Below are 72089 nucleotides of genomic sequence, written 5' to 3'. Positions count from 1 at the left end.
TTATATTAAAGTAAGGAGTACTACATGAAATAAAATAGTGAGGTGAAATAGTGAGGTCCATCTTAGCCACTGTATGGAAGCTGGCAGGTCAACAGCCTCCTGTCTGTTTCTTTTTAATGGATTCATTTTAGGTTTATGAGAATATATCAGTTTCTTGGAAGACATATGTAAACATCATATTTAAACAGATCGATGTATATTTATATCGCAAAAAAACGTATTTAGTTTTTTACTAAATAATGTAACAATTACTTACTGTATCTTTAATGCATTGCAGTGTTTGAATGAAACTATATTTAAGTGTCATTCTTACGTCATTATGACATCTATTAGATGAAATAAGGACATCAAAAAAAGAGATTTGTTATCTGATTTTCATCTTTCACACTTTTCCCAAGTCACACTCCCTTCTGGCCTCACTCGCCTGTCTTTTTAATCATAGCCCTTTTGTCCTGATTGAATATTTATTGGCTTATTTATTCTTAATCACAGACAGCCGCTTGTCTGTCCTATGAAACTCAAAGCCCCCTCCACCAGAAGGGAGTGCACACACACACATACACACACACACACATACATTTATACACACATACACATACATGCACTCTCACATAGTCATGCACACACACATTATGTCTACACATGCTCACATACACAATGTTAAATGCACAGCTGAACCTTTCTTCTTGGGTGCCCCTGGCGATCTCTCAGAGGGCCAGTCAGTAGCTCAGTAAGGGGCAGTCAGTCAGCGAATGAGTCAGTCTGTTAGTTAATCAGTCGGTCAGTTAGTATCGTGCCTGTCAGTAGTTTTTTTTTGCTTTGTTTTATTTTAATGTATTGATATAGGGGTATGTAGGGAACAATTAAACTCCGTTGGTCATGAAATTATCCAGCAAGCACATTTTAATATTTCTAGGTTTTTTCATTTTATTTTAAGTTAATTTCCAAAGTTGTTTTGTTATAATTTGTTCTGGTTTTTGTTGTTTTATGGTACTGTGGTTGTTTCCTTTGCTGTAAATATTTGCCAGTGGAGAGGGATCCTTTTGCGTGAACCTCAAAAAACCCAATAACACATTTAATGTAGATTATGCCATGCAAATATCAAATATCTTATTGGTTGTGGGACAGAACATGGAAAAAGTGACAGAGGAGTTCAGCAGGAAAATTGGGTAATTTTTTTCTGCAATTACATGGGAGTTCAGTGCTCATATGGTTTGCCAGCATAGTGAGAACCATGGCCAGTCCATTAAGTTGGAAGTACCTGCAAAAAAATAAAATAACTTTAACAAAACCTTTGAAATTGTAAAGATGAACATAGTTCCCACTTTGAAGGTGACAATTGCAAAGTCCTATTACGCTGCTTAATTACTTTATTCCTAGAACAGATATGGTATAAATTTCAACTGCTATGAGCGGTGTGCGTCCATTCATTTAATTTTCATTCACACATTTTATCCTCCGTCAGCACTCTTTGATATATGTCTGCAAGCCTGGAGAATATTATCCCACAAGAAACAAAATGTGTCTGTCTGGCCTCTGTTTTCTTCCAACTAGAATAACACCAGGTAAATGACACTCCATTTACACTCTCATTGTGTACCCTCTCTATCAGCCTGTCTTTTCCTCATGCTGTCCTGCTCTAATTAAATCACCATAGTCTCAGTGTATCAATTCTAACTTTGCTATTGAGATTTAATCGGGTGTGCAGGAGACCGGCTTGGCGGGCCGAGCAGTCCTTTTGTGATAGTCCCATCTGTTAGTGACACAAGGGCCTTAGTTTCGGCCTGGCCCAGAAACAGAGAGGGGGGTGTAAGTTGGATGACAGGATGGAAAGATCGACTGCTTCTCTTGCTGCAAATAAATTAATTCATTAATTAATACTCCCACCTTTCCATTCTCATCTATAAATCTAGGCTTCTGCTCTCAAAAGGTACGTATAAAATGCTATGATTCTAAATGACTTTATGGGTTTTTTGCCTTTTTGCTTGAGCTTTTCCACATTTGTAGGCAAACAAATAAAACCAAACAAATAAAAAATATGCTTACAAGAAAACGCCAAAATGGTATAAACGCTATGCAGCTAAGATGATACACGCAGACATTCATAATACAATAAATAAAGGCCACAAAAAGGGTGGGAGGACTGAGGAGATCAGTTTTTCTTACTTTCGAGCTCCTGTGCTTCCAATCACATTCAACTCACCTGCAGTTTTATCTCCCTGATGCTGGTCACCTGCTACAACTCACCTGTCTACATACTCATTCCATCCAGAACTACAACAGCTCAGATGCACTCACCTGCCTGTCATCCTGCTCACCTCTCATTTGTGGATCATTGGAAACAAAGATCACCAATCCCACTCATCTTGCCACTCGCAAACTTGTTCAATCACCCTCCATGGAGCCCTCCGTTTCCTTGTCTTTACAAAAAGCTCTCTCCCACGACTGATTCACTTCTTGCCAACCATATTCTACTTGGAGTATATCTCCCTTGTTTCCAGTTGCCTCCAGGCTTGAGACTCATGCTTCAGCTTCATGTTCCACTTCATGCCGGTGAATAAATATTTGTTTTATTAATTTCTGTTTTGTTAATTTCCTGTGTTGTGGATCCCTTGAGTCTGCTTTTTAGTTCCAACCCATGTACCGGCCTTATGGCCCCTTGACAGTAAAAACTGGCCCAAAAAATGGACCCAGCAGACCTGGACAGTGAACTTAAATCAGGGAGCAAGCACGAGCAGGCCTTCTAGTTTCTAGGAAAACAGTGTAAGACAGTCTATGACAAGATCCTCACTGCTGTGCAGGAGCTGGCTCCGCCCCCAATTGTTGCACCAGAGGCAGCTGCCCAACTTTTCTCCTCAGCTGCTCCTTCACCGCCCATGCCTGTGTTTCGCGATGCAATATCCCGACGCCTGAACTTTTTTCAACACCTTCTAAAGAACCAGCTATGCATAAAAGCAGAAAAACTACCATCACTTTATTCATAACTACAGCCAAGTGACAGCACCACTTACTTGCCTTACTTCCCCTTTTCCTGTTTGACCAATAACTTCTCCATCTCTTATGACCAGGTTCTAAGTACACAAAGCTAGATGCAATTTTCCACCAATACTGACTAACCAGAAGCAGAACTTGGCCAAATTCACCTGTCACTCCCAAATAAGTAGAACCATTTCATTCATTAAGTGCTGCTTCTGGTGGGGAACCCTGGAGAGATGTTAAGGACTTTGTGACTGCTTGTTCCACCTGTGCAAAAAGGAAGAACAATACCTGGTGGCCCCCTGGCTTACTTTAGCCACTAGCCACCCCCACAGACCTTGGTCCCATACTGCCCTTAATTTTGGTACCAGCTAACCTGTTCCTGCCAGGAAGACAGTCATCCTCTCCATAATTGATAGATTCTCAAACTCTGCCCATTTTGTTGCCCTTAATAAACTCCCAACAGCTTCCAAAACTGGACTGGTAGGCTTTCCTTCGGCCCATCAACCGACAGCGTCACTATGCGGACAGCCACCAAACTCCTGCTTCCCATGTACAAACTTGGGGAGAAGGTATGGCTTCGAAACATTCCCCTAAAGCTCTCATTTTATTGGACATGGTGAGACTGAGTCTGTCATCATTCTGTAAAGTTCAAGTTACCCTCATCCATGTGCATACACCCAACGTTTCATGTCTCTCAGGTCAACCACGTTCCCTCCAGTCCATTGTGCTGCTGCCTTTTGAGTCTAACTCACGTAGTGGCCTTTTTGCCCCTTGACATTTTTCTTTAATTACATTTGTGAAATGCTGCTGTTATCATGCAGCAACAAAATTTGCACAATATTTGTGTTTTTATTATTGTGTGTCCTATAGCTACTTGTAGCATAGAGTGCTATGAGAACTGATTAGACCTGTTGAATGGAGCTTTGTTATTAGTGTTCTGATCTGTGTGACACCGCCAGCTGCTTTTTTAACCTGCAGAGGTGCTGATTGGTGGAAATGTTTTTCAGGAAGTGAGCGTTAAAGCAAAATCACCTGTTTCCTTACATCAACAGTAGGTTGGTAGTTCAGAAGTCTGGAACTTGACAGTGCAAGAACAAGGGGACGATGATAGTGGTTACAGCAGTGATGGAATATGGTTATATTTAGGTCTGTGGTATGATTATGATGGTGAGATTAGTAACTGTGAATGTGATAGAGACGACTGGTAATGAAAATGCTATTTATGTTCAAGTTATAAACTAATTCCAACTGGGGTAACTGAGTTGTTATTTCTAATTGTTTATTTCTGTACAAAGATCTTCGATGGTCTGAAACAATTTCTTACATCACTAAAATAGTTTCCCATTAATAACAACATTCAGACACTACAACAAACACAATGCACAGGCAGGGCACCTCAGCTGGCCTCCACACGCCAGTTGACACAGGCCTGACCTCTGTTTTGTGTGTGTCCAGCCAGTTGGCCATGCTCAGGGTGGGCTGTCACTCTACTCACCTCTTGCTGCCAACAACAGAGAAGGAGGAGTTGTAAGGGTGAGGTGGTGGTGGGGGCAGTCTGGCAAGGCTTAAAGACAGAAAGGGAGGATGTCTGGAAGGCCATATGAGAGTGTGTGTGTGTGTGTGTGTGTGTGTGTGTGTGTGTGTGTGTGTGTGTGTGTGTGTGTGTGTGTGTGTGTGTGCTTGGTGCTTGTCCCTGCCTCCTGGAGTCACTTGGTCAATTAAATTTGCATTGAGGATAAATGATTTGCAAATGATATACAAACAAGTGAATTTCCCATCCTTAAGTGGCTGTCAGAGGTTCAGGGTTAAAGTGTACGGAACAGATATTGCCATTTTGAAAATGACATGAAAAAATCAAGAAACTTAACAGAAATTTAGAAATGTAATAAAAAAAAACACCAACTGATACAAAATAAAACAAACACAAAGAAACGCATGTAAAACAGCTGTTATACAACAATCATATATTACTCTTTATGTTGTTGGTTTTAAATCTCATACTTTTAAAATAATCATCATTAAAATCTGTTATTATATAATGTTTTGTTATTACTTATCAGCACTTTATGGAATCATTGAAAATGTTTACCACTGTTGTTATTCTTATGCAGGTGGGAGAATCATAGAGCTGGTAGTGGGATGCTTCAGTGTTCTGGCATTGACGAGCTGTTTTGCTCTATTACAACATAAACCCAAGACTATAGCACAAAGAGATGTTGTGGAAACGTAAATGTTAATCTGGCAGCTGATGATGAACTATCCTTCTAGCACCAGTGATATGAATGCATATTCTCTTCTATTCACAGAGTATATGCATTTAGATTTATTTGAATGTAAATGCTGTGCATTCACATTATCTGCTGCATTTTGCATTTACCAGACCATCTGATCCTTTGGCACTACTGGTCCAATGCATTTCCACAGTATTCCTGTGTTCTACAGTAATCTATATTTACAATATAACAAACTATAGAGCCTGCTACACGTTCATTGCTATTATCTCTTACACCGTTCATGTTCATAAATATTTCTTCGTAGCAAATTAGTGTCAGCTTAAAAATAACTAGAAGTTAATGTGCAGCACTTTCTTGCACAACCATCTTTTCAGAGTCAAAAGGGGAGAACATATCCAGTGAGCAGCAGACCTGACTGCTTTGAGCTGACATGGAGGTAATAGTAACTCAAATAAACACTTTTTAAAACCAGGATATGCAGAAGAGTATCTCTGAATACAAATATTTCAAATATAATATGTCTGCTGTGTAAAGGTATGGTTCTAATAAACTTTTATAATTATTTACATTTCTTTATCTTTTGCTTCCAGAGTGGTCAGGAACAATCATTTTCAATCATTCTTCTTTATCATTTTTGTTGTTGTTGTTAAGCTATGCAACATTGACCTCTGAATCATCCAAGCATAAAATGTGCAACAAAGTTATAATGAACAAACCAGTGTTGAGGCTACAAATAACAGACAACTTAGAAAAAAATCCAAACAATTTCATATTGTATCTTTAGGCACTGTTAGTAGGAGCCTGTAACCTAAACACATTTTTTTAGTTGTATCTATGAAACATGGCAAAGACCAGTTAGCCAAAAATGTGGCCTAATTCAGCATGGTGTCCAGTGTTTCCTTAAAAAATGAAAGACAAGTTCAAGACAAAAGAAGCGCAGGCTTGAAATCTATTTAGCAGATGAACAGTATGTGGAAGTCATGTCCTCAATAAATAAAAAAACATCCAGAAAAGACCAGTGTGTGTGTGTGTGTGTGTGTGTGTGTGTGTGTGTGTGTGTGTGTGTGTGTGTGTGTGTGTGTGTGTGACAGAGAAAGACAGAGAGAGAGGGAGAGAAAATAAGAGATAGAGCATCAGGCATAGAGGAGATCCCCTTCTGGCTATCCTCTAAGGGGTTGATGATACTAAAGACACTGGAGAGCGCCCCGGCTGTGACCCACCCACACACATGCACGCGCGTACACACACACACACACAAAAACACACACGCACCAACCCTCCAACCATTCTGTTCTCTTTACAACTTTACAAAATAGGCTTTTAATTTAGCTGGGCGGCCGGGGCGTGTGGGGCCCGCCAGCATCAATCATCATGAGGAGGTTGAGGAGGCTAGGCCATCCCCTGGGCCCTCTCACTGACGAGGACATCCCTGCAAGCGCACACACACACACACACACACACACACACACACACACACTAAAGCTCAAGCATACAACCATCTTCCTTCTGCCGTTCTATACAGACACACCTTCTTGAGACCCCAAAACCTTATCATTCTCTCAAACACACATGCACATGCTCGTGGACAGACACACACACAGACAAACCCTCTGTCCCCTCCAGGCTTTAAATGATTAAACCAGATGGGGAAATGGAGGGAATATGTGGAAACAAACCATTGCTTTTTCTAATCTTTTATTTTATTTAATCATTGGCAAAACCAGACTAAACCATATGACAGTACATGTATGTGTGTGCTCATTTTGTATGCACCCAACCCAAGTCTGCCTTCTAGATTATATTTTATTTTTCTTTCTCTTTTTGTCATCTTTTTGGAATCCTTTGTACAATCATGTTCTCCTCTAAGCCAATTTGTATTTGCATTGCAAACATTCATTTCCATTTTGGGTTCATGTGCCTACCTTCTTTGTTAATTGGATTTGGATCGTTTCCAAATGTTCAATGTGTACCCAGTAATAATTATATTCCAGAAGAGATCTGTATGAATTTTGTCACATCCTTGACGGCTTGTCACCAGATCACCACGTGACATTGATATTTTATTGCATTTGAAGGATGCCTAACATGCAACAAAATATGACCAGGATATTATCTTTTATTTCTAAATCTGACGACACTGAGGTATTCTATTAGTGTTCTATTTGTTTCACTCTAGACTGTAAAGTCTGCATTTACTAAAGTACTGCAGCTAAATTATATTTTTAGATGTTTTATTTACTGTTGTGCGACTGACATTTTTCAAAGCTATACTTAAACAAGCTACGTGTCACATTAAAGGAATACCCCCAATAGGCAATATTAAATTCCAATAAAAGATTACAGAGGTCAGTAAAAGGCCAAAAACTGTGTATTAAACACCAATTTATCATGACTTTCGCTGCCTTCTCCCACCTAATTACCTTATGTAGGGTAATTAGTTTCTGTTGCAGGGCAACTGCAGAAACATATATGTTTTCACAAATGACTAACATTTGAACTATATCTTTGTGAGATGTTTATGTATTGTAGCACCTTTCTAAGTGTTCAAATTTGCAAGAAAACTTACATTATTGACTTTTTAGTACTCATGTCAGAGTTGGTGTCATCAACAGTGACTGAATTAAAAATATTGAAAGCAAAGGTTTCCTACATCAGCTGATGGGGTCTTTCATTTGATAAAGCTTGTAGGTTTTTGCTGAGAAAAGAACAATGGAGGCATTCTGGACTTTTCAGTTTCAGTCAAGTGTTACTTAAATGCATATTTTGTTTACATGAAATAGGCTAAACTTGCTAAATCCCATTTTCATTGATCACAGAACATTTAGCAAACATTTTCTTTTTAAAAGGCCAAATCCATATTCACTGACCAACATGTTTTTACAATTACCATGTGCAAAAACATGACTATGTAACACTTACTAATGGTCTAAAAGTCCACATAGTACCTTTCATGATTTTTCATAATGTATTTGTTTTTTTTACCAACCCCGGACTATCTGCAATACAACCATTATCTTTCACATGTCAAAAATGTGCCCCTCAAGAGAAGGAATAGGGCCTAAACACTCCTGGCTAATCATGGAATGTCATCCCATGTCCACTTGTGCACAACTTACTGACTTGACAGTTGGTTAAGGTCTATTAGTTTTTCTTCAAAACCTTTCACCATTATTGTGGTGATCAAAAGCTGCTGGACAACTTACACTCTTCCATGTGCCTCACTGCATCTTATGGATGGGTAGAAAGAAAGGATTCAATGTAGCAAGGACAAGTTGGCATAAATAATGCTTAAACACCGGTCTGGTGTGGCATACTAGGATTTGTGGCTTTGGTGCATAACATCTGTTTTCCTACTGGGAAAGTCTGCATTCTTGACATTATTTTCACTTAATGAGAGTTTCGTCAGCTCTTGATTACAAAGATAAGAAAGCAAAGGTAGTTTTGCACATTACCACTATTAAAGGCTCAAACAGAAAAGCAAATAAAAATTCAGTGTGTTAAAACATGTCAACAAAGCCTATATCATTACCCATTTTTCCCTCAAAATCTTTCATCTTAGTGATTGAAGAAAAGAAGGAAGCAAAATTTGACCAAGTTAAAAACCTGACTGCCCAGCAGTCTCCTATATAGTATATGTGCGACATCTCTCAACCTTTCTTTCTCCCTCTCATCTCTGTCTCTCACTACCTCCGTCTTCCAGGTCGTGTGTAATCAGATAAACTGAGCCGAGAAGTGCGATAAGAAAGGGGCTCCCTGGGGTGCTATGTCGCTCCCTCCTACACCCCTCCTTTTCCCCCACCCCTCATCCCTCCTCCACCACTACACCCCACCCATACACCCCCCCTAGCTCTATCTTTGCTGCCAGTGGCAATGGTGGTTTTAGTATGCATAGAGCTGAGCTATCTGCTCCCCTGCACCTTGACTTCCCCCCTATACACACACACACACAAGCGGCAACACACACATGCGCACACGCACACACAGACACGCACGCACACACAGACACACACACATCACAATATTCACCCATGCATACATATAGACTCACCCATATTTTACCACAATACAACATGTCACATACACTGCTAATGATATGTAGAGAACGCTGTTCATAGCAATTATAACAAAGTGTCAAAAACATACACAGACAATAGGTCTACTTCAAAAACTTGTATTTTAAGTCACAGTTCGATTTATCGCTAAAATAGATCGGGTTGGCAGTAAAGTAGCAGTCTCTTTCAAATATCAGGAGGGCTGACCTCTGATGTGGGAAAGAACAGCAGCTTCTCTGCAGTTTTTTCTATTTTCATCTTTCTTCATTTCTCTCCATCTCTCTTTTTCTCTATTATTTTTCAAATAAAAACAATGTTAAGAATCTCGTGCTAAACCTAATCGAGTACTTTTGGAGCATAAACCTAATAAAACAGTGTTTGAAAATAAAGCTTGAAATAAAGAAAGTAAAAAAGTAACACCAAACTAACTGAAAGAAGGTCCTACCCAAGAGCTGAACCAAAGTCTGCTGAAGTCTCGTGAATTAAAATTCCAAAGACACTCCTAAATAGTCTTAATATCTTTGAAACTGTGAAACATTTTGTTGGAAAAAGTAACTGACATGTAACTGAGAATGCACTTTAATTGTCAGTTGAATAACTGGAAGTAATGACTTGAACTTTCCAAGCCACGCATTCAGTTTTAGATCAATGGGAAACTGGAGCCCATCGTAGTTTACTTTGAAAAAACGGATCATGGTGTAAAGACCCTTGTAAATCTTAAACTAATACATCTGGGACAGTATATTTATATCTTTCAAGTGTTCAACCTGCCTGTTTTTTACAATACATTACATTTTATCTTTTTTGGGGGTCTTTTCATTTTACACCTTATTTTAACGTCTTTTTGATTTGGCTTTGTATGCCTAAGAGTTCTGTATAATCTACTACATAAATATGTTTCCCTGGCTTGAATAGGTTCATATAGTAATCTCTAGTTCTATGTAAATCTGTTTATGTACTAGCTTCCATTTTGCAGTATTCATATACCAAACCTCCTTATTGAGTGAATGTTACATATAGTACAACTTGAAAGTAATGTTAACACATAAACACAGGCACATTAGTTTATACCTGAAACGGACAATGACTCAAACACTTTGACAGGATGATCACATTTTATTTATTCTGGGAATAGAATAAGTCTTATCCAAATCTGGCCACTAACAAGTAAACTGGAACTGTCAGGTGGACTTTGTCTGTGTCTATTGGGGGACATTGGGGAAGTAGTTGTTAGACTCTGCAGCTAGCAGCTGGTGATAAGACAAAGGCAGGTTGTTTGCTGTCTCCTGTCCTGCCCGGCCATTAATGGTAACCTGCTATCTGATGGAGGCTAGGCTGGACACAGTCTTTCTGACTGACCTACTGGACAAGCTTAGGCTGTGTGTGTGTGTGTGTGTGTGTGTGTGTGTGTGTGTGTGTGTGTGTGTGTGTGTGTGTGTGTGTGTGTGTGTCCTCCTGTCTGAAATCAGTCTGCTATTACCTCCAAGCCTTTGAACCTATAAATTCATAGTATGTGAGTGTGTCAGTGGGTACATTCAGACCTTATAATTGTCTTTATACATGCTCAGCCAACGGAGTGGAGCTGTAGCAATCATCCTGCAGAATTGCTTTGTCATTGTTCCTTGTGATTAGAAGTGGGCATGTGTGTTATTTTGCCACTGGCTTGTCAAATGGCTCTTCCTGTGTCTGCTGCACCCGCTGAGGGGAGACTTTTCGTTTGTCAAACCAGAGTTTGTTGATCAAAAGAAAAAAAAATCTCTTTCACCTTTTTCATGTCAACATCTCCATCATTTTGTATAATTTAATCAGTTTAAGGACAAGCTTAAACCTCAAGTCTGCAATACACATCAAAATTTGGTTTATTAACACAGCACATAGTAACCCAGCGGTCCTCAACCTTTTTTGCGCCACGGACCGGTTTAATGTCCGACAGTATTTTCACAGACCGGCCTTTAAGGTGTTGCGGATAAATACAACAAAATAAAACCAGTACCGGTATCAAAACAAAAGAAGATTTATTCATAACACACGGGAAAAGACCCAGGAAAACTGAGTTAGCAATAAAAATAATACAAAAATAACGATAAAAACCCCGAGAACCATAAATTTCACACCCGAGCCTCCACTCTCGCGGCCCGGTACCAAATGACTCACGGACTGATACTAGTCCGTGGCCCGGGGGTTGGGGACCGCTGTAGTAAACCACTATGAATTACTCTTCCTCGCTCTTGTGTTGAAGAGGCCATGTTTTCCTGCGTTTAGACAGCTCTACTGTCAGAGACAAGTGATCAATATATTTGGGGTTGAGTGATCTGCTGTCCCTCAGTGTCTCAAAGACAGCCAACAATTTTCACTTCAGTTCCATTCAAGTCCATCTTCAACTTCTCTGTATAAAAAACATGACTGGCAGATCACTTCACAAACCTCTAGAATACCTGACGGGATAAAAACACCAACATTCAGATAAAAAATTAGATGGATATTTTTTTCAAATATCTCTAAAACCATTGCTTTGGTAAGCACCTGTGCAGTATGAGCAATACAACTTATATAATTCACTTTATATAATTACTCTAATAAACATTCCAGTTTAGTGGGTAGTTTGCTAATGCCAGTGTTTATTAATGCATTTGAGCTTGTTCTTCGACAGCTGATGCTGGATAACGATGTTAAGAAGTGTTTTGTTTTGTTTTTTTATAACATTTTATAAGGTGACACATCAGTGTGCTTGGTTTGACGGAAGGCCTCTGTAAACAACAGAAAACTCTTTTTACTTTACTTTTCAGTAACCTTGAATGCCCACCTGAAGTAGCATGGCATGGCATGTCAGTGTGCTTCATTTGACCCGAGGCCTCAACAAACACACAAATATTTTTTCTTTAAAGGGTATAATGTACATGAGAAATATACTGTAAACATTAAAGAACATGAATATTACTGGAAAAAAGTAGGGTCTGCATTTGACTACATCAAAAGAGGCTCGATTTTAGCAAGTATGAAGTAAAGAAGTATTAAAAATCTCTACGTGTGTACCATTCCAAGCATCACTTTGAACCAAAGCTGAGCCTGCAGCAAAGTGAAGTATACAGTTCCTGCAGACAGCAAAATCCAGGCTGCACTGACCAGAACTAAATTCTAAACCAAACACACACACACACACACACGTACATAGGCACTACAGAAACTTGGACAATGGCAGCAGCTTCTTTGTACCCCGTGTGACTGCAGCAGCTACTGGCTGGGGCTGATGCAAAGCTGATTAACAGGACTCATCTGGAATCAGTGACAGATGGATAACCTGTCCTGCAGGCCTGGGCACAACCAGAGCTCCAGGAAACAGGTAAACCTGGTCAGAGCTCCGTTTAGTGACCACAATGTAATCAGAAGATTTACCAGTCAAGGTGCACTTGCATACATACTGAATAGAAACGCACAGCTGCAAACAACTGTTTCTGACAATATTATTCACAAATGCCTCAGCTAATAAATCCGTTTCTTTGGATGGTCCAGGTGCCATGAAGCTAGCTAGGTTTCTGAAATGGCTGAAGTAAAACTGGGTTTAATTTAATCTTAATGTAATTCACTGGGATGATTCACTGGGATGAAAGAATAGAAGTATAGTTTAAGGTTTACATCGATCACATTTGTAACCTGTGCAAAAAATGGCTTTTCCAATACATACAGAATAGGCGTTAGTATGTTAGCAGAACAACAGATTTACATGAGATGTGGGTGTAGATCACACATGTTTTTACAGTGTACCAAGTCTATTTTTCAGTCACATTATGCTCGTACAATCCAAGAAAAACAGACTTGGAGTGTACAATTAAGCCCTGTTGCCAGATTAAACAGGGAATATTTATGTGTATATTTATATACAGATGAGCTACAATATTTTTCATACATATTGTTTCTTAAATCCAGTACTCATTTAAAGTTCAGAATTACAGAAATATCTCACCTGCACTACATAAGTTCTCCCATTTTCTAAATAACAACAGTCACCACGATCATCTAAATCCAAATCACAGAAAGAAAGAAAAAACAGGAGGTGGAGAGATTTTAGCAAAGTCTAACATATTAGCTTTTGGGTAATAAACCTTAATCCTGCTGTGTGGCTGGGGCCTCTGCCAGTGGTGAATGCAACTGCCATAAAGTGATGTACATGGAATTGTTTATAGGTAGGTTATATGTTTCCAGTCATCCATGAATATACACAACCCAAAGTTTTCTAGGAGAATATTACCCAAAAGATTCAATTCAGTTTTATTTATATAGCGCTAAATCACAACAACAGTTGTCTCAAGGTGTTTTATATTGTAAGGTGTCTCTGTTCTTTGTTTTCTCTGTGTAATAATACAGAGAAAACCCTGAAAATGCTAATGTTCAAATGACCCTTTATGAGCAAGCACTTTGGCAACAGTGGGAAGGAAAAACTCCCTTTTAACAGGAAGAAACCTCCAGCAGAACCAGGCTCAACATCACACAGCGTCTCCTAGCTTGCCTTCTTCCTTGATGGAAATTAATTAACTGAAAAAGATGGCTGAAATGTTTTATCACCAGTGAAGCTGACTTGGCATATATAAAAATGACATAACATCGGCCCTACAGATGTATGGTAATTGGAGTTATTCCACAACATTTTTAAAGTGTATATGCTCACAGCTGCGACTTTAAATCACACAATATCAGTATGGCAACTTTTGTAAAAAAAATAAAAAATAAAATATTTTTTTCTCTGGCAAAACCAGAGAAAAAATATTAGTGATCAATGCAAAAAAAAAAGAAGGTTGTCTGTCAAAGCTGGCATGTCTCCGATCACCCCACTGTAAGGACCATGCTGTCTTTCTCAGCATTGTATCCCACATCATATTTCACACTTGTTTTGCACCCAGTAGTTGATTCCTCTAAAGAATGGAATTAACTTAATTTCTGTCATCTTTGGCCTCTTGTCAAAGGCTCTCCACTCATTTGTTCTTATTTTGCTATTGTTTTACATGAACATGTTTGGCAATGTCAGGGTGGGGTTGGAATAGTACATAGGTGGGGGGAGGGGGGTGCAATAATTAGTGTTGGTATTGAAAAGTAATAACAGTATGGATTAATGTGGGAGAAGTGGAGTGTAGCGCATCATCGAGTGAGACAAATCCAATGCTGGGAATTAGCAGACAAAGCAAGAGGCAGTCAATAGGGATTATGCGGGGGCTAAGCTGCCCCACTTTGGCTTGGGGAGGAGGAGAGGTGTGGGATGCCATGATGGCAGTGGTGAAAGCTTTAGGACTGATACTGATATACACTTGTGCCGGTTGGCTTGCCATCGCCACCTCTTCAGCAGATGATGCGCTGATGCAGGGTTGAGGAACAGTGGAGATGGCACAGAAGGAAGGACAGCAAAAGAATGAAGATAGGCGTCTTACACTTTCTTTTTAAGTTCTCATAACTCCACCCACTATCTATGCAATTGTGCCCCTCTGTATATAAACTAGAACCCTCCTGCATTTAGGAGAGGTGGTGCTGCAAGCAAAGTCTGTGCCAGCTGGGCAAACACTCAGGTTGACAGAATAAACACCTTGCAAATAAAAGTAGAGATTATAAAACCCCTAGACACAGGAGCAGCACAAGTGTCAATGCATAAGCACGTCCACACTCACTCCTTCTCTGCATGGAGAAAGAGACTGGAGGTTAGACTGATATATCTCCTCTGGTTGTAAATGGCATTGCATATGTGAAGATGTTTTTACTGTGTTGCATTTTCTGGTTTCTGCAGTTGCTTTCATGCTTGTCATACTTAACTGGAGACTGTAGTCCTTGTCCTGTGAAAACTTTGATTTTGCACTCAGTCTCACTTTATTTGCACTTGCTGTTTTACTTTCTATTCACTGTTTTGTTTGCTTTCTCACATTGTTTTGTTAGGTTTAGTTCATTTCATAAAAAAATGTATAAAAATATCATGGTTTCTGGCAAAACACGCTTGTTCACAACAATTGGCCTGGATATAGATTAAAACACTCTTTTTGGCCTTTATCATGATAAAAAGACTGTATTGGAAACTGTTGGTTTGCTGAGTTCAAGGAGGAAAAGCCTACTCTGGAATTAGGAGGTAACTCCGCATCTTTTCTGAAAATTTTTTTCAGTAGCTTTGAATTTGGCTTGGCTTGATGTCACTACTGGTAGCATGAGGCAAACGCTGGAGGAGCCTGGCCCCTAAAGAGGTTGCACAGATAGTACAAGTCCAAAATGGCACATTAATATGTGCCATTGCCAGGAGGTTTGCTGTTTCTCACAGTATAGGACCAAGAGTATGGAGGAATCCAGGAAACAGGGAGTTACTATTGGAGAGCTGGACAGGGCCCTGAAAGGTCCTTAACTCATTTGCAGGATCGGTCTTTACTCCAGAAATAAGGAACAAGATGACTGCACTCTGAGACACGAGATTTCTAAATTTACTGATGGTGCGTAAATGAAGCCAATCCTAGATGTTTCGATAATGTGCACGGTGATAGTCATTTTTTATTAGGATATAAGATTCCTCAAAGTGTTAATGCAAACCAAGGTAATTCCAGCTCAAGTAACTATTTGGTTAGACCATGGTTTTTAAGGTTTTTGGGTCCTTGTACAATCATCACGGCAACCAGCCTCAGTTTTATCTGAATTTAGAAGCACAAAATTGGAAGACATCTATGCTTGTGCTTTTTTAAGACATATCTGTAGTTCAACTAGTATATGTATGTGTATATATATATATATATATATATATATATATATATATATATATATATATATATATATATACACGTGTGTGTGTGTGTGTGTATGTGTATTTATTTTAGTCCTTGTCCTGTGAAATCGAAGGTGATGCACTACCTTCACTGCTGCTCTGCATGAGCCTCAACACTCTAAGCCAGCTCATCACAAGGGGCAGATTTGGATATAGTCAAAAGTGACGAAGAAGCTAGAGGTGGGTGCTCTCTTCCACAGCATGTATTGTATCCTGTCTTCCTTCTTTGCCCAACCAGTCATTGCAGATGGCCCCGTCCCTCTCTGAGCCTGGTTCTGCTGGAGGTTTCTTCCTGTTTGAAGGCAGTTTTTCCTTCCCACTGTCACCAAAGTGCTTGCTTATAGGGGATCATATGGTTGTTGGGTTTTTTTCTGTAGGTATCATTTTAGGGTCTATCTTACAATATACAGTGGCTTGTAAAAGTATTCGGCCCCCTTGAACTTTTCTACATTTTGTCACATTACAGCCACAAACATGAATCAGTTTTATTGGAATTCCACGTGAAAGACCAACACAAAGTGGTGCACACGTGAGAAGTGGTATGACAATCATACATGATTGCAAACATTTTTTACAAATAAATAACTGCAAAGTGGGGTGTGCGTAATTATTCAGCCCCCTGAGTCAATACTTTGTAGAACCACCTTTTGCTGCAATTACAGCTGCCAGTCTTTTAGGGTCTGTCTCTACCAGCTTTGCACATCTACAGACTGAAATCTTTGCACATTCTTCTTTGCAAAACAGCTCCAGCTCAGTCAGATTAGATGGACAGCGTTTGTGAACAGCAGTTTTCAGATCTTGCCACAGATTCTGGATTGGATTTAGATCTGGACTTTGACTGGGCCATTCTAACACATGGATATGTTTTGTTTTAAAAGGAGATAAGATATAAGCCATCAATGCATATGCCCTACCAGTCCTGAGACACCCAACTAGAATAATAAACTGTCCAAAGAGGAATATAGATGCCGCTGATGTCAAAATATATCAATAACTCTAGCATATTTGGGCTAGAGTTCTGATATGGTAAATGGACTGGTTCTTATATAGCGCTTTTCTACTCTCCTGGAGTACTCAAAGCACTCTATACAACACGCCGCATTCACACAAGCACTATTATCTATACGTGCTTTCTAACTATCATTCATATGCACTCATACTCCAATGGATGCATCGGAGAGCAAGGCGGGGTTAATCTTGCCCAAGGATATTTGGCATGCAAACTGGGGGAGCCAGGGATTGAACCACCAACCTTCCGATCAGCAACTGATTAATGAAAATCACATCCACAATCCAGAATGAAACACAGAGCATTCATAAATACACCAGGAAGATGGCCCCCAAAGATGAACTTCTTCTTGCATCCTTCGGGGAGTGAAATGCATCTGAGAGAGAATGGTGTCACAGAACGCACCTTCTGTGGTGTATAATGTACAGAGAAGCTTCACACAACACAGTTATGAGGATTGTCATTGAAATCCAAGCCTTTGCATGGGATGTACCGTCATCAGATGTTGGAAGTGGCAGACATGAAGAAATCCTAAGAGTGGCTAGAAAGGGCAGCTTAAAGGGCAGCACAGAGGCGCTGAGCATGGCAGGACAAGAACAGGCCGTAACCACCAGAGCCATGCCAGCAGGAGTCTACCGTCAAGAGACAGAAGAAGACTGCAACCCCGGCAAACAGCAATAGAAAGAAGGAGCACAAGAGTATAGGATCTGAGACAGATGGACCAGGTGGTAACACAGCATTGGGAGCTGTAAACCTAAAACTGTAATAGTGGCTCCAGCAGACTCCAGCCCAGATACAATCAGAGGTCTCTGCCTAGAGAAGTGCAGTTCCAGGATAAGTTAACATACTGTGCACAACTGTCAAAGTCACAGCCCTAGGTAGAGGATGTGAGTTTGGGAAACACACACACCGTGGTTTTTTTTGTGTGTGTTTTTTTAAATATAACTTTTGAGTATATTTGAGATTTAGATATTCAAGGAAATGTACGTAGATGTAGAAGACATTGCTAAGCCATGGTTAAACTGCCATCTTCCACCTAAATGTTTCCCTTTCTGAAACATCCAAAGCTGCTTTTGATCTACTCTGCTGGTCTTTTGTCTGCTTTGTATTTGAAAGCCTGTTTCTTGCTACTGTCACCCTGTTGCTTCCTGCTGCAGTACATGTGGTCAGCATTTCCTCTAAGCTTTAAAATCGATCACGTTTTACACTCGATATACACAAAAAGGAAAAAGAAACATGCAAAAAGGTTATTGTAACACCTAAAAGCCTCTTCAGTTAGGACCACACACATCCCCCCCGCCCGCCCCCCCCACCCTACACATGGTGCTCACTTTTCTTCCACGTCATTTTATTATTTTTTTTAAGCAGTGAAAGAAAGAATAGCTTGCTGGCTGAGAGGAGCTTGTGCTATTTTCATTTATTTATGTATTCATTAATTCATTAATTCATTCCTTTTTTCTCTGTATATAATTCTTTAATTTTTATGTTAATGGCCACATTGGGTGGTGGCCGGGTTTTGATGACATATCTCCAGTGGAGCTCCTGCGATGGCTTAGCCCATCCAAAAATAGCTGTGAAATCCAACGAAATAATAGAAGGGTGGCGGTAGTGATGGAAAGAGTGGGGGATGGATTTGAAGCAGATGAGGCTTTGCATTCGAATAGCATGGTCTGTCTGGAGTGAAGGGACACCCCCCCAGCCCCCACCCCAAGCACTTCATCACCACCACCACAACACCCAGGAGAGAGATGGAGAGAGGAGGTGTTATCGGGTCCTTGCAGCCACAGTCCTGACTTGTTACTGAATATGGAACGTGGCAGAGGACCAGAAAAGTGAGTTGTCTTTGTTTTGTCAAGTGTGCCATGACAAAATGCTGGGGAGCCCCCACCATGACCCCTCCAAACATACACATATACAAAGACACACATGCAGGTGACATAGCTTGGAGCCTGCTTGTTTGACCTACTAATCATATTTGCATAAATATAGACACACATACAGACACGCAGACAGAGAGATTACAGGGTTTGGAGGGCGGTATGTTGTGTGCATGCATTATGTGTGTATGTATGTTTGACGAGTGACCAAATAACGCGCACAAAATGTCTTTTATAATACAAATATACACACACACACACACAGATGAAGAATATGCAGACACACACACGGACATTCCTGGAAAATATATTTGAACATGTAGTCACACAAACACACAACAAGACTCCGTCTTCACTGCAACAAGTCCTGCTAAATATTCATGAAGCTCGACAACAATAGTGTCCGTCCATCTACCTCGAGCTGGCCCTTACTTCCCCTTTGCTGGTGTTTTAGTCTCTTGTCTATTAGACTGCTGTGTGTGAGTTTCCCAGCTGATGACTTGATTCAGGCCTACACCACCAGTATTTCACAAATTCTACACATGTTCCAAAACATGTAAGAACATATGTTCACACAAGTTGAAATGAATCTGATGCTCCAACAAAACATCAGTATCATAATATGGAGAGCTGAAGATTTGGACAGCTTTGTCATCACTGAGTACTTCATGAAGTAGAAATGCCTGTCAGATTATTGGAGACATGGAAATAGCCATAGGTGATGTGGGATAGGAATTACATCAGGGATGTTGGAGTTTTCATGGACTATGATGCTTGCAGAAACATCGTGATCTGTAGTTAGAGTACAAAGCAGACAGAAAGAGCCTCGTGAAATGGAGGTACGCACAGGAGAGAAGAGGAATGAAAGTTAGTAGATGGGTAGATCGATCCAGACATTAATAGTATCGATACCAACACTTTTAATGCAATAGGATTGGTATTTTTTTCTGTGCTCTATAGTTTAATTTCTTTTTCTGAAAATGAAAAATATACCTCAAACACACACTATGAAAAATGTCTGAACCTTTTTTGTAATAAATGTCAAGACTTTTCTATTTATTTATCACATTTTTAATAGAAGTTGCCCAAAAACGCTTTCAAGATAGACCAGAAACACCAAGTTTTAAAATACATGAAAAGATGAAAGGTGTGATATATTGTGTTAAGTAATTAAAGTGATTCAGTATTTATTAAAAATGTGGTCAGAATTTACAAATTGATGCTGATTAATTTTACAAATCATTACACACTGCTCTAACCTACATATACGTCCTTTAAAAGTTAAAAGTATCTCTGGTGACATTGGCAATACAGGCCTCTATTTACTTGGTATTGGATCAACACCAAAATTGTTAGAATCACAAAGCACCAGTAGAAGCTACACATAAAAGTGAATGAGAGGGAAACTGGTTTAACAGTGAAGCTGCAAGGAGCAGAGGTAGTGAAGTTGGATAATTTTAAATATCTGGGGTTAACCATCCAAAGCAATGAACAGTACACAAGAGATGTGAAGAAGACAGTGCAGACAGGGTGGAGTGGATGTAAACGAGTGTCAGGGGTGATTTGTGACAGAAGAACAACAGCAAAACTGAAAGGGAAGATTTACAAAATGGTAGTGAGACTTGGTATGGTGGGTCAGCTAACCATGGGTCAGGGATGGTTTGGAGGCAGTAGCATTAACAAAAAGACAGACGGCTTAACTGGAGGTGCCACGTGTAAAAAATGTCATTGGGAATGACCAGAATCGACAAGACTAGAGGATCTTGTCCATTCTGGTACATCAGAGCAATAGCTCAGGTTGAGCAGTTTGGAGAGGAAATTAGAGAGGCAAGGAGATGGTTTGAACATGTGCAGAGGAGGCATATGGATGGATAATGCATTTAATGGACAAAGGATGTTAAAGACAGAGAAGGAAGGAAGGAATGACCACAGAGAAGATTCATTTATGTGCAGAGGGTTGGTGACAGACTGTTGGTGTTGCAGAGCTGTGTGACTACATGTGTGTTCATTACAGATATGATATAAATCAATTTGATTAAAAGTCTGAAAAACTGCAAATCCATCAATTCTCTTTAAAATTATCTTAATTGTCTGCAATTATTTTGTATTGTGGCTTCCCTGCAATGCAAGAAAAACGCTTTCAAATATGCACAATAAATACCTAGAATATACATATGCAAATACATATAACCAACACTCTACAACAGAACAAAACCCCCTTTTGGAATTTTTGTGTTGCACTTGAAAGCCTTGGTCACAGTTGTTTGCTGACATTATTGCATATGTAGCACAAGTTTGGGGAAGAATATTTAAAGGAATAATATAAATGTGATTTACTTAGCTTGTAACTTCAACACACCTGCCTTATTTACTATTACAATACAATTCCAATAGTGGAGAGTAGGTTTGTAGTGGCAACCATACCATCAAAGCAACGTTTAAAGTAATATGTATTCTCTTAAATGCTCCCATTGATATCATATGCTACTGGAAAGCAAACAAATGAAATGCTTGTAAAACTGATTTCTGAAAAATAATTGTTTTCCCACATCCATGTATTGATGTACATCCAGGATGAATGTGGGGAATCCAGGATAGTTTATGATGTGTTATCAAGGAATTTTATTTCAGATACTCTGTCTAATTCAATGATATTTATTTTCAGTTTCCTATTGGTAGACTATGTGCAATTCTCAAATATTATGCATTTTGTTTTACTCAGGTTCAATGTTCATTTATTATAGTCAAACCTTCAGATTATTTAATCCATTTTCTAGTTCATTCAGAAGTTGTTCCGAGTTATTTCCATAGCACAGTAAGTCGTTATAATCTGCAAATAATATTCTTTTCTAAGACTTTGAAATTGCACATATGTCATTAGCCTACAATATGAAAAGCAGTGGCCCCAAAACTGATCCTTGGGGAACCCCACACGCAACGGGTTTCGGTTTTGATTTGATGGCATTAATTTTGATCAATTGTTTACAGTTTTTAAGGTACACATCTGGAGCAAGTCAGGGTATCTTGCCCAGGTGTACTTTGGTGTGTTGACTCGAGCAGGCAGGTATGAAACCACCAAACCTTCCACTTAGCAGATGACCTGCTCTACCTCCTGAGCCACAGCTACCCCAAGTACACGTGCCCACACAGTGCTATAAAAAGTATTTGCCCCCATCCTGATTGTTTTTTCACACTTAGACAATTATACAAATTACTTTTTCACACAGGGAAATAAAATCATCATATAAAACCAGCATTTTATGATCACATGGCTTATTTTTCACTAATATTGAAATTTGTTTGATGATCTGAAACACGTAAGTGTGACAAATATGTGCTAGGATAAGAAATCAGGAAGGGACAACTATGTTTTCATAGCACTGTGCAAACACACACACACACGCACGCACACACACGTAGGGTTAATAGGCTGCCAGTGCTGTCTGCATGTGCTTGTGGGCATGGTGGCTGAGGTGTGAATGTGTGTCAGATGGTCTGGCAATGTAGTGGTGCCCACAACTACAGGGAGCAACCCACATACACACACACACACACACACACACACACACATGCATACACAATTTGTAAGCAAACACACACACCTTGTCACAGCCACACAGAATCCTGTTTGCTTAATCTGCAAGATATGCTTCCATGAATATAAACATACACAAACCTGTTTACCTGCCTGCTACTCCTGTTCACCTACTACTGTAGTTTGTTTAGGGTTGAATTTATCTACAATGGAAAGTATCAGTTGTAGGTACTTGTTAATAAATGGAAGTTAAATATTTTGTTCCTGTTTCTCTTGCACAAATTCTTCCATTAGCAGTTTTGGTATTGCATGACGGTCAGAGTACTCTCCCTGCTAGTCAAGAATTCAAAAAATTACTTGATGCTATTGGATAGACGATATAAAGGCTTTATTCCAAAGATACTCACATCATCTGCTGTTTTTGTTGTTGCTGTTTTTTGTTTGTTTGTTTTTTTCTCTGCAGCATATACACTGCTCAAATTGTTTTTAAAGGAACACTTTAAAAACACGTCAGAGCTCAATGTGAAAACAATCATGCTCTATATCTGTACTGATATGGACTGTGTAAAGTGTTAGGAATGAAATGGAATGAAATGAAGCAACACTGAAAAATTAGAAAGATCAAAACGGGCAAATTTCGAGGCCCCAAACCACAGCTCAATTCATGTTCAAGCCATTCACCTTTGTCAAAATCGCTGTCAAACCTAAGATGAGGATGTGGGCCCAGCTATTGAAATAGTACTCAGTAGTTTGTATGGCCCCCCACATGCTTGTATGTGTGCCTGACTATGCTCCTAATGAGACCACAATGTTGTCCATGATGATTGCCTCCCAGATCTGGACCAGGGCAACACTGTGCTCCTAGACAATCTGAGTTGCAACCTGGCAGTGTTGGGTGGACCAAAACATAATGTCCCAGAAGTATTCTATTGGATTTAGGTCAGGTGAGTACAGATTTGATAAAGGAATTGATGCCACTGATACAAAGGTATCAATTCCTTCATCCTCTGGGAGCTGCCTGAATACTGACATGAGGTCAGGCCTTTTCAGGGAGTGGATCAACGCAATATCTAATATTACAATAAACAACAATCTACAATCTACAACAAATAACAGTGTAACATGTGCCGCTGGTGCCTAACAGGTGTGTTCACCTGTCACAGAATGAGGAGTTATTATACAGCTTTAAAGAAAAATGGTAGGAATGATTTTCTGAAGCTTTCTTTTATGGCAGTGAGGTTCAAGAACAAGAGAGAAAGAGTTTGGCTGCCTCAGAAGTGTGGAGTGGAGCGGTTGTCTATGATGGAGAGCAGTTTGTTCATTAACCTCCTGTACCTCACTGACTCAAGCACCTCAAAATTCTGACCATTGATGCTGGCATCTCTGACTCTCATGCTGCCACCCTAGCAGACAACAGCTATATGTATATATGTATCTATCTATCTATCTATCTATCTATCTATCTATCTATCTATCTATCTATCTATCTATCTATCTATCTATCTAGATAGATAGATAGATAGATAGATAGATAGATAGATAGATAGATGTGTGTAGATATATATATATATATATACATATACATATATATATATATATATGTCTATCTATCTATCTATCTATCTATAGATAGATAGATAGATAGATAGATAGATAGATAGATAGATAGATAGATGTGTGTAGATATATATATATATATATATATACATATACATATATATATATATATGTATGTCTATCTATCTATATATATTACAGTTTTTTTTTTATTGGTTTGGCGCAGTTTTCACAAGCAATTGGTACATTTTCAAAACTCTTAGTACTTATATCACAACAGATCATCAAAAGTGCATGTTTTTCAAACATTTCAGCATATTTCCAATTGTGTCAGTACAATACACATAATGACAAAATATCCTTTTCACTACACAAAATAAGTGTTTCATCTAAATAAATGTTTTGTTCACAGTTACTGCCTTTCATAATGTTATCACTATCAAATTTTTGATTTGCACCTCTTATTATTCAGTTTAATACATTTGTCTATCATTTAATTCAACTGATCTTAATGTTTAATCAATGAATCCTTCATTATGTCCATGGATTTTCAACTTGACTGATTGTTGTCTGGTCATTTGTAAGTTACACATTGCTGCAAGAGCAAGAGGTGGTGGTGCTCCTCGACAGAGAGGTGGTCTTCAGAGAAATGTAGGCAGAAGACAACGCACCATCATCTCTAATGAAGTCCGGGCCATCATTGTTGACCATGTGGTTAACAGAGGCTTTACCATGGCTGAGGCTGCCAGGTTGGTACAGCCTAATTTACAAAGGTCAACTGTCAGCTCTATCATCAGAACTTTTCGCCAAGAAAACCGGTATGTCTGCTATAGCAACTTCACTTCTAAAATATAGTACTCTATTGTATACATGAACAACATGTAATTGTCAGTTTACAGTAATGTAATTTGTAATACTTCAATATTGACAGTATATGATTGTCCTCAGAATTAACAGGAGACAACCTGGTGGTGGTCGCCCACGTGTTTTGACTGACCAGCAGGAGTTGGCTGTGGTGGAAATGGTCAGGGCAAGGAATGACATACGGCTGTCTGAAATCAAACAGGCTATTGAGAACAACAATGACACCTTTGCCAATGTGCCATCAATTAGCCTTCCAACGATTGCTCGGCTTTTGAAGAAGCACCAGGTTTCCATGAAACAAATTTACTTGGTTCCTTTTGAGAGGAACAATGTCTGGGTGAAACAACTGCGTTCAGAATATATTCAGGTACAACACTAAACTGGCATGCAATTACTGTAACAGTACTGACAACTATTAGTTGTAAAAAAAAACTAACTAAATTATCATTTTAGAGGGTGATGGAGCTGGACGCTGCTGTGAATCATCACAAGTATATTTTTGTTGATGAGGCCGGTTTCAATCTGGCAAAAACTAGACGCAGAGGACGTAACCTTATTGGACAAAGGGCTACCATCCAAGTCCCTGGACAACCTGGAGGAAACATCTCAATGGGTGCAGCTATATCTGAAGATGGTGTGGTAGGCTGTAGACCAGTTCTAGGGTCATACAACACTGAACACCTGATAGTTTTTTTTTAAATGAACTGGAGCAGGCCTGTCAGGGAGAAGACATTGTCTATGTTGTTGTGTGGGACAATGTCAGCTTCCACCATGCACAGCTGGTTCAGGAATGGTTTAAAACACATCCTCGCTTCATGACACTCTATCTTCCACCATATTCCCCTTTCCTCAACCGAATTGAGGAATTCTTCTCTACATGGAGGTGGAAGGTGTATGATCGCCATCCCCATGAGCATGTCTCCCTTCTTCAAGCCATGTGTGAAGCTTGTGGTGATATAACTGCTGAGCAATGTCAAGCCTGGATTCGTCATGCCAGGAGATTTTTCCCACGGTGCCTGAACAACGAAGACATCCATTGTGATGTTGATGATGGCCCAATGTTAATAACCGGCTTGATTAATTGTGTAAAAGTGATAAAAATAAAATAAAAAATATATTGTGCTTATGTAAATGACTTGTTGTTTTTTCTCCCTTTTTTGTGTGTGTATATATGTATATATTATATATATATGTATGTGTTTTGTTTGTTTTTTTTGGTTATGCCTGAACATAAGTGTAATATTTGCTGTGTAAAGTTTTACAGTTCAGTTACACTCATTCATCACCAAGGACAATTTGAACCACTTACCTTGTATTATTTGCTCCTGAATGAAATGATTGGTAAAAGTACTACGTTGAAAAAAGATCTTACTGTTTTGTTTGGGTGAGTAAAGCAAATGTTCTCAGAATATATCACAATGATCATATGTTCTGCAACAATGATTAAGTCGAATGAAAATTTGTGCAAATACAATGAACTCATGACATCAGATTTGAAAGAATGACTAGTGGTGTTACAAATGTGATCAAATGTGAGTTTTGTACTGAGAGATTTGAAAATGCACACTTTAGTTGTGAAAATAGTACCAAACCAATTAAAAAAACTGTACAACCCTCGACCTTCCAATCATGGGGCAACAACTCTACAGGTGTATGAGTGAAAGGCAGGAAAAAGTAAGGGATGGTTTCACACAGTTTTTTTGTTGGGAAAGGTACTTTTTACATTATACATGCTTCCCTTAGACAATATTATTAAAAAACACTGCATACATTTTTATAAAGCGAAATGAAGTAATCAGTTAAAGTTCAAGTATGTCTTAAAGACAAGTAGGCCTGGATGAACTGTAATGTTCTACATTCAGATGTTTCTGTTGCTTTTATATTTGGCCCTACTAATCTTAAAAGTATTGTAACTAACCAGGTAATTACTTTGGATTGAATTAACTTGGCCTCCAGTAACAATGAAGGATCTTAGAGTCATTTTTGACCAGGACATATCCATCAACATGTACATTAAACAAATACTTGGGAGTGATTTCTTTCATTTTCACAAAAGAAACATCCTCTCGGAGAGATACTGTTCTTATATTTATTACTTTGAAGGTAGCTAAACTCTTGTAACTCTCTATTATTGTTTTAAAAGCTCTCTGAAAAGCCTTCATATGACCCCAAATCCAACAATTAGGGTACTGACAGAGACAAGGAAAAAGTATAATGGGAGGCTGATAGGGCCTTGGACGTCCCTTTCTGATAAATCTTGCATGTATAGTTAGGCTTCCATAGCTATGCTGTCAAGGCTCAGGCTGCTGATTGACTTTCCATAATGCACCGAGCCTTTCTCTTCACTTCCTTATTATCAGTTCATGTGTTTATATGAACCAACTGCATTAACCTTCTTGCTATTGTACGCTTTTGCTATGTGCTCTAGTTTTTTTCTCTTCTCTTTGTTTAAAAAAGCATATTCAATATTAAAAAGGCTCAAGGACAAAATACTACTGAGGAGTTTATTTCCGAGTGTAGTTTCTATCAGTTTGCTTGTTTATGACTCTGGAAGAGTTTTTGTTTCTACACCAAAAACCTTTATCATTGATTTTTTTAAGATTCTGTCAGCTTCATCTTACATCTCTAGTTGAAAGAGCTGAGAAGGTAGAGTGGGTCATCTACTAATCAGAAGACTGGTGTTTTGATCTGGGCTTATCAAGTCTGTGTCCTTGGGCATGATACTCAACCTCAAGTTGCCCCTGATGCATCCATCGGAGTGTGCACACACGAGTCTTTAAAAGGCGTCGAATTAAGATGGACATCACTGAATACCATCTTTTTCTGAAAAAATAGAGTTACATGGTAGTGTGGGGGTTAGCACTACTCAAAGCCAGGGTTGGGGTTTTCTGTATATGTTTCCCTGTGTTTGCACATGTTCTCTCTGGGTACTCTGGCTTCCTGCAGGATCCTAGAAAGTTGTATGGGTTAGAATGTTGGACTGGCAATTTGTCCAGGTTGTACTCTGCCTCTAGTCCTACGACAGCTGAGACAGACTCCAGCCTCCCTGTAACTTGGAATTAGATAAATGGAAGTAAAAGGATGTTAAGCATAGTTATCTCTTTATGCCCACTCTAACGTGTTTTCTTAGGTGAGATCATGCTGATTAATTTTTGAGTTTTTTATTTCCCACAAATGATAGTGTGCTCAATTTAAAATCTTTGAGATCACACATGACTTGATTTGTGACTGGTTATGTTCTGAGCTCTTATGTTGTGTCCACCAGTTAATGTATGTTGCTCCACTGTCTCATTTTTATTCTCTCTCGGTCCCTGCGTCTTTCATTCTCTCTCGTGCCATCTCTCTGTCTCTCTGTTCCTCTCCTCCCCCTCTGTCTTTGCGCTCCCTCTCTCAGCGGTAAGCCCTCTAATCTCTCCTGTTGAATCGCCTGGCAGACACATACCCTCTGTCTGCGGAGCCAGTAGGGAAGCTTCCTGTGCAGGTGCACCACAGAGCATGCACGATAGGTGCAGAGAGCATAGCAGCTTTTGGGTTACAGAGCAGGCTGGGCTTCGCATGACGGGTATGTTAAGTGTGGGTATGGTAAGTAGAAATGACATAGCAGGTATCTTGGACAAGATAGGCATAGGAGACTCTGGGTATAGTGAGGATCGTAATAGTGGGGGGTGGGTGGTTATGAGTATATGTCAGGCAGAGAGCATGTGGAAACCTCAGCATGTATGTCAGCCATGGTGACCACACTGGGACTGGCAGATGGTGGGCACAGTGAATACAGATCATGGCAGACATTTTGTGTACAGTGAGCATGGCAGGAATGGTAGCATTGTTAGCAGTCACAGTGCGACCCCATGCAGCGTGGCAGGACCAGGGGCCAAGGTTGTTGGTCGCATCTGGACTCAGGCCCAGGCTTTCTGAGATCCAAAGAGACATTTCCTTTTTCCTCATTTTGCTGAGTGGTTAGTAATTTTTGATAGTTGGTAGCTTTCCCCCACGTTACTGGCATCTCTTAATCAATGTTAATTGGCTTGGAATTAGCATATGTTAATTAATGATATTTACTTCAAATTAAAGGTATGAGTGGTCCCAGAGGGTTTCCTGTTCATCTAATTAGAACCAATTAGCTGCAATTAACACGTGTAAATGAGACAGCACTGAGTCCAAAACAAACAGTGTGTATGTACAGGCTGCTGCCCAGCTTCCCCTGTGTTGCTGAATATGCATGGGCCTGTGGTTGCTTTTGTGTCTTTTTTCTTGTGTAAAGTGCTGTTAGAAAGTATTTGACCTCTTCCTGATTACTTTTTTTTTTGCATGTTTATCACACTTATATGTCTCAGATCTTCAAACAAATTTTACTATCAGACAAAGAAAGCCCAAATAAATATAAAATGGTGTCCTCAAATGATAACTTAATTTATTAAGAAGTATCCAAAACTACATGTGTGAAAAGTAATTGCCCTCTAAACCAAATAACTGGTTGTGCTACTATTTGAAGCAAAAACTGCAATCAAGCATTTGCGATAACTGGCAATGAGTCTTTGACATTACTATGACAGAAATTTGTTGCACATTTCTTAACATATTTGTGTAAGTTCAGCCACGCTGGGTGATTTTTAAGCCTGAATGGCCTGTTTAAGGTCGTGCCAACTGGATTTGACTTGGCCACTTCAAAACCTTCATTTATTTATTCTTTTTTAGATTTCCTGGTGTGTTTCCAACTTTTTTTCTGCTATATAAGTACTTTTGAACTTCAGGGAAAGAACTGGAATCCTCCTTAAGGATGTTCTTGTAAAGAACAAAATTTATAACAAGTTGTCTAGTTCCTGAAGCAGCAAAGCACCCAAAAACCCTTACACCACAGTGTTTGACTGTCTGCATGCTCATTGATGCTCGCTTTTACAAAATGCTGTGTTAGTTTTACAACAGATGTAACTGCAAACATTTCAAATTCCATTTTTGTATCACCACTGCACAGAATATTTTCCCCAAATTTGGGGAGTGGGATTATCGAGAATGTTTTGGCAAATGTGACACAAGCTTTTATGTTTTTTTTTCTCCTTGGCTCTCCCTCATGGATGCCATTTTCTGTCCAGTCTGTTTATTCTTTTTGAATCATGAATAATAACCCTAACTGAGGCTCGCAGTTCTTTATTTGTTGTTCTAGATTCTTTTGTGACCTACGCAATGACTCACAAATATGTAGCTATATTATATCAGGTGTCTTATCGTATATTTTACAACACACCAGAACTAACATCCCTTCCCAGCACAAACAAATACGTAACCATTCAGGACCCTTTCACTCCCAGTTTCCCTGCTCACATCCTCAGTGCCTCTCCTATTTTTAGAGCTCTATTGCCAAACTAATTTGCTTTACAGACCTTTCTATCAAGTGAAGAAAATCCCGGAGGTGTATTAATTGAAATTCAGTCGACGGCACATCTTGTTTTGGTCTAAGAAACCACCAGCCGTGCTGAGTGTGGAGAGTAATCTCACACAGGGAAAATTGCCAGGAAATGAGAAGATGTAAACAAGGGAGAAGGTAGAAAATAAACAGAAGTTATCCAAGCATCTATTGCATCTCACAGTACTCTATTAAAAGTATACTGCCTTTTTATATATAATTTTGGCAAATACCATCTTGCTTGGCTAATAAAAAGGGCTAGATTTTTAAAGCGAGAAATCACAAATGCAGTCTCTTTCTGTGGTCAAATGATGTCGCCAACTTTTTAAATCAGTTGTAAATACATATTCAGAGAATAAACTGGGATGCTTAAGTCAAGCTGCTATATTGTTCAAGTTTGTTAATGGGTGGGCCACAAGCTTAACGCCACAGAAAACTAGCTTATAGGCTTATCCTAATTATTGTCTTTCATCAGTCGTTAAAGAATTTGTGACGTATAGAATACATATCTGGCTGGTGTTGTTGTTTCTAGGGAAATAATTTCACCCCTCAAACAGTCCCTGGCCTGATTACAGTACAGGAACTTTACAGTTCTCATTGAGCCACTAATATAAACCCCTGTGCTCATACTCTCTGTGCCTGCCCAGAATATGCAGCAATTTAGGTATCATTATTTGGATCTAATGACACTCACACATACAGGGATCCAGACACCAACCCTGAGATTGGTCATCAACCTCCTCTTCTACCTAAGCTAAAAGCTATTGTGACGGTCAAAGAAACTTGATTCTTTTCTTTTGTTTGTTGCATTTTTAGTGGGAGAAGTGTTTCATTACTCATCCAGAGTGCCTTCTTTAGTCTCACCTGACTGCAAGTTTCCCCAGCCTGGGGGTCCCATTGTATAACAACTAACACTAGCACCACTGACTAACAGTGGGCTGTGAGCTCAAGTTCATGATTTTTAATATGTAAATTGTGATTAGCATGTGACCAGTGGCCATGACCACCATTCACAGAGAGAATGGCTACAATTACAGCCATGTAAGATGGTGAAAAATGTTCTCTGTGGTCCCCTCCACAGTTCAGAGATGGTTGTTCTCTTTTCACATAAATGTCCTCCTTGACTTCCTGTTCAAATCAGCCTTCCTTCCTCTCCAGAATGTGCACATCCCCATTGCTAAAATAGTGGCCACTGGCCTACGGTTTTAAATGAACTGTAGAGTCCTAGCTTGAAGAGATAGCTCTTCTGGGATATACTCTCCATTTAGCCAGAAGTCGCTTGGTTTTCCCAATCTATAATTCTCAGCATTACTCTGTTTAACCCAGTCCTTGGAAGGCTACACAATTTTGGGGTTTGAAAGCAACAAAGACCCATTGCTTTTAAAAAATGCATCATAGCTGTTCCAATACTTTTGACATGTCAGTTAAGCAGTGGTTGTCCTTTGTCTCTCCTGGATCACCTGGAACATTCTTTAGTCACCTTCCCAGCTTTGACAAATGTCCAGCTGGGATAATTATATTTACTCGGGGTGATGTTTTGGTGTTCTTCTGCCTCCCTGGTTGTCGTGTTTGCTCTGAACACACAGTGTTTATATATCTTACATAACCCATACAGACTTCGTAAAGTCTGGGTATAATCTGTGGGCTCCAGTCAGTAGTGATGTCCTGTTCTAACTGCTTCAGACAATCGGTCACCCTTTCCCTGTAACTACTACAAGTGTCTTGTTTCAGGGTATAATAGGTATTTTTGTCAATGAGCAGTGACAACATTTTCTTATGATTGTCTGGTTTAGCAAAACCTACCGTGGTCTGCCAGAAGGATGATGACGTTGTTCCCCTTACTGAGTGATGTGAGCGCCTTCCTCTCCTCAATGCTGATATTGTATATTAATGATCATGAATCCAACATCAAAGCGCATTGTTAATCACTATTGCTATTTTCCGTTGTTATGCAACTGCTTTGTTTATGAGGTTAGTGAATCTACATTGACTTGAGACTGAAAAAGTCACCTTAATGAATGATGGCACATTTCTTCCTCTGAAACTCAGGTCGTCTGCTATAATCAGATGAACTGAGTCAACTTTCTGGGATTTCCTTACCTGGATGACTAGCCTGCCTCTAGACAAACTGTAAAGGTCAAGGTTTGAGTTAAAATAAAAATACAAGAAAATAGAAAATCTGTGGGAGAAAAAGTGTGTTTGTTTGTGTGTATGTCAAATATTTTTGCTTTGTTCTGGTTCCCTTGAAAACACATCAGATCTCAATTGGGGTAAAAGAGTCATGCTGTATATCAATACTATATTGACTCTGTAATGTGTTTGGTATGTGCTTGAATGCATATTTAACAGTGATGGGGTACACTCCTAATTAGATGAAAGATGATGCTCTGGGGGTTCTCCTCTAAGATTTGAAATAGGACATCACTGAGCTCCTGGACAGTCTGAGGTGCAACCTGGGAGCATTAGATGGACTCGGGGTGAACCTGATCTCATCAGGGTGCAAGGGCTGAACCTGCCAGTTCTGGTATTCAATGGCAATTGAATTAACTGTCTGTGCTATATTTACTATCTGCACAGTGCTGAGTAGAGGGCCTATTTGAGCACACTGGGCCCTCAGACCACCTTCATGAAGTCTGTCTGATATCATCTTCACACCAGAGGCCTGCTGGAGGGCATTTTGTAGAGCTCTCCCAGTGCTCAACCTGTTCCTCCTTGTACAAAGGAGCAGATACTGGTCCTGCTGATGGGCTAAGGACCTTCTATGGCCCTATTCTCCTCTCCTACAGTTACTACCTATCTCTTGGATTCTCCTCCATGCTTGTGAGAGAGAGAGAAAGGGAGACACGGTGAAGGAGCTGGACCTGCTCAACCTCTATAGATAGTTAGATAGAATTCACCAAGAACAACTCATATTAAGAGTATGTTAACTGTAATATATTTTGAGTGGAACCATCACTCCAATGTCACATACTTTGCTATTGCAGAGAGGAATGTGTTTTCAGTTGGAATTGAATGTGTCACAAATTTAAATTCATGTTTTTCTACAGGGATGAGTTCAGCCACTGTTTTCTCCTTCCTCACTTTGCTTGTATCTGGATTCCAGGTTTGTCTGGATGAGTAAAATCTACAAAGAACTTCAAAATAGCATTGTCTGCTGTCTGGGCTCAGCTCCTAAAGAGACCTGAAGCACTGGCTAGAGTGTTCTGGCAGACATAACACACATCCTTTCATTCCACCTGGGTATTATAACTTCTCCCCCATATCCATCCTTTTTGAAAAACCCCAGACTTCAATTATCCATCCAGCATTGGCAAGGTATCAATAAAGAACCCAGCAGTGACATCCGCAACTTTCAGTGCTGTTCTTTAATCATGAATAGATGCAGATTATATTTCTTTTTGTGTCCTTTCTTCTCCACCGTCAACCTCACCTAAACCCCCACCACTACCTATCGAGGTAAAAGAAGGTGTCTTGGTGAAATCCCTCCCAGCTCAGAGCAGTGCCTAATCTTGAGTCACTGGTTGTGTGGATGTAGTATTGACAGCTGCTTCTGTGTACGTGTGTGTGTGGCAGACTCCCCTCTTAGTCTCCAGGTTTAGAGGCAGGAGATGGCGAGGTGCTTCAGCATACTTACCACTCTAACAATCAGGGAGGTGGAGGGTGTGGGGGTAACATTGCAAAAGGTTTTGCTGCTCAAAATATAGCATCCACTGCCTTTGTTGGGTGATAAGGGAAGGTGGAGGGTGGGAGGGTGGAGGGATACGTGCACACAAGGAGTGATCTTGGGAGCTGAACAAATCTGAGAATGGCATTATGGGCTGGTAAACACAGATGCCATAAGAGGCTGCAGGATTTGCTGTTTTCCCATTTTCTTTCTGTTTTTTTCTTTTTCTTTTTTTTTGGGGGGGGGGGTGCCGAGAGAAAGGCACAATGATGAGATGTGCTAGTGGAGAGATGGAATAAGACAGATGAAATCTATGGAAAGGAAAGAAAAACAGGAAAGGAAAGGAAAAGATTTGAGCAAAAAATATAAAGACTTGAGGTATAATTTCCACATTTTTTTATTTTATGAGGTGGGCCACTGTCACTACCCTATCTCATAATGTAACTATATATATGTGTGTGTGTGTGGTAGTCTAGTAACTACAGTTGTACTGAGAAATCATTACTTTGTTTAGTGCTGATTGACACAATATGAATTCCTAGACTGACTGCAGTTAAAAAGGTTGGCTTATTGACTGAAACAATTCCAACTGGAAAACTCGTGAATCTGTGTTGCACCTGAATAGTAAAAATATTACTTTCCAAAAGTAATATTTCGGTCTCTCTTCTTTACAGACTATATGATCTGAGATGATCAAAAATGTGAAGAGAATCATAACTGAGAAGAAAAGAGAGCCACTGTGCTTTGACCATGCGCAAAGTAGAATGCAGCCATCATTACTTTACATATACATGTACATGCATGGATACGCTTGGTCCTTTGGGTGCCACCAAAATAGTTTCAATCAACTGAGACTGCAAGACATCAAAAATGTATTCTGTTGTTCTTACTCATTTCTCCTCAAATAACCTTAAATATAAGAACTCACTGTTTACCTGTGTACAACACGTTGAGTTAACCTTTGCCTGTCTGATGAGTTTCTAATTAAATGAAAAAAAAGAAAAGAAGACACACACACATCATCAGACATCAGCCAATGGATATCTCATACCTGTCAACAAATACATTCAGAGACAGAATATTAACCTAGATGCATCCAATCAACACAGTGCTAAAAGGTGATTGATCTGTAGCACTCACACAACAAACAAACTAAAAATGGATACAAAAAACATTAGCTACCAACTCCTTTCTGTTCAGGTTTGACATGTGCTGAAAAATACTATTTAAAAAAAAAAAATATATATATATATATATATATATATATATATTATTTGCTTCATTTGTGCATTGCCGTGTTTTTGCCGTTTGTATACATTTTCAAGAAGCAGGAAAAAAAACCATCATCAGTAGTCATCAGGATCAACTGGCACGAGCTTGGTCCAGGTGCAGTCTGGACTCTTCCAGTTGCAGTCACGTCCTGTTCACATTATTGCATGCTTTGATTCTGGCAGAAAGAATCATTGAACACGTGAAAATTATCAGAAAGTTTGAAAAGGTGATGCAGTTGTTTGATTGCTGTTTCTGTTTAAAAGGTACAAAGTGTGGATCTGAAGCTACGAGTTTATGTCTCTGTGCAGCAGCAGTCTTTAATTTGCTGGGAGTTGTCATCTTGCTTTGCTCTGTTCTGAACTCGGATTTCCTTTGAAGCCGGTCTTAGAATTAACTTCCTGTTCTTCTGCACAGATTCTCATCCACAAACAACTAACCGAGTCTTAAAGCACATACTTGTACACATAGGAAGGAATACAGGACAGCTGCATTCCTGCCAGTATTCAGTGTTTTGGCTTGAGGGAAAGGAGAACTTTCACCCTGCCATCGGCTGCTCAGTGGAGATAAAAGATTCCAAGTGTTTTTACCTGCGTTTGTCTCTGCCGCTCTGTATCTGGGAATTACACCAGGGAGCTGGTCGATAACGCCACTACAATCAGGCTTGCCACAGTGAGTAGCGTGTTCTCCTTTCAGAGCTGTCAAAGAGGAAAGACAATGCAGCACACCTGTAGTCTCCACTGAGCGCTTCCTCTGTTTTATTGTCAGCACAGCACGCTGGGATTGCGGCTGTGGCTCACCCCTCTGGATACTCCCTTATACTGTACAGAAAAGACTAGATAGAAAGACATGTACTGCATGCTTGCTCATGTATTGGATGCAATCATGCAAAATGGAAGTCCTGCTGCTGTAGTGAAGGACTGATTTCCAGTGTAATATTAAATAAAATAATAATTTAGAGTGCATACGCGAGCTTTCTTTGGCAAACAGAATCTGTATATATGCAGCACCTAACTTATTATTTTTCTCCCTAAACATTTACTTTTTTCTTCCAACAAGAAGAAAACTGAATGAGATTTTGAAACGTGATTTCTGGTGTTTAAGAACACGCGTTATTTTGAAACTGGAGAACAGAGATGTTCCTGATCATTCAGGAGTCCTCCTGGTAACAGTGTTGGAATTACAGACATTAAAGACGTTTCATGTGTGCAGATTTTTTTTGTTCCAAGAATGAACTTAAGCTTAACGTTTTTGTACGTCATTGAAAGCAAAACCATACACACAAAAAGCTTAAAATAGTCAGAAAGTTTCCGTATTATTTCATCCACTACATCACTGAAGGTAGACTGAATAAACACTCCTGTGTCAATTTCCCTTTTTTTCTTTTTTTAATTCTAAGCTCACTACTGTAGTCTCAAGTTGTCCTTTCATTGGCTAAAGCCTCACTGCCACTGTCAGTATCTCACATTATGTGTGTCATTAAACATGCGCAGGAAGTGATGGGTTAGGATCATCAGTATCTTTATTAACAAACATGTTACCAGAAACACAGAAAGGCAGAAAATGAAACAAGAGTTCTGCTGTGCTTTAAAAGTCAGGAGTGTCTAACTTATCCACCTGGACTGTTTTCTGTTGCGGTCAGTGGATCAGAAATGTAAGTGATATGAGTTTGCTGCTGATCAGTTTTGAACTGACAGTTTATGCAGTATTAAAGTTAAACCCAGAAGACAAGCCCTGAAGGAGCAAATTCACATATATATTTTATTTATTTAAGTAACCTTAACTTTAATAATCCTCTCAAACCAATTAAAACCTACAGATCTATAATGACATGGGACATGAAGGGCAGGGACAAGGATTTCTCTGAGGATTACAAAATGTAAACAGAGCAATGCGAAACAAAAATAAATTGAGCTCATCTGAATTGTCCCTCCGACCAGGGGATTGCATCACTCCTCTGAAAGACACAGAAAAAGGAGGAGGCCAAGAATGTCTTTCTCCACCCCTAGCTGTGAGTGTGATGCACTTGTGTTATTTGCAAACTGAGAAACGATACAAAATAAAGAGAGTGGACATATTTCTGATTCTGTGTTGTTCAGGTATTTTACTGGATGCAGCTCTCTTCTACACAAAATTAGTTTTTTCTTAAAAACAGACGAATCTTTTCCAGGTGTAAATATGTCAGCTGTGATTCTGTGGTTAAATGTCCTGTCCTCGTGTGCAGCACAGAGAGGCTTCAGTTGGATTATTTACCTTTTCATTTATTTATTCAGTCAGTCAGTCAGTCAGTCAGTCAGTCAGTCAGACTCATCTGTAGTTTCATTGCTGTAAAGGGATTCATTGTTTTGTGTCTCAGTATATAATCTGAGTGAATCATGGAGTCTTCAGTGGCCATAAATTGTATCTCCTGGAATTTCCCCTTTCCCCCAAAGAATAGGTGAGCTTAAAACACATTTCACGATCCTCAACAGAAATGTAAATTACATGTGTGTAGAAGAACATTGTCAATATGACACATAAAGTATTTTATTGATGTTTGTTGCTACATATTCCCAGTAAATACACAAATGTTGCCCTTGCCGTTCCTTAAAAACCTGCATTTTGAATAACAAACAGAGAACGCCAGTAAACAAAATCTTTTTCTCTTTGTTGCTTCAAAACTATGGGCGATTGCACGTTAAGTTCTCTACTTAAATGAGTTTGCACTCATTCTGTCTGCAGATTCATTTTGTTTTCTCTTCCTGTGTTGCCTTCAAAACCTCCCTTTATTCCCCCCGTGCTGTCTTTTTATGCAACTTTTAAATTGATTTCATCTTTTCTTTCCAGCACTATAATCATCCCAAAAAGCTTGCAACTTGTGAACTTGGGGAACACTAAATCCCCTCCCCATCCTCTTTCACAGACACACACATACACGTTTAGACACACACACACACACATACTCGGTGGCAGGGATCTTAGGCATTCACGGGCTGATGATTCCAATAATCCAAGTTCAAATACAATTCCTGGATCACAGGATTTAAATGACATTATATAGAAATTAGATTTCACATCTAGAGCAACTGAACCTCCCTCGATCCCATCTCTTTCTAATTACACTACTTTCCTCCCTGAATCTTCACCAGACTCTTTCTTCTGCTCCTCTTTTTGTTCATTCTGCTTGAATACAGCCTGGGATATTCTTTAGCTGCACAATGCATCTATTACAATACAAAGTAACCCAGGAGCTGCTATATATTCCCAATGATGGCTCCCCGGTGAATTTGGAGCTTGTGTGATTCATGGTGGGCTGTAGTGTTACAGAAAGCCAAGGCGAGCCTGTCGAGTCACCTACCTGTAAATGACATAGTGATATTTACAAGAGAAGGGACAGTTTGACTAATTTTATTTAAAATTGTCTTTGGAAAGCGTTTGAAACTGGAATCACAAATCTGCTGTCAATAACATAAGTTCTTCTCTGAGATGAGTTGTAGATGACGATGTAGTTTTCATTTCTGATGTTATGTTTGCACACATCGGGCTGTCTCATCAACATATGAATGACATCAAAGTTTGCTACATGTCAGTGTGTGTGTCTGTTTGTATATTTTATGTGTCTGTAGAGCCGGAAGGCCTTAAAAAGCTCTGCTCACTAAACTAGCTTGATAGATGGATAGACATAGAGCATGGGATGCCACCATGGTTTCTGGAGGAATTTAAAAACAATAAAAACATTTTTAAAAGGCATTAAAAATTTTATTTTACCTTTTTTTTAATGATAAACAGAAGAAATAAAATCATCGCAGTCAGAGTCAGTGAGCATTTCCTTACAGTGTATAAAAACCTTTACAGCTCATTTCACAGCATTAGCACTCTTAAAGGTACATTTGATTGAATTCATTAACCAGATGTGAGTGTGAGGGCCCAAAACTTGAAACCATATGAACAGAGTGAAGGTTACATTGTCATGGTTTACAGTGGTATACCAGAACCAAAAGAACTGCTGATTCTGAGATGATCAGGTGAGCACTGATTTTTCATGTAATCTACATTTAACTGCATTTTTCCAAATGTGTTCATGATCTTATGCATATCATAATGTAAAAGAAATGTCAGCAGTATTGAAAGTTACTAACAGCGAGAAGCCATTTAAACCCACCAGTCACCTTCTGAGATCTCTACACTCAGGAATCAGGAATGAAAAGTCTTGAACAGTCAGACAATAAAGACTTGTGAAAGTTTACAGTAAGCCAGCGAGCCTGTACTTCAACCCAACAGAAAACCTGAAAATGGCTGTGTATTTCCCTCATCCAGGCTGGCTGAGTGTAATGGTTATGCCAAAAGGGATATAAATAAAATATAAATGAGCCTTAAAAGTATTTTAATCCACTGCCTATAGCATCAGAGCTCTAGTTCGTGTGTTATAAGACATATGAAATGTAAACATTCCCTAGTGGAGGGATTGGAAATAAAAGTTTTTTTGTTTTTCTGTTATTTGTTGTTGTTTGTTTTGTTTTTGTTTTTTCTCTAATAAGAACCGTTTGAAGCAATCCTGTTCAAAGTTGTTTTAAAGATCTTTACCACACTACTCTTTCAAAGACCCAGTCCAAGCACTTAATGCATAAAATACCAAGACTTAATCAGGACTATGTAAAATCACAGTTTAAAAACCAAGATAAGGGGACTAATTTGTTCTGGGCACACTAATATCCTGACGTTTGCTGCTCACTCACTAACATACTAACACCAAGTGGTTTAACTATTTTTAGATCATGTTTTCACTGAAACACCAGGTTAAATTCTAGCTGCCTGACTTTGATGACCAGAGATCAAAAATGAATTTAATGATACTATGCTACATATGGGTGTCATGGAGGGGCAGTGGTTAACATTGGGTTTGCATCTTTTGAAGGCTCTCCCGGTGTCTGCGTGGCCTTTCCTCCCACAGTCCAAAGACATGCTTGTTAGGTTAATTGATGGTTCCAAACTGGGTGTAGGCGTAAACGGATGTCTGTCTCTATGTGTTCGGCCTGCTGTTAACTGGTGACGAGTCCAGGGTAGACCCCACCTCTTGCCCCATGACAGCTCCAGCCCCACTGTGAGTCTGGGTAAGCAGAAGAAAATGGATGGATGGACATATTATATGGAAGTAATTGGCAGAAATAAAGAGTTTTATTTCATGTTTATAGAAGTACATTCCGATCTATTTATATAATGCTAATATCAAGAAAAAAAATATATAATTATGTAAAGAAATAGTTATGCTGGATTACATTTTTATTAACCTAATGAGGGAAAATTCTTAAATACGGTGGGAAATCACAAGAATATAAAGATATGTGCAAATGTTCCCTGTTACTACTTTTTCTGGTGTTTTCTGAAGCAGTTGAAGCATAATTGAAATCTTCTATCAGAGCAGCATCGCAGATCGAACATATGCATTATGTTAAGTTCTTGGTGAACGTGTAAAAATGGCTACATGTTTTAAATCTGTGCTTTGAATTTGAAGTTTACTGTGAAGGTACAACTGTGCACTGTTTTTAATGGTAATAATGGAGCATGTCACCAAGCTCACTGGATAGTTTTTCTTATATCTTCTGAATATCAATAAAACTGTAGATAATGTTTCTATTAATGAATTTTATGCAAAAATGAAGATTTTACATCCGGCAGCGTTTTTTCCTGAATTCCCATGTCCATGCAGCTGGCTTGGTGAGTGGAAAAAAACCTTGGAGAAATTATGTAAAAAAAAAAAAGCAGAGGAGTTTACCTTTTTTTCTCTGGCTACATTTTTTTTGTGCCTACGATGACCTGAATAAATTGTCCCAGCAATAGTTTACCTTTAGGAATTGTAACCAACCACTTGAGTGTTTGCTGTAACAGGAATGTGGAACTGTGTATGTCTGTGTGACCAGGCGAGATGGGTGTAGATAAAAGGATTCTGCCAAGTCCTGATTAGATCTGCTCCTACGTTTGTCTTCCAGTATCAAGAATTACATGATTTATTAGAGTGTGTTGGGGCTCTGTTGTTGGAGGGTGTGAACTTTCCCACACCTACACCCCACAAGGGAGTGCATTCCCGCAAACTCCATGCAAATGAAGTTACTAGCTCTCTCTCTCTCTCTCATGGGTCCCTGCAGTTGTTTAACTCTCTCCTCCCCAGCTGAGGCACCTCAGGGTGACTCAGATAATTTTCTCCATTAATGAGCTCCATGATTGCAAATAAGCAACAACGAAACAACAGATCGATGAACTGCCAAGCGTGAGATTAATTTGTTTAATACAAGGCAATTTATTATATGTGGTGAGTTTGAGTGGATGGTGGAGAATGCTACATTCTCTCTAAAATTCAAATAAGTGAATGTACAAACTTAGGAATGTTCTCATTTAAACAGTCATTTTAAATAAAGGGGCTTAGAATTGTAGATACACAGTATGAGCCTGGACTCACTGACATTATCACAACATAACTAAACTGGGCTGTTCAGTAACAAAGAATGTCGATACACAAATGATTCTGTTTATTTGGTGAACTGTGTCTGTTAAAATACTAAATAAAGTAAACTGCATTGTATGGAGAGAACAACGTGGTAACCAAAGAGCACATGAGTTGTTCATTAGTATCTTAAAGTATAATCTAGCATATAATCTATCGTACTCACACGCTGCTATTACTGTACGTAGTTTAATATAAAGTAGTTTATAGTTATCAGGAATATCCATAATGATATAGTTTTGAACTGTATTTTTTGTTTATTAATGTAAAGTAATAACTTCGTTTGTACTTCTTCACGACATATTTTATACACTAAAAACTAAGTTTTGATGTTATGCTTCATCCACGTCAGAGTCCACTTGTGGGTGCTCAGTGCCCCTTTTCCTGTTAAATTCCATTTCCATATTTCTCTTTTGACTTGTCCTGCAGGTATGTTGAAGCCTCCAGCCTGTTTTAGAGCCCTAGAAACAAACCATTACAGTGATTGCTAACTGTCCTTATAACTGGCTCATGTAGTTAAGTGTATGTCTTAATAGTGGATTAGTTCTAATGCACAACTTAACTTATCTACATAATAATGTTATTGCAACTGATATAGTGTGGAAGCTAATTTATAACTATCAATATACAACTAAGCTATACAAGCTATATTTTGTGAAGCTATGGCGTTAGACTGTAAAAAAAACAAAGATGGAAATAGCTAGTAGGTCTGAAAATTGAACTGCAGATGTGCCTTAAACTTAAACGCTTTCCTGATGGCTTTGTAGACTCAACTGCAACATTCAGATAATGTTATATAATACAACACTTAATAACATCAAGTTATTAAGTTCACAGTTAGAAAAGAAGACAAATCAGTGTAATTCCATTGGCTACAGTTTTGTTAACCAATGAGTATGCACTGTCTCTTCAGGTCTACCTGTATGTCGCGATCAACACAGCAACGAGGAAAGCTTGAGGCTTGAGGCTTCGTGGCCAACGTTACAGTGGCCTGATGACTCTTTATATATAGTTCCTAAAAACTCGAATTGGACTGTGAAATCCAACCAGGCGACAGTGGGAATGAAAAACTCCCTTTCAACAGGAAGAAACCTCCAGCAAAAGGTTATCATCACCTCATAAGGCTGACTTTAAAGCACGACATCACTTGAAACTGTTGTTGTGTTTATGGAGATAGTGATGTTGTGGTTTCAGGTACCTTGTTTCTGTTTGAATGTGATGTGTAGGCTGTAAAGGTGGCAGCATTCATCTCTGATTTATTTGTAAATAAATACCAAAGTTAGCGCCTATCCCCACACGCCCCATGAAGTTTCACGTTTGATATGGGTTCACCTGACACTATCAGCAAATAAATGAGTACCCAATGACAAGAATGTGTGTGATGTTCAATAGCTGGCAGACTTTCTATTCTTCCTCCTCACTCAGGGCTCAGCTGGACATTCTCAGAGGGGGTCAAGGTGAGTACTGTTCCTCAAAACTGTTGCTAACCATCAGTCTGCCAGCTGGGCTAATTTACAGCCCACCCTCCTCCACCATGCCATGTCCAACCTCACACCCTTCGCCTTCAGTGCCACTCTTCTACTGTTCACATGCTCTCTTTCTCCCTGCCTTCTCTGTATTCACCTCTATCTCTCTTTTTTCCATGGTTGGGTGTGAAAGCGCCAGCAGCACGCTCCAGTGGAGACAAATCAGACCTTCCCAACTGTGTCATCATAAAACATCCTTTAGGAAGGTTGCGACCTCCTCACCCTTTCAACTCATCTGTAGACACAGTGAGTCAGGAGAGGAGGGGTGCCTTCCATGCAGCAGCATAACTAGCCCATCCCCATTATCATAGAAGAATCAGGAAGTGATAGGACTGGTGACAGAGTTCAACAAAATGCATTATATGATTAAACGCTCTCCAGTAAATGCAGCGCATGCAGCGCACTGGAGAAATAAGTGTGGGGAAAATGCCAATAAATATAAGATGACTGTTAACAGTCACTTTGCTCCTGTATGCAGTAATTATGTTGGAGTAAATAAACTGAGTGCTACACATACATAAAGCACCTTCAAGAATAAACTAGCACCTCAAAAGCATATTTTAGATGATCTACATTTTGCAGGCACTGTAAGGCCACTCTGGGGCAAAAGTGACATCACTGGTGCTGCACACAGTTCAAACTGACTCTGTTTATGTTAGTTGTGTTGTGTTGTGTTTTCTCAGCAGTGGCATCAGCGATAGAGGGTGCTAAGTTAGCCTTATGTTGACATCACAATCTGTCAAATATTATACTTGAAATGTGCAATTCACTTGTATTTTTATTTTTATTTTATTTTTATTCCTATTTATTCTATTTATCCCCTTCGTATATTTTATTTATATATGTCTCTGTATTTATATGTGTGTGTGTGTGTGTGTGTGTGTGTGTGTGTGTGTGTGTGTGTGTGTGTGTGTGTGTGTGTGTGTGTGTGTGTGTGTATAATATTCTGTAACTGTAACTTCTGTCGGTGCTGTGCTTTTGGAAACCGAATTTCCCAGAGGAACCCACCCGAGGGATTAATAAAGTTTAACTTATCTTATCTTATCTTAAATATGTCAAGCATAACATTATGCAATTTGAGGGGACACCTTGTGTTGTTTTTTTCTACAGCTGATTGAAGCAGTATGTCTAATTTTTCATAAACATTTTTTCCACAACACTGAAATAAGAAAAAGGTCTGTAGACTGTAGTTAGTCTAGGTTTGCCCAAAGACTAAAGGAAGCAAATCATCTCTGAACACTTGGTGTTTGGGGTCAATTTATCCTGTAAAAATCAGGACAACATGTTTGTAGTCTAAGAGAGTGTTACATGGTGGATTTGATATTTTATAAACGGCAACACATCCGAAGAAATACTGCGACTGTGATTCTTGGCAGCATGGTGAGGTTGTCAGTCCTGATACTACTGTTCCTGTGCAGCAGGATTGCCCGTACTGTGTCAAAAAACAGCTCAGTACTCAAATATGGCCATGGATATGAGTTAGATAAAGAGTTTGAAGTGTACAGAATAAAGCACTGTTTGAATGTGTGATTAAAATGCGACTTGAACCTTGTGCTCACTGACTTGCAATCTGTAGTGATTTGAGTGGCCTGTAAGACTAGAAAAGCACTGTATAAAGGCAAGTACAGAACATTATAGCACTCTGAATATGTGGATGTGTGTATGTGTACCTCAGCGACAAGTTTTCAAATATGTATGAGCTGTTTTTCAGTCAGTTTGGCCAAATTTGGGTATTTATGTGATTTTCATGTAAAATAGGTGTACCTAACCTGCAGACACAAATAATGAGCTATGCCTAATGCGCAGACCCCCCCCCCCTCCAAAAAAGACCTGGCAATCCTACTGTCTGAAATAAACAGTCTGTACATTATTGTAGTTGGCACATGTTTTTGTACTGAGAGAAGACTAGCTGTTGCCTTTGGATTTAGGCTTGATGACTCTAGACTTAAGTAGAACATGTGAGATTACCATGTTTGACTTAAAAAATAAATATTTAATTCTTGTAAAAATAAAAAGCTCAAAGCAGACTTAAAGAACTCTCTTTCTTACTGTCTCTCTGTCATTATCTAAACAGCAATTTCTCAATGCTGTGCTAACAGTGTCTGATGTGACATCCTTCACAAAAACACCAGTTTATGGAAGCCACCTTGATATTTAGTGGGTTCTTATTTTTCAATTATAAAAACATATTTACTGCATGATTCTGTTTAAGGTGTTGGGGGGTTTCTTTACTTTAGCTTCAGAGATATCGTGGTTTTGTTTAGTACTTTATGTCCCAACAATTGTTTTTCAAGCTGTCCTTTAAGTGGCTATCTTGGTTGTACGCAGTATCGCTCCTGCAAAGATTACACTCCAACACTTGAAAAGCATATACTAGCAGTCACTTATACACTCATACAGCTTCAAGCTGATCCAGCATCAGACCTCCTATTGCTTTAACCTGATGGAGCCATCAGCCAGAAGCCAGACAGGGACCAGTTGTTCTCATGGTCTCTGCTGCAGAGCTCTGACACAGGGAGAGACAAACAATTTGGCCTTCCTCCCACAGTCACAGATCTGGGAACTAGCAGGGAAGGCAACTATGGGTTTTGTGTGTGTATGTGTGATGTGTGTATGTGTGACAGAAAGACAGAAAGAAAGAGAGGTATTTCAGTGTGGTAACAAAAGAGACAAGTCATATTCACGAACCTAAATTTAAGTGTAGAAAATGTAACATACCTGTGTAGGGAGATCTATTTACAGCCAAATAGTTTGCTTCATGAATATCAAGGCACTTTGCTTTAAACAATAAGGATAGGTATATTCTTTACATGTAGACAGCCTCTCCTTTGTCTTTCCTAGAATTAAAGATGTGCAAATGCAGACTGTTTGGTCAGCTCTGAATTTTACCACACGCCTGGTAAGACAGCAAGGCTTTTTGACACAGGTCTAGGACAGAGGGAAATAGGGTCGTGTGTTGAAATGGTTAATGTGAATCTTAATAGAGGCGGCAATGTCATTATCTCCAAATCCGCTGAGCCCTCTCGACCGGGGGTGGGGGTGGGGGGGGTGGGGGGGTCACACCATAGTCGACCACTTTACATCCCGAGCGTGTCAGGCCGAGAGACCGGGGGCATGACTGCCAATCCCATCCGGAGGATTTGTGTCGTCTTCCACCAAATTCAGTAAGCGCATGCAGACTCATAAAGGTGGTTTGAATTAAGGAATTTGTCTGGGAGACATGGCCAAAGTCAACGAGCTAGTTTTGCCTTTCAGCTGCAAGAAGACAGGATGGAGGGATCGGGAAGGGTGGGGTGGGGTAAAGGCCTGTTCAAGGCACCTGACTCATACTGCGTCCAGTGAAAACAGGCCCAAGTAAAATGAAGCCTGCCTGCTTTTAAATGAGATGAACATTGTCAGATTTACACACTGCCATGGTTTCCACCAACCCCTGATAATCCTTTCCCAGAAATTTCCCAGAATAAATTGTCCTATTAAAATGAAATGTTGCCCATATAAGTTTAATAAATTGAAAACGCTTGTTTGAATCCTTGGTAATTTGGACAGAATCCCAAGCATGTAGCAAAGGCTGCAGCAAAATAAGATTATTTGCTATGTATTATAATGTATGCAGCAGTTTTAATGCGACCAAACAGTGTCATCAAGCCCCCCCATGAAATGTGTGCTTATTTATATGCAGTTATTCAGGTATGCAGTAAATTCCAATTACTTCTTAAGATTTCTATTTAGCATGAGGGCGAAATATGACAGGGATGCTCTGTGTTTTGAGCAGCATTGTAAATCTCGTTAACTCTTTGTAGCATATAGCTGGAATTCTGCATTCATGGCAGGGACTGCACAGTGCATATGATTTTAACAGCCAGCTAAAGTCCTGCATGTGTTTCTTTTTTATTTTATTTTGGTGGGGTTTTTTGTTTGTTTGTGGGTTTTGTTTTGGTCTTTTTGTTGTTGTTTTTTTGTTTGTTTGTTGTTGGGGGGGGGGGGGGGGGTTATAGTTAAATTATAATACAAGACCCCCGTCTTGTATTATAATTTAACTATTTGCATTCAGAAACTACAGAGAAATGTTGATTTTCATGAAGTAATATTTGATCTATCACAGGATGCTTTGACTTTCCTGCAAAACAAAACTAATACAAAGGTCTTGAATAGACTTTTTAATGAATAACTGATTTGTGATACAATCGGTTAAAATAAACAATTATGATCTGGAAACTGCATCCTAAAACTGCTTTTGTGTTTCTATTTTGCAATTTGGGAGATTTTGAGGACATTTTCCAAATGTGTGTGGAGGATGTCATCCTCAACTGACGTGTGAGACAAACAAAGGAAGATTAACTTACAGTTATTAGTAACACACAAAAGAGAACTTTATAATCTATGAATGTGCTTTTATTTTTTAAGTAATTTAAAAGCATTTCAATACTTTAAGCTTTTTCTTTCATCTATAAAAATATCTCAGAAAAACAAAAATATATAGCAATATCATGCAATAAATTCTCATTAAATAAACGTTTACTTTAATGAATCATGTCTTCTTCGTAATATTTGTGCTTGCAGTTAAATAAATTATCTAATCTTTGGCTATGTACATTTAATTTAGTGCATTTAACAGCATACATGTAATCTTCGGTGTGAGCCATTAAAGTAATTTGAAATAATAATTAAATAAACAAATGTATTTAAAATGTGTATTACCCACAATACTATAGAGGAAAAAATGGTTTCGTTTGAATAGGTGAGTGGGTGTCTGTGGGGATGTTTGCTTAGAGCAACATAAGGTCTGGGACCAGCTGTGGATTTTATTAAAAAGTCCAAGAATTCGCATCAGATTTCTCATGCTGCTAATTTTACTGTCTCGTGTGAGCTCTGATTGTAGAGTACTGAGGAGGGTGTGTGTGGAAGGCTTTGCCCCCAGGAATACAAGGACCAGCCCTGGATCGCTGAGGAAAGGCCCTCGCCGGCAAACTCATGCAAAAATCTAAGAGAAACGTGTCTCTCTGCTGATCTGCGATTGGGCTTTTATTCAGTGGTGTCAAAACAAGTTTTTGATGGAAGAGAAAAATTCAAAATGGAACCTGGATGTACTTTGTCTAACCACATTCATTTAATTTGAATCCATTTGCATTTATTGGTTTATTTTGCACTTAAATGCCTTGTGCTTTCTGTTTTTATCACAATGGTGAATTTCTGGAGTAAGTCATTTATAAGTGTGTCTTTAACTTCTGCTTCTGTGTTGAGCTATGTTAGGAACTGCAGCATAAGTGGATGGCAGATGCTACTACCACCTCTGTGCTTAGTCCCCCGTGCTGGGCCCCCAGGGGCCCTAAATCCCTGCTGCCCTTCCCTGCAGCCCCCCTTCTGACATGTAGCATGCCGAGCCGAACGGCGCTTTGCCTATGCATTAGCCATCCATTTCCAGCGGCTGACACCTCTCCAACATAAAACCGTAAGGCGGAGGTAAAATATCTCTCTCCTGGCGAAAATAAAGCTTTGTCTGCCTGCTGATCTATTGGATATAAAAATAAAGCCGCGGCTTTGAAGCAGGCTTTACCTTATGCGCGCCTCTGGTTTTGGCGTACACAAAAGCTCCAATGAAAATGGATAGCGCGTGACTGACCGCCGTGCGTCCAACACAGAAGCATCACTCACTGCACTTCTTATTCCTCCTTCTCCTCCCCATGCCTCTCGAACAGCCCGTTTTTTTATTACATGGACGTTGTTGAGGGCTGAGCTGTTTGTTATCGATCAGTGAATGTCGATAATTATGCTGGGATTTAAAGTCCAATCGGATTTGGAAATTTGTACGCCTCCATATTAAAGAATAAACAGGGGACGCTTGATTCCTGTTTGATTTTGATTTTTTTTTTCACTGAGGGGTAAATTTAAAGGTACAAAAATACCCGACTGTTATTCCTCAATATGGGTGTGTATATCTTTTTCGATGAAGAAGATTTGGTGGGAAAACAGCAGGGATTTTCCTACATTTCTCCTGCATTTGCACCTTCTATTCAGGCCTGTGGATACAAGCTATAGTTTTTTCCCTGTAAAAATAATTACTATAATAAAGGAGACCACGGAATTTTAACTTCTGTGTCATCACCGACATACAGGCTACGCAAAAGTAGCAAAACAGCAATCACATTTACTTTTAAATGAGCGAAATTTTAGTTTAGTCCTAGGATTTTCCTCAGAATTCCATTTAGAAGACAATTCTACGTTTATTTCTGATCTGTCAAAGTTCAAATTGCGTTATCCGCCATAGGGCATAAATCATGTGAGCCCGTTGTCACTTGCGGCAACTGAAAAGAAAAAGAGTTTGGTCGTTAAAGAAAAATACATCATTTAAAAAACTCATTCATGGCGTTGATTGTTTTCCACTTCTTTGATGATTTGGGGATAAAACTGCTGTTGAACTGTTTGGTATTAAAAGATGTGTTTTATTATGTACAGCTGTAATGTGAGTTTTAAAGGAAAACACGAGTTTTAGCCGTGGAAGAAAGAGAAAAAAACCTTAATTTCAACATGTGAAAGCCTCTCTGCTATGCTTTATAGTTTAATGTAGATTTATCAGCAGCATCCGGTACTCCCTCACTCCATGCTTACGGGCATTTTTTTTTATTTTTTTATTTTTTTTTTGTATTTCAGAGCGCAGAAATCTGCTGCCGTGGCTGCAACAGCGGCAGCAGCTATCTGGCGCTCTGCAGCCATGCAGCTCGTCCCCTGAGCATTGGCCAGCGGGCGATAATATCTCAAAGGGAGTGGTTATCGCCACACATTATATTATAATCATTAGTGATCCCAGCCCTTTCACCTCGACTGCAGAATAAGCGCAGAGTACCATTAATCTAAACTAGTGGAACTGCTTTAGAGCCTGCTTCCCAGTGGCTTCATGCAGAAGCATTTCTCACAGAGTCTGACTGCAGAATTTTCATCTCAGAAAAAAGACAGTTGTAGGCTATTATTATTATTATTATTAGTAGTAGTAGTAGTAGTAGTAGTAGTATTTAATTGGCTGTGAAGGTGAAGTTAAACCCACCTGGTTTAGACATGGGAAGGAATACTTGTCATCATTTTCTTTTTTTTCTCCAGACCGTTTCTCTACAATTACATGACTGTTATTCTTCATGCGGGCTTTAAAATTCGATCACATATGACTTGAGGCATAGAAACATTACACTTCTGAAGAAAATGAATATTCCGAACGTTTATGTATTTCTCATATACATTAGTTAGAATCTTGCCTAACTACACTGACATAAAAAAAAAAATCAATATGCTAATCTTTAATTCTTTTTCTATTTATCCAGGACTGTTGTCTGTCAAACGGAAATTACAAATAGAAAAAAATAAATAACGAAAAATAACATTTGCAAATTAACCAGTTGTACTATAATAGATGTAATGCTGAGGTGTAGATGATGGATGTTATATTCTGACAACCATAAATTGGAATTATATAAATAATAACTGCAATACTGTAAACTCGCTCTTTACCCGGATTAAATTCGCCCCCTAGAGGAACGAGCCGGACTCTGGTGGCGGCCTTGTTTCTAGCTGACCCGGGTTCCAGACAGCATTACTGTTCTGGACTCCCAAGACCCAGTTCACTGACTCCTAAGATCACACACAAAAACAGGGGATGTAGATGGGTTTGGATGGTGGAATCATGAGCCTCAGAATATTAGCTTTTGTGTGTGTGTGTGTGTGTGTGTGTGTGTGTGTGTGTGTGTGTGTGTGTGTGTGTGTGTGTGTGTGTGTGTGTGTGTGTGTTTGGGGAGGGGAGGGGAGGGGAGGGTGGGGTTCGGAGATGAGAAGGGACAGCTGTAGGGAGATGATCTATAAATCCCATTGGATTTCTCTCAGCACATGCCCGGGCCGGAGTTTAGAAGTCTGGAAAAATGTTTGCTTAGAGTTGCGCTATTGGCTCAATCTCAATAATCCACAGTCAACCTCGGCATATGTTTCGGGGTGGGGGAGGGCGGGGGCAGGGAGACATGGCTTCTTCCTTCATGTTAGCCATTGGGCCTTTTCTGCTGTACGACCAGCGCGTGGTGGTTTGCGTGGATGGATGGATGGTTGGAATTTTGTTCCTGGCAGTGTGTGATAATGCCAGAAGAATGACTGACAGACTGGGCAGGACAAGGACAGGGAGGTGCCCATCCCCTTCTCCTCCCATACAGACTCGGTTCTTGAACGTGACGCTAAAGTTGTGGGCGCTGAAACAATTTGCGCAACCAATAAACGGCTCTCACGCGTCCTGGACACTGTTAAAATGCGTTTGTGGGCTTGTAAGCAAAATACATTATCTGGTTTTGGTGAACTCTGATGAATTTTGGATTGTGTTTCCTTGCCTGTTTTTTTCTTCTTCTTCTTTTTTTTAATAGCAGAAACACGTTTTACTATTTCAACAAAAACAAAAACTTCACTTGGACTATCATTACATTTATTTAACAGACATTTTTTGTCTTAAGCTACTTGGCAAAAAAATTCTTATTTCTCGTGGACTTCCACTTCAAGTGCAATTTTCCAAAGATGAAAAACTATACAAATGATCTTAAGACAGACAGTTTGAACGCAAATGAAGTTTTTTTTATTATAAAATAAACGCATTCATACGGTATCAGTGCATCTAATTATAAATTATGCATGTCAGCGTCTGATTGCAAGTTATTTTGTATAATAATAATAATAATAATAATAATAATAATAATCCTGCAGAGAGCCAGCACACAGAAGAAGAGAGCAGCGAACTGTATCGAACCGTCCTCCCTGCTCCTCCCCGGTACACTCAGTTGATCAAAGCTCCAGTCGGGGGTGACATTTCTCTAGGTATTAACGGAGTCCACCGTCAATCTGCCCCCTTCTCGGCAGCCTGCCCCCGGCTGCAAGGAAGCATAACCAGACTTTCTCAGCCATGGCTACTCTGGAATCTTCCGGTGCCTCTGTCTTATATTTTACCCCTTTCCCACAATCCATCTAATCACCTGCTCGAGCTTCTGCATTTATCCTCCCCCCCCCCCAAAGTCCTTCCTCTAGCCGTGCCCCTCATACATTGTTGTGGTGACATTGTGTCTCTAAACTGAGCCTGGAGGAGAGAGGGGAGACAAATAAACGTGTCATGATTAGAATTAATGATTGCATGCATCTTCACAGCCTCATTCATTACCTCAGATTAATTATCTCGCAGTGTACCAGTTCACTTGTCCGCACTTCATAAAACCCAAATCTCCTGGGCTGCTTTACAGCACTTATGGCCCTGATACAAGAACATCCCCTTTCTTAGCATGGCTAGCATGGCCTGTAGTGATCAGAATTACACTTTGGAGGAAGAAAAGGATTTAAGGTGAGCAAAATAAAAGTCTTCTTGGCGAGAAACATTAAAGTTAAATTACTGATTAATTTGGCTATTTGATTTTCACTCTGGCAACAGGCCTGCTGTCAGCAAATCCTTCTGAGAAAAAGGGTCAAAAAGGGAAGAAGAAGTTTTGTTTTCTTCGATTTGAGCGCAGTGGCTGTGCCACAAATTCCAATTTACAACTTGTGCCTGCAACAGGATGAAAATATGGGTGAGAATAAAAATCTATTGCTAGTACAGGATTACAGTGGTAAGGTTAAAACCATTTTTGCATTTAATAGTGTCTTTGCCCGGAGGGGAGTTGAGATATTTTTAAGCCTATAGCCTATGTTTTGATTTCCTTCTATTCGTGGATTAATCTGTCTCCATGAGATGAGCTGAATCTCTCTCTCCTTCTCTCTCTCTCTGGCTTATTTTAAATCAGGCAGAGATTATCCCTACTGACAGGCTATCAAAGCATCTTCAACACATGGAAATAGCAACTTTTGTTGTTTACGCGGTACAAGTTTGTGTCGTGATAGCGCGTGCAGGGAGTGCGAGATTTCTTTGGCTATTGTTGGATTCTGCAGGACGTTTTTAGTGGGGGGGGGAAAGACGAAGAAGAATGAACTCGGCTTTATAATCCAAAAGGACACGCAATACTTCCGTTGTTGATTTTGGAAAAGGGAGCGCTCAGTTGTCAGGCAGCTTATTGACCTCTCCGCCTCTCCCTGTCCTCCCTGATGGAAACAGAACATGAAAGATGCTTCGCAATAAGGAGGCAAGTGTGGAAACGGGTGAAACGAAACAAAGGAAAAGGAAATGAAACAAAAAAGAAAACGAGTGAAAAGGGTGCTGTGTGTGCGCGCGTATTTCCAAGCCTTATCTCTTTCTTCAAGCCAGTAACACATGTCCTGTTGAAGGGGCGCTCCCCAGACGCCGGCCCGGGAGGGAGGCAGCTGGACGTGAATGAGCGGGTGTTTTACATGAGAAGCAGCCATATGTAAAAGGTGCTGGCGGGCTGTTGCTACAGAATGACTGGGTATCCTCGGGTCATCGGTTCTTCTTTAAAGTGCGCACTTACTTTAAGACGATTTTGTTTTAACAGCGACGACAAATGCGTCGTTTTCTTGCTGCAAATGAATTTATTAAATTATTGTCACACAACAGTCTCTGATTAATTACTCAATACTACTTTCAAATGCAAATATTGGCCAGATAGTGGGACGAAATCCATTAATTCAACGAGCATGCCCCCCTCCCCCCAAAGCTAATTTAATTGAGCAAGAAAAAAAGTGTTAAATCCTCCAAGCTTGTAAATAATCAACAACACATAAAAGACGGCTAATAATCCAGCCGGCTTTTAGGCTCGTGGTGTTATTTACTAAAGGTGAACTTAAAGTGGATTGGACGTCCCTAATGAATCGTCTGGGTCGCGAGCTCCCGACTGGCGAAGAGAGCAAGCTGTCAACTTTAGAGCCTCTCCGTCTTTCACTTCCATGCTTCCTCTCAGTCACACCAAAGAGAAAGCGGCTGGTGTGTATGTGCTACTGCTAAGGACAGAAAAGCGTCACATCTCCTGAACCCAGTCATCGCTTAATAAGATCTCAGCAGTGTGCGGCTTCCCGCTGCGTAATCAAACATTTACCTAATGCATGGTGCGTTCAATTGCAAGGCTGGCAGCTAAGATTTTAACATACAGCTACTTTTTTCTGTTTTAAAATGACGAAGCCTCCAGCTATTAAATAATAAAGCAATCACACATCAACAACTTTACAGCAATGAACAAGGGAACCACCGCCATGCAGTATGCGCTACCAGCCTCTTTATTCAGAAGACGCCACTATATAGTCTCTACCTGCTCAGATTTGTCCCTCATGTGTCTCCTCGTGGCCAAAAGACACTTTGCTCAGCAGCGGAAACGTTGTGTCTCCCTCCGCGCTGCTCGCCTCCGCCGCGGCTCCTTCCTCCAAACACATTCACTAACATATGACAGTTTGCAGGGAAATTCTTGACAATTGCTATCTTGAGTGTGTGGCATAAATAGCAGGCAGAGTCCTCGCTGGGTTATGATGGGGCGGCTTGATGGTTGCTTCCATGGCACAGCGCTGATTGGTCCGGCTGCGGCCTGACGTCAGGAGGCTGGAAATAAGGCTGGGTTGGAGCTTTAGGACCAAGACAGTGTACTAGAGATCGAGCGCATCCTTGCGTACGCACGGTACTGGAGATCGAGGGGCATCCCAGCACACTGATTACAACCGGAGCGACCGGCGAGTCCCAGCATCCTATCACAAACCAAACATCCAGGATCATCCAACAGAGAGGAAGGGAAACACTCTTTTTTTCATCTTCTGGCTGTGTGATTTTGTTTCTCGCCGGGTTTTGAACAGTGGATAAGATGCCATGTTAAAGTACTCTGAATTATTTGTAGGCGTGCGTGTCTTCTTGTGTGACAGCTCTGCCCTAAAATCGTTTTATTAGAAGCCTCTGTCAGCACTGGCTGCCATACGACGCTCTTCTCTTTGGCCGATGCGTCACCGGGACAACCAAACCGGCTCCCCTCTTCTCGCCTGAGCCGATCGGCAGCTTCCTGTGCTGAACACCTTGGTTGAATTTTGCCACGGATCCATAAAAGGACTGATTTATTTTTTTCAACCTTTTGACTTTTCCTCCAGTGAGGACGCGATCGCCAACCCTTCCTGGTTCTTTGCTTTTTGGGACGTTGAGTCTTTTTACGCATGCAGGGAGAAATCTGTGGTGACACCTGATCGACTGGCTTCTCTTGCGCACGTTTGACCCAGGAGCTCCAGGCGAATCGGGGAGGGAGAGAGCAGATACTCGGTCAATGCTCGGCCTGTGCTGTTGATTTGGTTTGTGTGTTTGCTTCGTTTGTGGGGGGGTTGTTGCCCAGCCAAAGCCATGGTCCATTGCGCCGGCTGCGAGAGGCCTATCCTGGACCGCTTTCTGCTCAACGTGCTGGACAGAGCCTGGCACGTCAAGTGCGTGCAATGCTGCGAGTGCAAATGCAATTTGACAGAGAAATGTTTTTCTCGAGAAGGGAGACTATACTGCAAAAACGATTTCTTTAGGTAAGCTCGATGAAGATGGCAGAAACCCTTTGAAAAGTAATGTTTTTGTACTCCTTCGCTCTTTTACTTTTCTTTTGCATACGAATAATACGCAGCAGGTAAGCAGGGACAAACCATGAAGGAAATTATATAAAGATATTTATATATTTTCAAAAGAAGGACCAAAGGTAGTTATGGCACACAGTGAGACGAGAAAACTATATAAGAAACCCTACAAACATTAGATTAAACTGCAAACGACCTCAGTCTACCGCAAATTTAGTGGAAACATCTGTATCTTCCACGTTATTTACCATTTGAAAATATAGTCTATTAATTGTAGGTGACCACCAAAAAAAGGAAAGTATTTCTTCGTGGCTCAGACTGCTGTTACAGTTCAAATCTGCTCAATTATAAGTGAAGAAAACCTAAAAGATAACACAAACAAAAATGACAGAACATCTGGTTAGGTAACAAAGAGAATGTCCTTTTGAATTCTCTAAATAAACGAATAAAACGACCCGTCCCGTCTTTTGATTAGTAGTAAGTAATTGAAAGCTTGTTAACTTGGATTCTTATGCAAAAACAGCAACAAAAGAGGAGCAGCAACATTAAACGCGTGTGCGCTCACTCTCAGCAGGGGGAGGGTTTGTTAGGAAATCGAGGAAATCACACTTGAAGGGGTTTTTTTGTTGGGTTTTTTTTACAGCTTGTTGGCAGTCGTGGGAGCTTAGAGCATCAAACCGGCGCTAGAGAAACCGCTGCCCGGTGTGTTTGCTCAGTCTGGCTGAGGAGGACGTGATAAGTGGATTTGAATAGTAAACTAGTTGAAAAGATCAGGTCCGCAGACGATGCAATCACAGACGTGCAGTCAACAAGCACCGCACGCAACTCAGCAAACATTGTTTAACAGTGAAGTAGATGGCAGGGTGATAATTTATGAGCCAAAATCCAACCTAGTTTTTAAAGACACCTCAAATTGGTTTATTTACTGAAGCTCGACGCTTAAAATACGTGTTTGCAAAGACACACAAAAAACATGTAAAATAGAGGTAAAAATGTAACAGATGAAATTTTTGTGCAAAGGTTAATGCAGAGAGGAGTTCGCGTTTGTTTGTTTGCTGGCTTTATGTTTTTTTTTTTAAAGAGGCAAAGCTACTGGTCAGCATTTTCTTTTACAAAAATAATTAAAAGTACAATTATAGCACAAATTATTATTATTATTATTATTATTATTATTATTATTATTATTATTATTATTATTATTATAGCATGTGATATAGAAATCTCCTAAAATAAAAAAACTATCTCTGTATGAATCTTCATTATTTTTGATCCGTTAAAATAATGATGGAATTAAAATGTCACATTTAACAATATTTATGACTCGATTTCATTCCTTAAATTACGCTGATATTTAATAGGATGGATTAATAATAAAATATGTATATCATACAAAGATATATATGAGAGAGAGCAAGACAGAAATAGATGATTTGTATCCTTAAGACACAATTATAACTTCCGGATGTTTATTTTGAACGTTTATTTTTGTGTCCGTTATATAAGTCGGCCCCATCACTTTGGTGTTTTTCCTTGCTAAATGTTTAGATCATTGTCTCTTTAAAGCAAATACATTAATAAACAATAAATTAAAAATGCAGAACACCCTTAATAGCAGGAGTAACCACCTCCATCCCCCGCAGGCGGTTCGGCACCAAGTGTGGCGGTTGCTCGCAGGGCATCTCTCCTAACGACCTGGTCCGGAGGGCCCGGAGCAAAGTGTTTCACCTTAACTGCTTCACCTGCATGATGTGCAACAAGCAGCTCTCCACCGGCGAGGAGCTCTACATCATAGACGAGAACAAATTCGTTTGCAAAGACGATTACCTAAACAACACCAGTGTAAAAGACACCAACCTCCTCTCAGGTATGCAGAGTCCTGCACGTGTGTTCTGTGAGTGTGTGTACGCAGGGCGAGTTAAATAATAATAATGATAATAATAATGATAGATAGATAGATATTTATTTATTTGTTTATTTATTTTTAAAGATGGACTTAACGTTTTCAACCTCACAGTGGCTTCCTCATTTCCATGACACAGCGCACGATGGTTTAAAAGCGCGAAATATTTTCTTTTCAGTTCAGATGATGGTTCTTTTGGCCTGATATGTAGCTGTGCTCAATCTGTTTTATTTTCATAATGTCAGATTTGGCTTTCTTTTTCTGTCCTTCTTTCTTTCTAATTAAGACTGTGCATTTTTTACTTGATATTTAAGCCTCCTCCGCATTCATAAATTCTGCTGTTGGTAAATTTTCATTTTGTAAAACAAATGGCTGTATGTCACAAGTAAGGCCCGAATTCAGCACAAAACAACATCACTACAAAACGATAATTCCGAAATATAACTTCTAGTTAGCAGTGTTAGCGTGTGTTTGCACTTTGTCAGTGGTGATAATCCACCGAGTTAAATGCACTTTTAGAGACTCTGGCGCTTCACTGCTACGATAACACTGCTGTGTGAATATTATTCTAATATTTAGATGTCGTTTCTGCAGTAACGGCATGCAGCGACCCGAGTTTATCACCAGACTCTCAAGACCAGCTACAGGATGACGTGGTCCTAAAGGACACAGAGATAGCCGCGCTGTCCGACAAGGAGACCGTTAACAACGAGAACGACGACCAGAACCTGGGAGGGAAGCGGCGTGGCCCACGGACCACCATCAAGGCCAAGCAGCTGGAGACACTGAAAGCAGCGTTTGCCGCCACTCCAAAACCCACCAGACACATCAGGGAGCAGCTGGCCCAGGAGACGGGCCTCAACATGAGGGTCATCCAGGTAAAGAAACAGCTGCACCCAAGCAGGAGCTCTGCTTCAGCCTAAACTCAGTCTATAAGTCTATATAGACCATTATTTTTATTATCATTATTTTATCAAATGCGTGTTTCTAAATGTGTGGTCCATGCGGCCTCCTAATGCAATCCTTGATGTAGTATCATAACTTTCGTGGTCCCCGGTGATTTAAACACGATTCTGTAGTAAATCATCTAAATCGTGCAATGTGATGCTTTCAAATATTATGGAAATAGATTCAGGGGACACCCAGGGGTTGAGGAGGTGGGCTCGCGCCTTTTTCCGTTTTATAGGGTGTTACGCACCCATTAAAAGGTGTGATGTAACAGCTTATATTTTATGGAAAAATGTCCCAGCCAAGCTGCCAGACAGCAATGACCGAGCAGGCCCTCATCCCATCAGGGAGGCTCCACCTCCCCAAGCCTCCCCTCTCATATCCTTCACCCCTCTTTAAACGAGGCCTCTTCCCTTCAAACTGCGCGGTCACATCGAATTCATTAAGCCAAAGATTGGCCGATGGACGAGGTTGATTTGGAAATGGGTAATTTATATGGGTATTTTTGATTCTTGGCGCACACGACGGGGCAAAGTCGCCAACTGGCGCCGAGGTGCTGGGAGCGCTGGGAGCGCTAGGAGTCCTGGCACAGCGCTGCCATCACGTTTTGCGACCACATTTAGCCACGCTGTGAGCATTTTCAGCCAAGTGGAAAGGCACAAATCTGTTTCAAGGGTCTTCAGATTGTATCCTCACAACAAGCGTGCGTTACAGAAGGCCAAGTTAAACAACAAACGACACATACAACCAACTGTATGTTATTATCATCATCATTATTATTATTATTATTATCATTATCATTATTATTATTATTATTATTATTATTATTATTATTATTATTATTATTGATAATCCCAACTGATATTATTATAAATCATGGTTTATTTTCAAAGTCTATTGTGTGACACAAGAATTGGAAATACCTAATAATAAAATGTCTCAAATAAATTATATTTACGCGCCAAAATCACACAAACGTAGCCCTAAATTTATTGCAAAGTAGTCAAAGTAGTAGTGTCATTTTTTTAACTATGGGAATACATTTTTGTTTGTTTGCTTGTTTGTTTAAAAAAAGGCAAAATGCTTTAACGTAGAGTAATACCGAAAACGTGGAAGCGGGGAGATAGTGCTATTTAATGTGTGTGCGCTTGAGCGAGGAAAGGGGAGAGCATAATTAAAGGAAGCCGGCCTATAGATTAGGAAATGATAACCTCCAAGAGTCCGGTAATATATTGGTAACAACCCGCCTATTAAGTATTAATTGGAGATTTTAAACCCCTGCTGCTGCAGCCTTCAGTCGGAGTAAATGGAGGGTTAAAAGATCATTAGGGAGGTTAGATGGGACTGTCGCTCCTTAAACGATAATTGGGCGCAGTCCTCTTCGCCGCAGAGCCTTGCGAATTTAACGCACTGGCTCAACACGCTTGCCGCATACAGCGCGGTTATTGACTCTAATAAGAAGACAGCGGAGTAGGTGCCAAGGTAAACATGATACCTAATTACACTTTCCTTTCAATGAGGATACATTTAAATGCCGACGTTTGTTTGCATGTTCAGAAAAAACAAGCAAACCATTGTTTGTTTAGATATTTATTCATAGAATAGCAGCTCTAACCCCTCCCCGGCCACCCCCTTCCATAATCTCCATTTCTGCCTCTCCTCTCGTCTTTCGCCATAGAATATTGACGTGCAATCGAAATGGCGTCAGCAGTCTATTGCATATTTTCTGGGCCACATGATGTGATACACACGTACGCGTGTGTGTGGTTGCGTTTGTTCAGGTCTGGTTCCAGAACCGACGTTCCAAAGAGAGGCGGATGAAGCAGCTGAGCGCACTGGGCGCCCGGAGGCACGCGTTTTTCCGGAGCCCGAGGCGAATGAGGGCGCTGGGTGACCGGTTGGAGCCTGGGGAGCTCATCCCCAACGGACCCTTCTCCTACTATGGAGGTATGGTTGCTTAATATTTTCTTTCTTTTTTGACACGTTAAATTTCAACCTGGTTCTGACTGATAATGTGTTCGCCAAACATTGAATTGTTAAAAACAATTCAATGCATCATCTGTTATTTCCTATTAGCCGGTCATTTCTTCTTAATGTTTTGTCTTATATGCCATTATCCTATTCCCGGGGAATTATTTAGGTCTATGCCACTTTTTAAAGACGACCAGTGAGTAGCGAGCACACTAGGTCTATCCACATTTAACCGTCTTCGTTGTTTTCACACAATATTAAATGTCAAATGAGTGCATAATGTTAAAAACTAAAATGTATGAACAAGCAGTGAAAATGATGTAGTTTTCCTACTTACTGTTATTTTGGATGTATTCAAAAACAAACAAAAGAGGCTATACATGTTTTAGTCTGGGTCATCTCATCCACAGGCTTTAAGAAATGGCTTAGTATGGAATTCACTTCAAGTGAAGTTAGTTTACACCTGAGTGATTTCATACCAACGCGGCAATATTTCATCAAATGCTTTGAAATATCTGTTAATTTTCAGAGAATTCCATTTGTGTCTGGGCCTTTGTCCTTCCTGCTGAAGCAAAAAGTCTAATAATATTCTGCTGAGCTGAAAAAATTGGTCTCAGTAGGTAGAATCGCTGATGAAATGGCCCCCATTTTAATTAATTTTGTGGCCACGTTGTTCTCCCCACCCAATTGCAGTTTTGATTTAAGTGTAACGTGCTCTGTGACTAATGTAGCACAGCGAAGGTCTCTTTTTCTCTAATGCAAATCAAGCTATGTATATATATTCAATGAATTCCTCAACATCCCTGGAATTACTTCTGCAAACCCATTGTTCTCAGTCTGAGCTAATGGTGATATTTTTTTTCTACTTCTCTTGCATCTGCAGATTATCAAAGTGAATACTATGGTCCAGCAGGGAACTATGACTTTTTCCCTCAGGGGCCACCATCATCACAGGCCCAGACCCCAGTTGATCTCCCCTTTGTGCCATCCTCAGGCCCCACAGGCAACCCCCTTGGAGGTATGGACCACCCGCTCCCGGGCCACCATCCCTCCACTGAGGTGCAACGTTTCTCCGATATCATGTCCCACCACCCAGGGGATTCTCCCAGCCCAGAGCCCGGCATCCCAGGGCCCCTGCACAGCATCTCGTCAGAAGTGTTCGGCCCTAGTCCTCCTTTTACCTCACTGTCACTGAACGGGAGCGGATACAATAACCATCTGTCTCACCCGCCCTCAGAAATGAACGAGGGCACTGTGTGGTAGCTTTGCGAGGGAGCGGACTTTGCTGGCCAGAGATTCAGTAATGAAGGGTCGTGAGATCTGGAAGTGTTGGGGGACTGAGTCCAGAACAGGGACACGGATAATGACTGGGTTAGGGCAGTACCATAAACTATTTTTTCTCCTTTTTTTTTGGTGATTTCATATTTATTTATTTATTTATTTTCCCATTTGTTGTTCTTTTTGACAGGAGAGCATATTTAGCATAAAAATGATGCCCCAAAACACTGCAGCATTACGTTCGGGTGTTTTGATTGCTTCTTTCAACTCTTACCCCTACCCAGCCTGCATCCAAAAACTGGACTGAGACATCTTGTTACCCCTCCTGATTCCGGTCAGTGGCACGGCAGAGCGACCAATCCCCCAGTACCCCTAACACTTAAAAAAAAGGAAGAAAAAAAACCTTTTCAAAATCTCCTGTAATATGTCCTAAACATGAAAACATCCTTAGCTACTGTCAAAGACTTCAATAGCTTTACAGAGAGAGAATAAAGGGGCTAAGGGTTGGTTGTGTGCTGACCTGGCACAGTAGGAAGGCTGAGCGGCATTCAGACTATGTACGAGGAACTAGACGCGTCCCTTGTATTTATTCAGAAGCTCCTCAGACCTCTTGCCTCTCAAGGCTCTGCCATATTGACACTTAACCTTTTTCACAATATGTTTCTGGAGGCCAGAAGAAATGACAGTTTTCTCCTCTGCCTGGACTATTTGTTTGTTTCGGTTTCAGAATTTCAACCAAATCTGAAGAAGGCTGCCTTCAAAAGGCAAACCAGTAAAAGACTCCCTATGGATTGCAAGCCCTTTATTAAAAATGGAAGTGAACTTGAAATGGTGAGATGAAGTCTACCTTCTAAAAATCTTCTACTGGGGTTCTAAATGGGACTTAGAACAGTCAACTGTTTACGTAATATATTCAATTCAGGAGTCCAGAAGTCTCGAAAACCACGTTTTAGAACCTCTCAATCCATATAAAAATGTTCCAAGCAACCAACCAAACTTTTGTATTGATTTCATTTATATTGTACGGAGATAAAAACACATTTGCTGGGGTTGTGGTTCACTGTGCTAGTTTGTACGAGATGTTGTTTACAAAAAAGGTTAAAAAAATAAAAACACGAGTAAAGTAGACATTTGACAAATAAAAAAAATAGCACAAATATTGTTAAAGTGCTTTGCACCATCATCGCAGAACGTGTTGAGACAAAATGTAAGTGTTAAAAGGAGTAATCGAATTCTTAATTTTTTTAGTCTGCTGACGATACATTCATAAAACTGTTAATATACTTAGGTTTTATTTTTGTGTCTTTAAAGAAGAAAAATCCAAACTATTAAAAACTGATGATCAAATATGCAGCAAGCAGCTGCTACATCTCTTTGAATATCAAGCCCTCATGGTATGTCTTTTATTGTTCCAATAAACCTAAGCTTATGTGACCTCCAGTGCATATTAGACCATTCACTGTATAAATACCACATGTTGACAAATGTGTTTGTAATAAACTAGAAAATATACGTCATTTTTTTTGGGAGCAGCTATCTTAAAGTATACCAGACATTACAGTGCATTGTGTATCACAAAGTATTGAAGGTACATTACAGCTTTTGTCCAGTTTCTTGAACTGTGGAATAATTGTCCTTAATTGCAGACACTGATGCTGATTGGTTAAATCTGAATAACTGGACTCGAAAATGATGAGCACGTTTAAAATGGCATTTGGTGGAAAATGATGAAAAGACAGAAAGAAACAAAAGCAGAAGTCTAAATGAGAAGAGTGATGGAAACATGCAGTGTAGGTTTGTGATGATGATCCTTACCTGTCATCACAGGGTTTTCTTCTCGTCCCTGTTGCAGTGTTGCAACACACCCTAAACTCAAACAGAACAACAACAAAAAAACTTTTTTGCTGATTTTACTTTTTCTCCCAGCAACGGAGGAATTCAGTGGACCAGTTTGCTGCAGCGAACACAAGGGGGAGTGAATACACTCCTCATGCTGATGCAGTTTCTCCTTCCAGCTGCTTTGGCTCCAGCCTCACATTCTTCCATTCAGTTACTCGAGGTCGTCAGCTAATCACGAGCAGTTAGCTGTGCTACTGTGAAGGACAATGATGAAATTGCTGTGGCCGTGGCTCTCGTGTTTGTTATGCTTTTCTTAGCGGGCTCCAGTATTATTATTCCCTGTAGGTTTCTGTTCTTTCAGTGCAGTCTGGCGGCTGGGAAGGACATCTCCCAACTTATTTCGGCGAACATAGCTGCAGTAATAATCAAGAAGCCCAAACACCGAGGCGTGATGTTTTTGCAGGAAAAATGGAAAAATTTTCATACTTGTACGGAAGCGAGTCAGGCGGTGGGATTGTGGTGTGAATCTGGGGAAACCTTTATCTCCCTAACCCCAGCCTGTGCAGTTAGGACTGTATGCAATCCCAGTTTTCCTCCCTGCCTCCAGACTGTAATCCACCATGAATTAATCATGGTCTTGAGAGTTAACCAAGCTTGGGGAGGTGGAGGTAAAGGGTGTGTGGAAGGATATAGGTCTCTGTTGAGCCCCTGCGCTTAGAACTCCCCCTCCCCCCAGTCCACCCACCCACCGTAGTAACTCCACGCACCGGCGACTGACCGCCCCCAGGGCCACAGCTCTTTAAATTCAAATCTCCTATTGATCGCTCATCAGCTGTTGGTGCAAACTGACCTTGTAGGCTAATACTGGAAAAATAAAATAAGCCTTAACAGCAGTGAATGGGTTTTAAATGACATTTTAAATCTCTGAGTCAGGACATTTGAATAGCCTACACACCCACTGGGAGCCAAAATAAGTGCACTTTTTGTGCATGTGTGTGATGAGAGAGGATGATGGGAAGGAGGTGGGTGACAGTAGTGACAGCGTGTGTGTGTGTGTGTGCTGGGGGGCTTTAATACTTAAAGGATGGCATGGGGGTACAAAATGGTTTACTTTAGAGTACAACAGGGGATCTGGCCCAGCAGACAAACACTGACATTCTCTGAGGGTTTTTTTTTTTTTTGGAGGGGGGGGGGGGGGGGGGGGGTGCACTCTCCATATGAGAAGCATTTGGCTGCTAGTTTTAAATGTAGAGTGGCTCAGCTGGAAGTGTATCCTCTCCTTGGAGCGAATGTAGCATAAGCACACAAACACATGGCACTGGGCCTCGTTTCTTCTCAAACAAATGACACATGTTGGGGGAAGCCAGCTCCTTGGCCAGAAATGAGAAAACGCTGTTAATCAATGGAGCGGGTTGCTTGATCGCTGAGCCTCATTTCCCTGGCTCAGTACTCAGCCAGTGGGTGATACACAGTCGTGTAACAAAATCTGATAAGCTGACCTCTGCTGATGAGCTGTTTGTTTTGCCACCTCACTGGTCTTTACACTTCCTCCTCTTATCAAACACAGAAGGATGTGTTTAAGTCAGACCATTTTTTTCGACTTTTTTAGTAATGTTGGGCAGCATAGTCTACAAACACCTACTATTTTACAAAGAGAGGTATAAATCAGGAGGGAGTTAACCTAGTGTTTAAGGCACTAGGTGCATTAAACACCTAGTGCCTTTTATCTGTTTTCAGAATAAGAAAAAAGATGCTCCACAGAAACTGATTGGTTAAAAGAATTGTTAGGAATAAGAATTATCAGACCTTTTAGCAATTACGAGTCATTTTAGACATTATCAGTGGCTGAGAAGAAAAAGAAGAGAGAGCCATCTCAAGAAAATGTTGATTTTACAACGGCTGATCAGGAAATCAAAGAAGTGAACTAAAATCGCATATGGTCCTAATTTTTATTGGCAACATTTTGTTTGGTTCAGTGTGAAAAAAGTTGCTTCATAAATATTTTATTGTTGCTTTAAAACACTCATGCACACCTATACACCCCCCCCCCCCCCCCCCTAAAAAAAACTTTATCAGTGAACAAAGAGAAGGTTCTTCCTAATATTTAAATTTAGCATTTTTAATCATTCTGCTACAAATGTTACCTTAGAAGTGCTGAATTATGTGTGGCTTGAAAATGTCACTTTTGGTTTTCTAAATATTCTGGTCCTGCTTTGAGGTAGCTTGCTTACAGATAGTGATGAGTATATATTCATCTGCACCAAAGTACAAAGTAGAATTTAAACAGTGTGAACAATAAATAGAAGATTTATAAAACATTTATAAGACATGATGTGAGGCGAAAGTATTGAACGAGAGCTCACAAATAAACAAAACTCACACTACAAGCCATCATAATCCACATTCCAAAATACCATTTATTACTGCACTGTGTATCACCATGATATAGGTTAATATAAAGGTAGTTACTGATAAATCGAAATTACTGCCTCACAAATATAAAAACATATACTGACAAGAACGACTGTTTTATTGTTACTATTTACAGTTAAGTTCAAAAGTGTTTGGACAACAACACAGTTATATTTTCAGATTTTGTTTCTCTTCATCACACTCGTCAGTTTTAATTCAAAAATAATTCCTCATTTTTATAAGGCCAAAAACATTTGGACAATCTAAAATAATTTTAAATATGAAGATTGCTTTTAAAACTTAAATGAAAATGATTAGCAGTTAGTGATCGTCCTTCCTGATTCTCTGATTGTTTGCATATTTTTACACTTGTTTCAAAGTTTCAGATCATCAAACACATATTAATATCAAACAAAGAAAACACAAATAAACAAACAGTTTTTAAATGATTTCATTTATTAAGGAGAATAAAAAGCTTTCCAGATCGTACAGCCCTATATGAATGATTGAGACCCGATAATGGCAATGATAATATAAATAACAGGACTTTATATAAAGGCACCTTTCAAACCCCCCACGTTTACCTTACATTAGTACAGTAAAATATCCCAAACCTGAAAATCCTTTGCAGTCAGTTACTACCTGAAGTCTAGAACACCAGGATATCCAAAATGCAGCGTTTCCTTCCTCGAGAAACTATGTCAACTTTTGCCCTGGCTGACTTTGACTCTTATTTCAAGAAATCTGGCCAAACTTATTAAAGAACAAAATGTGACTATCCAGAGTTGGGACCAGGAAGCAAAGTCTTACAGACCTCTCTGCAGCTTTTCTCCTCCTATCATCCCCCAAAACCCTAACCCCAAAGGCACTGTGTATGTTTCCATACAATCGAAAGACAAACCAAAAAATAACCAAATAAAAAATTATTTTAAAAATTAACAAAGAATAATTTAACACCCACAACTGTACCTAAGTGCAAATCAATTAAATGGGGGCTATTAAACAGGTCTCTCTCTCCTTTTAGAAAATTATATAATAATTGATCACCGTATTGATTTATTCTGCTTTACAGAAACCTGGTTACCCCTGAGTTATATTGTCTGTCCTCAAAGCACAGGTCAAGGAGGAGGAGTGGCAGCAATCTTCCACTCCAGCTTATTAATCAAACAAAGACCTAGAGCATTAAAGTATACCTATAACCATAACTAGCAATGACTTTATGAGTTTCTTCACATATAAAATTTTAACCATTTGACAAAAAAATCATTCACAGCCATCCCACAGCAGTGCCACTGAGTAACTCTAATAACCAATGATGTTTACTTAGATTGGACGACCCTTTACTGTGTTCGTTTGTAGTTTCCCAGCCCTTTATATCTGTGAACTTGTCTATGTTTAGCACATAGTTGTGACTGAAAATTATTTTTCTGTTTAAAATTTTAAAAATCTATATTCCTCCAACTATTGCAATTGGTTCTTTAAACATCTGTCATTAAACCAACAGAGTAATGATACCAAAACACAATTGTGGCTGTTGGAAGGTGTGCATTAAATGAAGCCCAAACATGCAGGATATGATTAGTGCCCTGTTTTCCATACAAAGCCACGACCTTACAGTTAAAACGTTTAGGTTTTTGCCTGGTACATTAATAAAACATGGCCAAATGTATCAAATAAAGTGAACAATTTAGCTATTTCTTATTGTAACTGCAAAATAAATAAAAACATTATACATTTCAAAGTTCTGTCCGTAGTGCTCGCCTCTGACAAAAATCTCAGTAAATGTGACTTTATAAAAGTGAATGTTTTACTTATAATTGGTAGCCCATTGCTCTACGATTTACATAAGAAAATTGCCCATGTAACAAACAATGTGTTCACCCAAAGAAGAAAGTACACTCGTCTAGCAAAGTGGAAAGTACTAATTTCCCCCTGGAGAATGTCCTGATGGTATGTGAGGTCTGCAGGTTGGCCTGATTAGCACGTGCATGGAGTGTGTCTACACCATCTGACCCACTGAGTGATATTCATTTGTCATTCACATATTGGAGACCAACTGCTGTGTTTGTTGCTCAGGGCAAGGGTTTTCTCAATGAGTTGTTTGTGTATGACTGCACTGGCAATCTCTCATCATATTACAAGGAATCCACACTTCAGTGCAAAATCTGTTTATAATTTCTTGTTGTTGAACTTGTGCATTTCCTTTCATGAACAGTGTGTTTTTGAATGCATATTTTATATAAAATTACTATTTTATAAATATGGTATCAGTATGGTTTACAAGGCCATGCTGAGCTAGTAAATTAGTTGAGTGTGTTTGGAAATTTTTCTGAAATAATCTTAGACTAAAGTCAGACAAAACAGATTCTCAGCCTTCACACTGTGACACTTGGTCAGGATCATGGGTGTTATTTTTAACAGAATCTTTTAGTGTCAGTTTGAAGTGTGCAGGGTTGTCCAGTAAACTTCAGGAAAACATGCTCTGCTAATATTAAAGGAAGCCTGTTGCAGATGGGCAAAGAAACATAACGTGGTTAATTTTGTCACAGGTTGTATTTTGACACAGAAAATCATCTTTTCTTAAATTTAAGGGGATAGCCATGTTACCTGAACCCAACCAAGCAGAAACTAAAAATAAAAATTCAAAATAGTAAAATTATTTTTTTAAATGATTATGTTGTCAACAGCAATAGGAAACATAGTTTTAAAGATCCCTATATAGCATTATTATTACTTTCACCTTCAGATCAGGATTTTGCCCATGAAGGAGAGGTCAAAGTTCAGATGTGACATAATATTGTAAATCTTTCTGTATGCTGTAAATACACACCGCACTTGTAAGAATCATAACTTCTAAGTTATAAATGCTTTTTGTCAATTTTCAACCAATAAGTCATCAGGCTGTCCTTGAAGAGCTTGTTGTAAGCCACATTTTAATGGATTGCTAACCTGACCCCACAGTACAGCCATATAAATGGTAAATGGTCTGTATTTGTATAGCGCTTTACTTGGTCCTATACACAATCATCCACCCATTCACACACACATTCACACACTGGTGATGGCCACAGCCGCCCTGGGGCGCACTGACAGAGGCGAGGCTGCTGGACACTGGCGCCACCGGGCCCTCTGACCACCACCAGTAGGCAACGGGTGAAGTGTCTTGCCCAAGGACACAACGACCGAGACTGTCAGAGCCGGGGCTCGAACCTGCAACCTTCCGATTACAAGACGAACGCCCAACTCTTGAGCCACGATCGCCCCCATATAAGATTGTATAATATTTTATCATAATTTATAGATGGACAAAAAGGCCAAAACATAACACACACACACACACAACACACACACACACACACATGTATATATAGATATAGATATATATGCACAAATGCACTCATTTAGAATTGTTTACGGTGTATTTCCCCTGATAAGCAAATTGATTTTTGTTATTTTCTGCTAGCTTAGCATTTTTTGCGCTTGCATTATCTGGTTGTGTTTGAGCAAGTGGCTGCATGCACCAGCGTAGAAAGCCCTTATCACCCAAACACACTGTAACTTAAGCTCCAGGTGCTTGCTGCCATGTTACTGTACTCAACACACATGGCCATGTTGCTAATTAAAGCAATCCTATGCTTATCCTGAGGGGGAAATACCTGGATTACCAGGATATTTGCAACTCAAACCTGAGACATGCCTAATCAATTTAAGGCCATTAGACAATTAATTCACTTTGGTAAAGGGTGGTATTTACAAATGCACTAATCTGGCTCCTAAGTTGTCACTGTGAGTGTTGATGAGCATTATGTTCATATTTACTGAGTTCATAATGAGTATTCAGAGATGAGAATGAGCAAGTGACACAAGAAAGGAATAAACACATCTCCCAGTTGAGCATTAAGTTATATTACGCTACAGTTATGAAAAAGACATCTGGATTTCCATTGAAAAGCAATAAACCTCTCCAACACCAAATATGCATTTTAATGTTCAAGTGAGCTTCAGCTACAGTGTGATTTCTCAGTCCCGATCTCATACCCTGTTATCAGTTAGTATGAACCTGTATCTACATCACATTTATTTTATTTATTTTTTATTTTAATCTGCTATAATGTGAAATTTGTCTATCATAAAGGTTGTCTAGTAAAACTTCAGATTTAACCTTTTTATATTAGTGGAAAATTAAAAAAAGAAATCAGGTAAAGTCCCCAGGCCTAACACTGTTTACCTAGCTAACTTTGGTGGGTGAGAAAACTTTCTAATGTTAGCAAGCTAAGATGTTCTCTAATCCATTCAGCTGTTGGGAATCATATTGTTACTTATTAGTGCAACCTTTTGACCATAAAATTAGTAACATGAACAGAACACATACAAGAGGATCACCATTTATATGACATAATTTACTCAGTCACAGGAAGCTGTTGCGTAACATCATCAATAAAACTCATGAGCCTGTCCTTGTCAGCATAGAACAGTAGACACTGTTGCAAGTTATTGCCAGTGCAATAGATGTGAGAACACACAATTCAATTCCTGGATTCGTCCATAATGTTAGACTTATGAATTTGTATGAGGGGAAATACAGTGTTATCTCCATCAGCTGCGTATGGCAGAGAAAATTAGCTTATTTTGAAAAACACTAAACTGCTGTGGAAGCTACTCTATATTTGTTAAGTTATAACTAAAGAACCTGGAACATCTGGAAGAACAGAAAAACTTTTATTGTAATTTTATTTTAATGGAGCGGGACAGAACAGTAACTAATATCAAGAAGAAAATGATGACTTAGTACTTGGTGGAGAAACACTTGCTGGCAAATACAGTGGTAAGATGTTTCTTGCAGTGGTAGGTTTGCACACATCTCAGGAGAAATTCTGGACAACTTCTCGTTACAGAAACTCTCTAAACTCTTTAGGTTTCTTGACTGCCTCTTGTCATGCCAAAATTTCAGCTACCTCCACAGACTTTCTACAGGACTGAGGTCTGGAGACTGACTGGTCACTCCATGACCTTAATGTGTTTCTTCCTTAGCCACTCCTTTCTTGCCTTGTGGTTTGTTTTTTGGTCATTTTCATGCTGAAAGACCCATCCATGACCCATCTTTCTTTCCTGTACCCAGAAAAACAGCTTGAAAGTCTGTTTCTACCATTCTGCTTGACTGTGGAGGTGGTGTTTTTAGGTCATACTCAGCATTGCTTTTCCTTCAATTGAATTTTATTTATAGAGCGCCAAATCACAACGACAGTCACTTCAAGACGCTTAACATGCCGGCTTGAGTTGATGCCAAAGAGCTTGATTTTGGTTTGAGCTGACTACAGCACTTTCTCCCAAGCCTTCTCTGAAACATTTAGATGTTCACTGGAAACGTCAGTCAAGAAACTGATTCTTTAGACAGGTGTGCTTTATACACATATCAAGTTGGTATCAGGCATACCTGTTTTTGACTGACTGATTGTTTTCATGGGCACGCATCCAATCTGTGGGAGCCAGACTTTTGGCTGGGTTGGCTTGCTGAGATTTGGCAGGGGATCAAATGCTTATTTCACTCAGTGGTATGCAAATCAATTTATAATTCTTATGTAACGGGGTTTTGTTTGTTTGTTTGCTTTTTGTTTTGGTTTCTGTGTGGTGGGGGTTATTCTGTCTTTTTTAACTTAAAATAAGCTACTATTAAAAAAAATCATCAGTAGCCAATAAGCTCATATACGTCACTGCCTCAGTAATCCTAGAAGCAATTAGGTATAAGATCAAGGATTCATGTAGAGAAGCCCTCCCATGGAGGTGGAACCATCATGGACAACCAAGACCCTGCAAAGGATGTACCATTTAGAGGTTGAGGAAGTGGCAGACATCAAGAAGTCTATTGGCTAGAAGAGTTTAATGATCCAAAGGTGCATGAGGCTGCCACAGATGAAAAGACTGCACATCTTTTCAGACTGTGCCCCAAAGACTACCACCACGTAATAGCAGGAAGTAAAATATAAGCTTTGACCGTGTACTCTGGAAGGAACAAACAAGTAGCTGGGATATTGTACAGGAACATCTGT

The 72089-nt window shown here is 39.7% G+C and overlaps 1 protein-coding gene across 1 annotated transcript; it reads left to right on the top strand.

The window, feature by feature from the left end:
• The first annotated feature begins 54752 nt into the window (after window positions 1-54752).
• Window positions 54753-63308, top strand: lhx1a (LIM homeobox 1a). The gene is made up of 5 exons (XM_004537987.3): window positions 54753-55649; window positions 57335-57558; window positions 58189-58472; window positions 60324-60489; window positions 61397-63308. The coding sequence occupies exons 1-5, from the start codon at window positions 55480-55482 to the stop codon at window positions 61774-61776; spliced, it is 1224 nt and encodes a 407-aa protein (XP_004538044.1). The 5' UTR covers window positions 54753-55479; the 3' UTR covers window positions 61777-63308.
• The last annotated feature ends 8781 nt before the right edge of the window (window positions 63309-72089 follow it).

This window comes from Maylandia zebra, linkage group LG14 (genome assembly GCF_041146795.1).
Source record: "Maylandia zebra isolate NMK-2024a linkage group LG14, Mzebra_GT3a, whole genome shotgun sequence".
Lineage (NCBI taxonomy): Eukaryota > Metazoa > Chordata > Actinopteri > Cichliformes > Cichlidae > Maylandia > Maylandia zebra.
Note: the sequence above shows the minus strand (reverse complement) of the source record. Positions and strands in the feature narration are given on the sequence as shown.

What these genes read in the sequence shown, in the direction of transcription:
- lhx1a (XM_004537987.3), top strand. Translation starts at nt 55,480, where the DNA reads ATGGTCCATTGCGCCGGCTGCGAGAGGCCTATCCTGGACCGCTTTCTG. An exon ending in AGACACCAACCTCCTCTCAG is followed by an intron (nt 57,559 to 58,188) that starts GTATGCAGAGTC and finishes TCGTTTCTGCAG; the next exon opens with TAACGGCATGCAGCGACCCG. An exon ending in ACCCTTCTCCTACTATGGAG is followed by an intron (nt 60,490 to 61,396) that starts GTATGGTTGCTT and finishes TTGCATCTGCAG; the next exon opens with ATTATCAAAGTGAATACTAT.